The 72,089-nt window shown below is 37.3% G+C and overlaps 1 protein-coding gene across 1 annotated transcript; it reads left to right on the top strand.

The window, feature by feature from the left end:
• Positions 1–2,210: 2,210 nt before the first annotated feature.
• On the top strand, positions 2,211–37,866 carry LOC126354116 (paired amphipathic helix protein Sin3a-like). Its single transcript, XM_050003511.1, has 4 exons — positions 2,211–2,804; positions 3,573–3,644; positions 12,756–12,860; positions 30,474–37,866. The coding sequence occupies exon 4, from the start codon at positions 30,487–30,489 to the stop codon at positions 34,285–34,287; it is 3,801 nt and encodes a 1,266-aa protein (XP_049859468.1). The 5' UTR covers positions 2,211–2,804; positions 3,573–3,644; positions 12,756–12,860; positions 30,474–30,486; the 3' UTR covers positions 34,288–37,866.
• The last annotated feature ends 34,223 nt before the right edge of the window (positions 37,867–72,089 follow it).

Consider the following 72,089-nt stretch of genomic DNA (forward strand, 5'->3'; position numbering starts at 1 on the left):
CATACAGTGACAGTCTTCTGATTTCTACCCCCAAGTAAGGGTTCGAAAAACGGGATAGTGTGTCAAGAAAACGCAAACAAATTAAAATATATGCTTTATTCCTACATTTTTTTATATTTATATACAATTACATAACTTTTTGTTTTTCGCCGTTTGCTCCTAGTTAACGGTAGTTCAGCAATATTTTTCAATGGAGCTTATCTTCCTTAATAATCGTACGTCATTCATTAGACACACGCGTAATTTTTTGCAACCAACATTTCTTATAACTATATTGTACTTTGCAATAGACCTCGAAGAGAGTTCACAGACATATTATTCCTTTAAAGTATTTCTCACTTTGCATTTTGGGTTAGAATGAAAAAAAAAAAAAACTGAACAATATTTAGCAGTTCCAAATGACGGGAAGAATGTCTAAATTTCTCAAAATATGATCCACTTTTTGTGGGGCTGAAGATTAATGAAAATTCATGTTCCTCATTCACAGACTTCTTGGGGCAGATGAATTCATGGAAACATTTCACATCCCTTACAGATGCGGTTATACACAAGACATTTAATGACTGATTCCACATTCTTCCGCTCAGGCGTCTTGATGAGGCATCCATACAAACCAAGTTAAATTTTCCATGGGGCCAACCACTTTTGCAGATATTCTGTACATCTTTCATAGAATCGAATTACTGCTGTAGTGAATTTGTCACATTCAGCACTCAGTCCATTTTTACCTTTCTCCAATGGAGCTTTCACTTTACGCATATGAATTTATTAGCCTCACGATCAGTGAGCGTGTTAATAAGGGTCAGTTGGAGTCTAAGGACTTCAATCAACTAATTAGTTTCTTTCTCAGGCTCTGTTGTGCGTGAATGAAATATGCCTATGTTTGTAGGTGATATAACTTGTATCTAGGAACAGCAAATCTGGGTGCCGATCGATTGCGCTCGGATGACCTTGGGTCTGCTGCTCGTAGCGCTTCCTGGTGGCAGCCGGTGAAAGCTTATATTCGCCTTTATAGGGACGACTTGATTCATTCCGCGCGAAATTCAAAATTGTATGATATGTACTGTAGCTTTTAATCTCATGTACGTTGTCTCAGTATTGATACCGCAATGTACAGGACTGCCCAGGCCGCTTTTGCAATTTATAGGACCTACAGTTAACGGTAATGAACGACATTACAAAAAATTTCTCGAAAATAAGTAGCTGAACTTACGTAGTTCTGTCGAGAATTTCGTATCCAAGTACAGCAGTTTACGAGTAGCTTTCTGCTTTTATGTAACATTTCTCTTCGGTGGATTGAAACTGCTAATAACACAAAGATTTGTAATTATATTTCACAACCTTGGAGGTGCAAAAGTATTTATTAATATATTACACAGGAATGGAGAATAAGCTGACAGGCTTTGTGATGTAAGATATTTAGTTTAATGAGTAAATTATTAGAAGACGATCTGAGCAATATCAAATTTTATTTGCTTTTTGTCAGTGTATGAAATATTTTGAAAATAGGGCGAACTGTTATGCATGGCCTTATTAATAGTGACTTAGGAAATTTTCTTACTAAAGATGTATCAGATGAAAGAATTGTCAATAACATGAAAACTATGTTGCAGGAATTCATAATTACAGATTATGAAGACTACGTTAATACTGAACAACAGTGTTAGTTATGATAAAAACTGGCTTTACTGTCTGATTTTCATTTGTGTTACCTGATAGAGAAAAGCAAAGAGAACTATCACTCGTAATGACGAGTTAAAAAAAGTAAAGCAAACTGTCAAAGGACATTTTTACTGTGAGAACTATGAGAAAGTAGGGTACAGTACGTTTCTTTGATACAATTTGTAAAATTATAAATATCTCAGAAATGTGGTTTTAAACTAAACATACAACAAATGAGATATTATTTACCAGACTGTTCAAATAAATGTATTTTTATGTTATCAGTTTCGATTTTGATGAGATTTGGTAAAAATTGCGTTTATGAAGAGCCCAATATTTGGTGTGAGAGTAGAAGGGAGTTGTGGCAACATCATTCTTCCATAATTTTCTGGGTTGAGACATTTAAGATCAAAAGTCAGGGAGAATGTTCTTGAAATGTAAGCTTCACGTGACACTGACTTTTCCTTGGGAAAAACATCACTTTTCAACATCTTGAAAGTCGCGTAGGTAGCGTTTCCAACTTTTGGGTTTGGAACGCTAACTTACGTGTAAGGTTAGCGACGGGGGAATGCGTATTAATGCCTACTGAAAACATGGATAGAAACCGAGTTGCTGAAGTTCCATTTACCAGAGAGATAGTTGCTACTCTTTAATCTTTGGTGAGGTTTGGCAACACAGCCGATATAGATTTGGCATCCTCGGCTCGTCTCGTCTGGCTGTTTGGGTTTGCATCTACAAGTCGATTATTGTTGTGAATGGTGGCTTGTGTAGTTTTGTGAGGTGTGTTAGCTCATATGGGCTAATTTGTGTGCTTTCATATGTCTTTAGTTCTACTCTTCAGTGTACGCTAATAGCCGATGACTAGAATGTGAGCGAAACGAAAAGTACGGCAATTTTCGTATAAATAAAGGCAAGAAGTTAAAAGCGTATATGATCTCGATGCAGTGAAATTATACGTATTCTGAACTGTCGCAGGCCCGTAAAAGACATTTTAGACGTCAGTCTACTTGAGTATGATGCATTAGCGAAGTAATTGTGCTTCCTACCAAGAAGTGTACAGTGCACTTTAAATTCCAGATTGTAAGCTTGCTGGACAATTTGTGTTTATTATTTTTTTCCTGTTTGCTAGTCAGCTATTCATGGTAAGTACGAAGATCATTCCACTAGCCTCATGATACTGACATATTCATACAGGGGTCATTGTTTTGTGTGTATTTGGAATAGTTAGTTGGCTGTATTTTGTGAACTGCTCACGAAATTTTATAATTTGGAATTTTGGTATGAAATTATGTAGTGTTTGCACCATAGCTTTTTTTTTCGACACCTGACGAAGGAAATGAAGTCCACTGCCGCCCCGGTGTTTAAATCATCCACAGTGATTTTCTTTTCTTTATTTTTTAGTTTTTTTGCCATACTTTTGCATGATTGCATCGTAACTGAGAACAACGTAGTAGCCTTCATGAAACTTGGCAGTAGGCCTAATCGTAATTGACTAAACTTGTAAATGTTTGATTTGTGATGTACCTTAGTGTCTGGTACATGTTAAGATATCGTCCTTTGAAATGTCAGTTTGAAAAAGGTGTATGTATTATGGCGACTCGTAGACATTCTACGAGATTCAAGTCTCGTATTTTTTTCCTAGTGTCCCTACCTTTCCATTTTTTTACGAATTTTTAAAACATGAACGATACCATCTTGTTTTACACTAACGTAAAATACAGAAATCTCCTGAAATTAGTGCGCGCATATCATAAATGCCATAGGGTAACTCAATTGATGCAGCTGTATGGATGATAGAATATTTCGTCTTGTTAACTGATAAACCCCTTGGTAAGGTTTCATTATTGATTATAATTGCAAATTTGTTTTAGTTGAATGGAAAATCATAATTCTGTTCCTTTTTTTTCCAGAGTGATTTGCCGCAGTGAACTGTTCAGTTTGAAGTAAATTTTCATTTTGTGACATTGGATGTAATATGCCAAGTAAGTTTGACAGTTGCACTTACTATATTGCATGAATTAAATGAATTAGTGTTTTTGTTGCCTTCTCCTTAAATTATCTTTAAACTGATCGGTAGGGCTATAGAGAGTGTGTTATAAGTGTTCAGCTTGGCTATTGGGTTATTATTTGTCGTTTCTGAGTTTCAGGTCAGATTTATGATTTCTGAAATCTAGCATGAATTGTTACTGGAAATGTGTTTTGTGTGGTAGTGCTTGGTAATACCAGAGCCAGTTTGTTTCTTGAGTCAGTCATTGTCATTGGCACTTGTTTGCTGCCCATTTCACCTTTTCTCAACCTTTTAAGAGAATGTTTCATGGGAAATGGAGGAAGAAAGTTTTCCCAAGCCATGGTCTGCCTATCTGTGATCAGGCTGTGCATGAAATTTTCTTCGTAGTGGTGTGGACAGCCCTCTTTAGAGAGAGAGAGAGAGAGCAGGAAGTCAGAATGAAGAAAAACTGTCGTGTCTACAAATCCTGAGTTAGAAATGTTTGAGTGCAAAATTCTGTATCTTGGATGGAACTTAATTTTTCAGTTTCCACTACCAAATAATTCTGTTGAAATTATGTTTTTTTGGCCTCAAGGGACCATTACCTTAACCTTCCAGTCAAAGGGCCACCTAGGACCAAATGGCATCATATGAATATTCTTTTTTGGCACATTGAGTATTTGAATTTTATGCTGTTTCCATTGAATTTGTTATGTTCATTGCCGCTGCTCGCATTTGTGTTCCATGTTGTTGTCACGTTGTAAATGTACCACATTTCAAAACGATTTCTTGTCCTTTTTTGTTATTTTAAATTAATATATTAATTGGTTGATCATAAGCATGAACAGCAGAAGCAATTCAGATCAAAGTGAGAATAAAATGAGAAAAAATAATTAAAAAAGCTTTTGAAGTTCATGAATATTTTATAAGTTAAGAAAGTGCTCTAGTTAATTAATTGAAAAATAAACAATGATGGGACGGCTATGTAGGAACAACCAGTCACAGCACGTATTTGGCTATACCTCCTGTTCCGTGCACAGTGTCACGTCGCTCCGCTACTGGTTATCTGTCAGCTACAGGTGACAAAATTCCAGTCGTTGACATAATTGTTGTGATTCGTTTTGATGTACTTTGTTTTCATTGTGATACATTTTTTTTATGGAATTTGTGAAGGTAACTGTGAAATTGCTTTGAAATTTGGTACGACTGTTCGGATCATACAAAGTGAAGTCAGTATTGCATGTAAACCAGATCATTCGAAACAAACCCATTACTGCATGTTAAATGGGGAATATAGGAATGTACTTTGCAGGGAGTGGTACAGCTGCTGCCACTTGAACCGGATTGTGCTTGTGTGTAATGGTGAACTGACGCCATAACTGCCTGTCACTTCGATCCAAGTATATGTTGGACAGATCACCCATAATGGAATTTCTGCTAGTTTACGTCTGAGTCAGTGGAAGGAAAATGTTCAAGAAGTGGAAAGTTTATTGGTATTGTTGCTTAAGCTTGCCATTCGAATTGATAAACCCAAAAAGTTGACTATAAATAAGTGGGGAGAGGGAGGGAAGTGACGTGAAGGGACACATTAAAAATCATCTCAAGGCACTTGCATTGTAGTGATGATGGATAATGAAAATGCTAGCTGTAACAAGAGATTTGATAGGCTGACTCCATTAATGGAACTTCTAGCTGTGTATAAAATTGCTGTTGTCTCAAGTGAGATAATTTGTGTGAAACACCATACTGGAAAAATGACTGTTCGAAATATTCTTTTGAAAAAACTTCATCTAATTAGATTCTTTTTATTCTTAAGTAGACTCTGAGTTTAAAAAAAGCACCAAAACATAAAATTCTCTGTTAAACAGTAAATAAAGTAGCCTTAATTGAAATTTATTGTGAGCTCAATGAATTGCAAAGCCCTACAGGCCATTTGGTACCACATTGCACCTCAGTTAGACTGCCTAAACAGTGTTCCATGGTGTGCATGCAGTGATGGCATTTGTTTATCAATTTCTAATGCATTTAAGTTAAAAATGTTGTTTTTCTAAGATTTCGAGGTAACTTTAAATACTTAATAAAATTTATTGTAGACAGAGTAATACAAAATAATGATGGTAACTCAAGTGTGGCAAATTGAATACAAAAATTATTATATTTGTAAATTTGCACTTGTGTAATAATCAGTAGATCAGAAAACACTGTCCAGAAAGTTTGCAGACACAAGAACATATTCTTTCTTTAGAGGGAATGATCAGTTGAACAGCCTTAAGGTTTTATGCAGAAAGAGTCTGAATTGTTGTGAATTTCAAAGATTGAGCAATATTTTTACTAGTGAATCTTAATTATAAGGATCTTCTGATAAAATACAGCACTAACTGTAATTTTTATTTACATGTAGGCCTAATCAGTTTGTTTAAAATTGTTACCATACTTAACCCAAGTGCTGCATTGATTATGGTAACAATCAGTAAAGTGTAAGTTCAAACAAGATACGGTGTACATAAGAACTAACAGTTTGGACCTTTGTAATAACACACTAAATTACTGATAATTACTGTATGTCCCACAATGCCGTCTTGTCTTGACTACTGAATAGGATTGATTTTTTGAAAGTGGGGTAGATAATTTCATGAACTGCTTGAAAACTCCTAAAATAGGTAGTATATTGCAGATATTGAATAAGACTGTTCTGAAAATTTACAATGAGAAGTACAATTGTAAAATCTGAAACATTGTGTTAGAATGGAATGCTTGGAATAAATAATTAACATTGAATTATAAATTAATTGAACTACATATGGAAGAGTTCCAGCAGCTTTGTTGGTGAATGAAGTTAACTGTAGGTTGAGTTTATGAAGCTAGAGATCTTTAGAAAGATGCATTGTGAAAGATGAAAAGGGAGCTTAGAAATGGATATTAAATAATCATCTTGGTATTGAAGCTCTTTTTTTCCGTGTTTGCTTTAACAATATATATGTTTTTGGATAGGGTCCGCCTTTAGCAAAACACAGTTTTGGATATTAAATAATAAGATATGTGCAAGCAGTTCACAAAGAACTTGCTTTAAAAAAAAAAAAAAAAAAGAGCGATGCATAGGTCTTGCAGTGCATTGTTAATTTGTGATCAGTGTATGTTCAATCCAAACCACTAACCCTTAGAATAGGTAAACTACAATGTTGGTGCATTTGTGATAGTATTTTGAAGGTTGTCAGATAAGCATAACAAGATTCGTTACATACCATCATGGGGCATGCCTTATCTTTCTCTTTTTATTAACAGCAAAGTGCTGTACTTACATGGGAAACCACATGATGATGTAGCAATGGTACACAGTTCGTTTTAGTATCACCTTGCTCTCTGATCCTATGTGGCTTTACAGTGTAGGTGATGCTGGAGTTGTTTTATTTTCATGTGTAGTTCAAACTGTAGTTTCCTTGTGTATAATAGGGGAAAGGGGCCTCCTTTCAGCTAGGTTCACCTTTCAGCAGTTTCCACTTCTCATCACTGGAAGCACTTGAATTACCAGCAGGTAAACAGTAAACTTTCCACAACAGGGTCTTTCCAATACTATCCATAAGAGGATTGCCATTTAGTAAATACGTTCTTTGTGGTGTACAAAGGAAAAGCCAAGTTCTGTTTTCAATAGTACATTTTTGTTACTTAATGTTAATTAATGTAAATGATATTTACTAATCCATTTAATTAAAAGATCGCATATTTAAATATACTTTTTCTAAATGAACTAGTCTTAATGTATGCATTCAGGGTGGACCTCAGCCTCTATGTTTGATTTAGTTTGGCAGTAATGCATTACTGTATGAACTACTAGTTGCAGATTAGTTTAAACTGCTTTCTTGTAGACTGGAGTAATACGGTGCAAAATTGCAAAAATAAAAAGTGTTATACGAGAAGTGAGTAAGGCAAAAAATTGCAAAGGCCATGAAAGCACTGGTGAATGGTAGGTCTCATAGAACTGTGGCAGATTTCTATGCTGTGTGCTTTGGTTGACATATTAATAAAAGACGTCACGAAATTGAACAATAGTCTATCAGTGTTTCTGTACTGGTTACAGGTCGGACATAAGTCAGTTTCGCTTAGACAGTGGTAGGCTATTTTCGTGTAACCAATAATAGGCTAGAAAAGGGGCAATGAATTTCTAGTGCTGAAATACAAAAAAATTCTATTCTTTGCTATTATAACAAATGTTTGACTGTTTTTACCAAAAATTGTGATTATGAAGTTCTGGTTAGGTTAGCTTCAATTGCAGCAGCTGAATATTTGTGACATAAAGATCATAAATTTCACTGATGTGTGTCATGATTTCTATGGGTGTGGTAGGCTGGAACCCAAGAACATAGTTTAAAACCTGGTTGTCACAAATATTTGACTTTTCTTTTCCAGGCATGTCACGAATTATGAGGTTGTGGTTTGGTTTGTGACAATTTGGTTGTGAGTTGACAAAGCTAATGAATGTGAAAGCTAAAAAAAAACTGCTGACAAACTGAGCTGTAGCTTAGCCCAAGGTTTAGATTAGGTCGGAATACAACAGTTTTATTCGCAAAAACTAAATTATTAACTGTTGTTGTCTCATTATTGCTTCTTTTTCAAATAATTAACTAGAGCGCTTTCTTAACTTATAAAATATTCAAGAATTTCAAAAGCTTTTTAAATTTTTTTACCCATTTATCTTAATTTTGATCTGAATTGCTTCTGCTGTTCATGCTAATGGCCCAACTTAACCACAGCCTTGTAATTCATGGCAAGTTTAGAAGAGACAACAAGGTTGTGGTTAGGTTGGGACTTAATAGCACAATTAAATTGATAATGTTGATTACCAAAATATTTGCCTGTTTCTGTTAATCAAAGCACAATTAAATTGATAATGTTGATTACCAAAATATTTGCCTGTTTCTGTTAATCAAATGAATTTATCCATTGATTACAGTAGGCATCCACAGTGATCGAATATATTTAAAGCATTTTCAAATTTTAAAAATGTGTGACTTCATGGATATGAAATATAGCTTGTTTAATGAGTTACTAAAAGCTAAATTTCTTTCATTGTGCAACCTGGTACTAAGTTATGGTACATGTATTAAATTAAACGAAACATGTTTTATAAAGAAAACAGCTTTATTACAAGGTGAATACTTGAGCTATTAATAATTTTTATACAGCTTTAGACACAGCCATACAAAACAGTCATAAGTAGGAGTAATTAATACTTACTTATTTCACAGTTAGAAATCCACACCGCTGTCTTCGCTGTCGGACGTAGATGACTTATTTTCAGCAAAGGTTCCATATCCTGTTGCTGCCAGTTTGTCTGTCATATTCTTCATCCTGCTGTTTTTCTGAGTGTCTTATGCAAAATGCCCATGCAGATGTTAAGATGCATTATATTGCCATGTGTTTAAGTGTCTCAGCACCTGCAATTTTAAATGTATTTGTTCTTTTCTGTGATATGTGCCTTCACCCGAGTCCTTACCAGCTTGTTTTGCTTGTAATGATAATGCTATGAATGTAATGTAACAATACAGTGTCCGTGCTGCTTTGTAATTTCGTGTATCTCATAAATCCTGTACACAGGCTTGTGGGCATCAACAAGAATCAGCAGTTCTACTCTGGTACGTAGTGAATACGTAAAGATACCCAGTTTGATTACAACCAAGCAATGGTGCCTGACTTCTTGGAATTAATTTCTGGAACCCGCACTGGGGATTCTGACAATATGCTTAACCAATAACAATACACATGGGGATATAGGTGATAATTGTTCTTTAAACCATCATTTGAAGACACTGTACATCATTTCTGAGTGGTAATGTTCAGAATTCTTGGCCCTTGACACCTTAAAAATCAGCTTCTGCTGATCCTACATGAAGCACTATAAATCTGTTACCCTTAACCATTGCTCATTGTTCAGGACAAATCTCTTGTGTGGTTATGATTGATGAAAGTTTCTTCTACTTACTAAATTTGAGACATGCCAACTTGTCTGATTCCCTGGATTGTTCTCAAAACACTGTTCTTGGAGCTAATCACTTCATTCCATTAATAATTTCCTTCCATCATTGGCTTCTGATATGTTAATCCCCGTGCCTTTCAGTATCCTGAACATTGTCTATTTGGAATTTGCATGTAGCAAACATGCTGAACACAGTAAAAGACTAGGATAGGGCCAGTGGTAGACCTCCATATTTGTACAGGAATATTATAAGCACTTGATGTGAAGTGTGATGGTAATAAAATAAGTTGTGTTGGCTGTTACTTGTATGCAGACAATGCAACAGCAGCAGGCAGATGTGTATTGAAGTAATACATACAGATGAAAGGGTGAAACATTCCTGTAAACAAGGATTGTAAATTTAATTGCTACTTGTCAAGTCACAGCTATTTACACTGTGCCAATACCTGTAAACCAAGGGCAGTGTCACAATCCATGATTTATTTATAAAAACAGTGAAATATTTCTCTGCTCTTTTTGCTATGCATTCGGTCTGTGCTAGCACACCGACTGAGGGAATCAATGTTTTTTAATTAAGTCATGGGAGATGGTAGTTGGATCATTTTTAATTAATATATTGAATGTGCAACTCTATTGTTAATAAACATTGATCCACCTGCTTTCTCCCATGATTTAATAATAATAATAATAATAATAATAATAATAATAATAATAATAATAATAATAATAATAAACAAAAACATTCACCCTCTCAGTCAGTTAACTTGTGCAGATCCATTGCATAGTTATTTCACCACACCATTAGATACGTTTTCACCTCTTTGCGATTAACCTATGGAACGATGGAAACTTCTGGTAGGAATACCTCCAATGTAAGAAAAGACAGGTTGCTACTTACCGTAAAGAAGAAACGTGCAGTTGCAGACAGGCACAATTAAGATACTTACGAAAACTATATGTAAGTGTCCTTTAATTTTCCTGTCTGCAACTTGATGTGTCTTCTTTATGGTAAGTAGCAATCTGTCCTTTCCTACATTGTAATTTAACCTATGAGACATGGGCTCAAAAAACAGCAAACAGGACAGTGGTTTCAATTTAGGTACTAAAAATACATTGCCCCTAATCTTGCTTCCTATTAGTATGTCTAAAATCATCATGTTGGCTTCATGAACTGACACATAGTGAACCTATGAGCAGTAGATAAGCATAGCCGCAACTGCCACTGGCTCTGATCTGTATTGTAGCCACTGAATACTATGTGCCACAAAACATTTTTTGCAAAATCGCTTAGCTCACCCACTTTTTTTTGTTGCTTGCCTTTTGACTTGGAAACATCTGTGCTGCAGGCTTGCATAAACGCCTTAGCTTTACTGGATATTCTCTGAACAGTTTCCAAACCAATACCACAAGCTTCAGTTGTCTGTTCACGGCATTTGGCAGTGGTGTTATATCTGGCTTGTTCTGTAGTGGATTCAGTGGAAGACTGTCTTTTTTCAAGTGTTGATACACGTGGAACGCTATTTCTCTTATTTGTTTGTGCAACACATGGCATGATTGCTTGCCGCCAATCATTCGGCACAGAATACTATGATGGAAATAAAAAATAAGCTTCACAAACATAACACAACCCCCAGAGAAGAAGACTGATTTGCCGATTGGCTGCGAGTCACGTAGTACAGCTCCACCTGGTTCTGTGCATCAGACCTTAACCCGCCTTCACAGCTGCTCTCAACTCAAGGATGTAAATAAAATAGCTAGAATTCACTGGATTAAGGGTTTCTTGATAGTTTCAACTACTCACTGCCTGAAAGCACTAGTTTATAATGAGCAAAAGAAACAAATGTTGCACAATTATTTGAGTATTATGAAGAAGCTATTCATTCTGACGATTTCATAGAAGACTGGATATATAACCTGATGTTCATTATTTGTATGCTGAAGTGAAAAGTACAGGTGAAAGTGAATCTTGCACAAGAAGAATAAATGTATCTCTTTTTAGTTGCAGACCTCGAAGCCTGCAACAGAATTACTGTAAGCAAGCACAAGGGGAAGACAGCTGAGTAAGGAGGTATTTGGCCTCATTCGAAGGGAGGGGTAGGGGGAGAAATTAATACTAGCTATAAAAAACTGAAATAAATTGCAGACATTAGTAAAAAAAGTGAAAAGGGAGTTTAAAGAAAATTAAATATGAGAAATAAAAAAAATTAAATAAATGCAAGGCTGCAACAAAACTAGTCATTGAATCTTCTGATTATCTGGTTGTGAAAGTATGGACTTACAGTGATATATGGACTATAAATAAAGTATTTTGTAACAGTAGAGTTTACAGGTATGAACAACAAAGTTCTATTAGTAGAGCAGGAGGAAGAAAGACAAATATTTTAAAGTAAGATTCATACAGTTAGTTCAATTACTTCATTGTGTGATTTTCTTGCATTTATTTCTGTAGAAATATGTTATGGTTCCAATACTTTAAATAAACTTTAATTTAAAACTAAAAAGAGCTTCATTATTTGAGTGTCCAGAGGTTCCTCATACCCTGTTAAAATATGCATGGTAGGAGTACAATTCAACAGAAATAGGCTTCAACAGACACGTGACATTTAACCTTTCATTCATTTCTAGGAAAAAATTTGCAAGACATCTCATGTACTATAGTAACTAAGAATGCTAATTCCAAAACAATTACATTTGAAAAAAAAATGTAGTGTAACATATGTTGAAATGTTACCCCTTCTTCCCTGAACATTGCCTTTAAAATCACATTTTAATTTGAAGTGTCGCATTTTTGCAAAAGTGTACAGAAGTGTGGTACACGTAAAATGCGAATGATAATAGGTATACAGATATTGCGATTGTTGTACATATTACCTGTGTATATTCTGTCCTGGGTTCTCCATTATTGCAACAAAATGTATTTATTGTTTCTCCTGTGTGTAAATGATACATTTACATTAAAAGAATTATTATTTGTTTTCCCACGATGTATGTTTCTAGTTCATAAACAGTGGCCTTTTGTATGTAAATGTAAGGTTTGCTTGTGTGTAAAAGTAATTATGTAGTGTGTACAAACAATTCACAAAAAGTGATTTGCTGGACCAAATGAAAATGAATAAATTAAATACGATGTTTCAGGTTACAGTAATGCTGTTGTGAAAGATAACTGTGCAGCATCTATTATGTTTAACACTGCCACAAATTTTTATTGAGAAACCGAAGGCAGATCAACAAATCCATCAAGTAAGTCACATAATGTTGCATAATGAACATTCTTTAAATTAATAATTTCTTTCTAAAACAAGTTCCCATATATGAACCCTGAAAAATTCAGTGTAAATGTTGTAGGTCTGATACTGAATTTCAGTATGTGTATGGTTCAAACCACAAAAAAATGTGTTGTAGGGTGCATGAAGTAAACCTCTTGTTGTCTTTCTAATTACCAGATGACAGTGTATGTGTAAGTTGTTATGAACTTTACATTTATCTTCATACTAGCAGAGTTGTGTGTAAACAAGTACAGAACACTCCTGGGTTCCACTTTGCAAAACTGGCCTACATAATCATGTATATTGGTTTTTATGATACATCAAGTATCTGCCTTTGAGTATCTGCCAGTGGAGATTTTTAACTGTCTCTGTGTCACATTTTCACGCGTTTGTTGTTGTTGAGAGAGATACACACGCGAAGACAGATCTGTCTCGCGTGTGTATCTCTCTCTTCCACCTCCTCCGGTGGTGTTGGAAGAGAGAGATACACACGCGAGACAAGCAGGTATACCATTGAATCAGTCTGCCAGTTGCTTTGCTTACTGTTCCACTTATGAAATCCTTATCTCAGTGGAATATTATTTATAGGTATTTGTATGAAATGACTTAACTGCAAGACTTGGTAGTCTTGATACTTGTTTTCTTAGATACGGCTCAGTATTATGTGCAACATTTCTTTTTAGATGACTACATCTTCTACTAAATGTCCGATATTGCAACTGCCTATATGTTAGTGTGGGTAATACAAAGACTAGTGCTCTCATTCTGTAAGTCACTCATGGTTTATCAGTGACTCTCCAGCCAAAATAACATGTTGTCTTCTGCCTGCCAGGAAGTCCTCAACTCCGTTGTAAATCTTTCTAGAGAACATAATATAAAGCAGACCTCATCGAGCACTTAATCAAAAACTACTGGAACAAGAGGATCTTTATTATACAATTAAGAAGAGGAAGGTGCTCTGGCTCCTAAAGTTATGGTGTATGTCCCCTTATGTACTTAACCAACTACTGCTACTCACTTTTTTCCATGTACAAGCAATTTCAGTTAAATTGTGGGTGTCATTCCCCATCTAGTCTCCACACATAACTTTGTAACTGCTAATACTGGTGCTGCACAAGCTAATGTAGCTTGTGGAACTGTCAGTCATAAAACAATGAGTTGGTTTTCCTTCTTTTTATCCTAATGTCCCCATTATAATTTAAATTATGCACAGTTTTTGCTTCTTGCAAACTGTTAATAAAGCTAATTTGCTAACCATTCATTTCTGTTTTTGTTTGCCTCTACATTTGTTCGTATTTTAATTGTAACTTTGTTTGGGGTCCTATTTGCTTTTCACTGATAGTTTTTTTGTGGGAATAGCTTGGGATAGGTAAGATTATGAGTGTATTTCTTATCTCAAGGCACTTAACTACAACAAAGCTGGTGTGCCCTGGCTTTCTCCACAGGTGTACATCAGGGCAGTTTCCCTCCATCTTAAAATGAGGTCATATGTTTTAAAGTTGGTTTTGCCAGGAATGCTTAAATTATGATCCACTGTACTCTTTCTTAAAGTACAAGCAACATGTTGGAGAGTTGGGCAGCCAACTCGTGAAATGAAAATTGCGTGCTTCTTACACTGGATTTGCATGAAACGCTTGGGTGACAGTGCTGCATGGAGTAGCAAATGTCTAGTGTCGATGGTGGTGGTGGTGGTGGTGGTGGTGGTGGTGGTGGTGGTGTTGGTGGTGGTGATGATAGCTGAAGGTGACAAAGCAGATTACTTATGCTATAAACACCACAGATATCTAAATATTTGCCATCATTTGTCTCAATTGCCAAAATGGCAATTACAAAAGTTAATGTCATTTTTTAAGACAGACAAAGCCAGCATGTGTGTGTACAATTGGACAAAGACCTACAAATGTCAAATGAACCATGAAAGATTTGGAGAACACCACTCATTAAGTCACCACAGAAGACAGCAGATGCTATTTAAAAACTCCGACTTCTCTGCCTACGGAGAAATATTGAGTGAAAGACCATATAAGATAGCTCCAAAGCTATGCAGTTGAAAGCATTTGTCAGTAAAATACACACACACTGGAATTGGCAGTCATGTGTGTGTGTGTGTGGGGGGGGGGGGGGGTGTTTGCACGTGGGCTTCTGGTTCTCTTATGGATGAAGGCTATGGCCAAAAGCTATATGTTAGTGTCTTTTAATTGTGCCTGTCTGCAACTTGATGTGTCATCTTTATGGTAAGCAGCAATCTGTAGTTTCCTACATTGTTGATATTCGTACTGGGAGTTCCCATTGTTTGATAATTGGAAGTGTGTCAGAGAGAACATAAAGACCTTTTGCCCCACCCACCCCCATCCATCACAAAATACTAAAATAAAGGGACAAAAAGTTGGTAGAGGGGGGGGGGGGGAGAAATTTCATTGTTCAAATGACTTTTGTACGAGGTGTGTCCCTGTGTATACGTGTGGAAGAGGCCCATTTTAAAGACTCATAACAGCCCTGTGCTGATGATTCAGATAACCGTAGGAAAGGTGACTTCTGTGTGGAGAAAGCCAAGGGGAGAGAGGGTATGTTTATCAGTGACAGGAATAGTTTGTCGTCTCTCCCATAACACCACCTTAGTGGCAGTTTCAGCAGTAGTGAAGTGGTGCCAAATAAGAAAATACTATATTCCTAGCCCACTATTAACACAATGAGGCACTTGACTGTCTGTCAGCTCTCCTGACTATTTCTTCTTTGTTGATACTTCAACTCACACAGTATACCATGGTGCTTAATTGCCATCTGTTTTAGGCCTTCATTGAGTGCATCGTAGTTAGAATTGAGTTATATCTGTTAGCAGAGCACTCACTGAAGCACTGCTAGGCAATCAGCATATCCCATTGTTCTTGTGATATGCGCACCTGCCCTCCCAGATACAGCTCACTATGAAGTGGTTAATGATCTGCACTCAAGTGATCACATCCTGATACATAACTGTGACCTTAGCCTGCTGTCTCGATACTTCTTGATATGTCTCAGCTTCATTAGGTTCACCTCAGCTTTGCTTGAAACAACTCAGTACAGCATTACATTTCATTCAGCAGTGCAATGTGTTTCTTCCAGCATGTGGTGTGATAGTTTTCTTGTGGTGTAAAGGAAGTTCAAAGATCCTCTGGCTATTACAATGTACACTGAAAAGGAGACAGTCAGGTGATCTGTTGCCACAGACCTTTAAAACTGAATGTAATTGATTCTTTCTCCAGGAGAAAGTTGAAAATTCTCAGTGTTTGTTATGAAACGGTGTTAGTATGCTATTCACAGAGAATGTAAAGTTTCAGTTGGTGGTGAAAGAGCAAACAGTGACAATGATTAATAGAATGATTTGTAAGGGATTAATTGAATTGTATATCATATTTGCAGACATGATGAATGTGATGTAATTTGTGGTACATATAGCAAATTTTCTGAAGCCACATTGATTTCCTTCAGTGTGTTATGGGATTGAATAAAAAAAAGGAGAAATAATGTATTACTGTAAACACATTAGTAAATTCAGGAGGCAATGCATCCCTGGAATGATTTTTGATTCAAGACTCACTGTGATGGCTTTCTAACGAAAAATGGAAATTTGGAATCAATATTAGAAGATCCTGAATGGATTGTGCAGACCTTGCATTTTTAATGGACTTGACTGCATACTTGAGCACCAGTGGTAAGACTTTGAAAAGTGAAAAGCAACTTATTTCTGATTTGATGGCAACAGTGGTTGCATTTAAAAAGAAAATCACACCGTGGTAGGGACTACTACCAATAAGAGCACCATCCATTTCCCTAAACACTCTGATGTTAAAGAAAAGGTGAATTTTGAAAAAGAAATGTTGCAATTTAGTAAGAATTACAGAACAGTTTCCTAAATGTTTTGAGGACATTGCCAAACTCGCAACTCTATTTGAGCCGTGTTCAAAACCATTTTCTGTTTTGGTTGCAAGTCCCTTGTGTATGTGCAGATAGAACCAATTAGTCTGCAGTGTGAGTCCCATTTAAAATATAAATTCCATTGCATTAAAACATTTCAGTAGTGCTATAAATTCTTCTGTCACTGTAATGAGCTGCAAAAGCGGTATCAATGTTTCAATGAACAAATGTGTGTGAAAGAGTTTTTTTTTTTATTTTATATGTAATGAAACTAAATAAATCATGATTTGTGGCAACTTGAGTGGTGAGACTGTCTAATTCTGTCCATGTGCTAACAGTTTGTGCCAGATATAGATTTTACTATGTCTTCAGTGGATCAAAAATAAATAATTAATTGTGAATGGTTGTCTTGTTTGTAACTTTTTTGTTAAAAATGGAGCCATTGCAGTGTCAGTACAGTAGTTCTAGATAACTGTATTTGATTCCAGCTACATGTGACGCAAACATTTATTCCTCCTAACCATGTACTATAGATACTGTTCGTTTTTGCCTTCCTTTTCTGTATCTAAGTTTAAATGTTGTAAGAATTTTACAGGGAAGAGTATTGTTGATGTAATGGAACTACAAATCGTGCTTTATTATTTTTATTTTTGTTGGTTTATTTTCTTGTACCAGAAGTTAATGACAATATAATATTGGAAATATTTCATGGAGGTGAGCTGTGCAGCTTCAATAAATGTGAAGTACTGCATTAAGCAATACACTGCTGTAATGGTATATTTTTTTGCAGACAATTCCATCTAGGATCAGATCATCATTGGGCCCAAAAAACCATTTCAGCTATGCATTAATGTAATTGGAATAACACTTATTACAGTTACATAAATGCATAGCTAAGATGCTATTCTGACTCAGTGATGGTCTGATCTTGGTCCGAAATCAGTTGTCTGTAATCAAATATACTATTACACTGTGTACTGCAAAATGCAGTTTGTAAGAGTATAATATTGCTCTTCATGTTGAGTTTTACAGAGCTTGTGTGTTTGGATTTTACTAATAAAGCATAATATGAAAGCAAGCCACATGAAAGCCATTGAATGTTCCTTGCGCGGCTGCTTGTGGTATAATACTCTGGGTTTGCAGTTTTCCAGTCTGTGGTAGTGGGGGCAGTGTGCAGTTAGATACAACAGCCACATGAATGTGGAGAGCTCCACACATACAGAGTTCTTCCTGTCTGTGCATTAAGACTTTGATATGAAGCAGATTCCAAAGTCTTCAGAGCACCTACAAAGACCTGTTGTCATCTGTTGGAGTAAGGAGCACTGGCCTGTAATCAGAGCCAATTGTTCTATTTTGGTGTGGCTGGATGTCTGTTGACTGCAAAGAACCTCGCAGCCCTTTGAATATAAACATGAAAGCTATATATATGAAAAGAGAGCAAACAAAGATAATTGTGAGCATTTCCATGTTCAGTCATGTACCAGTTCCACCAAAGTTCGGGAAATCATTAAGTGGATTTCCCATACCTGGGGAAGGACACTAATACCTTCTGTGAAGTCTCCAGATAGTCCTTTGAAAGAATCTGTAAACATTGAAAATTCAGTGACATAATGTTATTTTAGCAATCTACTGTTACACTCCTTAAACAAGGAATAAAGCCATGTTTCCAATTAGGCATCACAGCAGTGTTCACATGAGCTGCCTAGGAAAAAATTAGCCAGGTGTGAGGACTCACACACTGGGGGGTTCGTACAAATCTCATTATTTATATAAACAGATTCCAAGAACCAGGAATCTTGATGTTTCTTGCGCGTTATCAACATTGACGTTGGCAAGATATCAGTCCCAGGGATCGCAAGACTCCCAGTAATTTCCCAGTAATGTTTTAGTTTCAAGAGTCAGATAGTAAATGCCAAAAAAAAAGATATTTTTTCTTGTCATATAATTACAAATTCACAGTTTTCAGACTCTCTTCCTTCGTATGTAGTGTGAAACCTTGCTTGCCAGATTTAACAATTTTAGGTCAAACCATGACAGATCAACACAGAAAAAAACAATTTTCAACTTAATCTTGTTCGATTTTAATAAAATTTGGTGTGTTCATTGCACATGACGAGCATGAAAAATACTAAATAACAGAATTTTAGCACAAGTAAGACAGAAATAGCAGCCACTTGAAGTTCTCAAAATGTGTAAAAAATTTCACAGGCGTTGCTGGAACAGTGAGCCAGTTAACTTTGGAAAGGTCTTGAAACAAGCTTTTTCAATTATACGCAAATTTTTCATATTCAAATAATGTACGCAATTGAAGTCAGTGATCTTGTACTTTGACCTTGAATATCTCAAAACACGTCACCTATGTAATTGACAAAAATAATGTATTTTCTTCTTCATGTTATGTAACAAGGTAGAATATCAAGTTGAAATGACAATGGTATTTAGGAGGTATAAATTATTATGTACAACAATGTGTTCCATTAATGCAAAATAAATTGTATTGAGGATCTAGAAATATAAGACAAAGCACTGAGAAATGTGTTTATTGTCGAAAAGGTGGTGTTACAGTACTGTACAGTAAAGTAACAGGGTAGGCGGGTCACTATCAAGCTATCCAATATTGGATGGCAGTGTGGCTACTAAATGTACACCGATAGTTACAGCAAAAGGTGTTGTACATTGAAATTGCTGTAATCAATTTGGGGAAGATGGCACAGCAGAAACAAGAGAAATCTACTTAAAGTGTGGATGTGGATGGTTGATATGATGGGTGGCAGGATGACACATTACAAAATATGTGAAAAATGTAGAAAAATATTAACTCTGGGACAAGGGCTTATATCTGACCCAACTACATTGACACAAGTGGAAACCGTAAACCTGCATACCTCCGAGATTAGCCATCACATCTGTAGCCCCAAAAATGGCTTTAGACCCATTAAATTATAGTTTGGTGTCTCATGGTGAGTATCCAGTGGAAAAGAAGAGGCTGAGAGAGGAAACATATACACAGAAAAGGTTTGAGTAAGTTTCTGAAGTGTTCCAAAGTAATTACGTTCCTAGTGTGAAAAAAAAAATGTAGATTACGAAACAAATGTTGAACCGAAAGGTAATGCAATAAAAAGAGAAATTCAGTACCAGCACCGCAAGCAGTGAGAAGATCCAAATTCTGATACTACTGCTGAAAAGTTGGAACATTCAGAGGATTAAAAATGAATTTAGAGCCTCTAACTAGTTAGTGAGAAAAGCAAAACGTTTAGCCACAGAATGTGGTATCTTACCAGCTTCCAGTCCAAGACCTAAACATGTCTTAAGTGAACAAATTGTGAATGTTGTCATAGAATTCTGTTTTTCTGTGTAGGAGGATTTTGTTTCTGTCAATGAAAATGGTTACCAGGATTCAGAAACAAAAACGATTAGTGTTGGGAAACTTGCATGAACTGTATCAGGAATTCAAAAATGAACACCAAGGACTGAAAATAGGGTTATCGAAATTCTGCCAGTTTTACCCAAGAACTGAGTTTTGGCTGGTGCAGCTTGGTACCCACAGTGTGCGTGTTTGCAGTGTACACCAAAACATGAAGGTCATGTTCAAAGGTTCCAGATAAAAAGAATTGAGGCGTGATGCAGACTGTCAACTTAGTGCCTACAAACCCTGTCTTGAACTTGGATCATTTGTAATCCTGCACAGCCATAATGCTAAATGACCACGTGTGAAAAATGCCTAGCTACACATTCTATCATAACTCACCTGCAAGAGTTGTTTGTTGAAAGTGGATTTGATGAGATAACATACAAACTGTTGACATGTAAGATAGAACAACCCTCCAGACATGTGTATCATCTGTGGAAGACTTCTTGGGAAACCTTGCAGACAAATTAAAAAAGCTTCTGTTGCATTCCTTCATAATCACCCAACAATCTGAATTTCTACATCTGAAAGAGACACTTCTTAATAATAAATGCATTGTAATATGGGTAATTATCTGCAAACTCACATTAGTCCTGCAGGATTATGTGCAGGGATTTCATTGGAACAATGCACAAGCCATCATTCATCCATTTGTTGTTTGTTGTAAACACCCAGTAAACCGTGCAGTTCATAACATTTCTTCTGTTATAATATCAGAATACATTAAACATGGCACAGTGAGTGTTCATCTTTTTCAATGTCACTTGGTTAGCTTCACGAGATCCCACTCTCATTGAACACCCTAGTACAGGTACTACTTGTCAGATGGTACTGCAGCCTAGTATAAGAATCACAAAAATTTTGCCAATATAACGTTTCAGCCAACTGATTTCAATATCTGCAGAATGGCATTTCTTTGTCACGTCACATGGCAAAGGGCCATGTGATGGTATTGCTGTTACCGAGAGACTTGCTGACTGTGCCAGTCTGCAGTGCATCTGCTACTCTTACATAATGACAGGCAGAGTGTTGTTTGAATGGTGCTCCAAGAACACTGTAATGTCACTCTCATTATACAACCAACAGCGAGTACGATGAAGAATTTTTCCTTCAAGAGCAGTTATAGGTACCCACAAGTTACATTGTGTTACTCCTGCTGGCCATTACAATATCCAAATGAAAATTTTTCTCGAATTTACCAGTCATCAGAAATGAATCTGTTCTAACTAGGACCCAATGAGACTTGCATCTCGATGGTATCACATGATTTTTGCGTGCATGTACCAAGGTTGCTGGAGGCTGGGATGTGTTTTGAATGTTAATGAAGATGTCAGTTTGGTTTCAGATAGCTTCCTACATCCTCATGGGCCTTCACCTTCTTATGTATACCGTGAGAAACCTGAAATATTAACTGTGTGCAAGAAGAGCATTCTTACAAAGGTTGAGGTGAGAACAGCAACAGGACAGACACATTTCCTTTCACCATAAGGTGCACAAACTGTTGTTATTGCTTCCCAGTATTGAGACATAGTAAATCTAGAGGATACATTTGTTTCTGTAAATCTGAACCTGTTTAATGTGCCTTCCAAACATTTGTTTGGCTGGGATGGCTCTATCATGTTCGGCATCATTGAAGGTCAGATGCTGTAGTGTGTGACCTTGCACATTGTAAACGCTTGTTATTGGTCTGTTGACGGTACTAACGTTTTTGAGCTGTGTTGTAACACCACCTTTTTAACAGTAAACATGGTTTTCAGTGCTCTGTGTTGTATTGTTGGACTCTGAATACAATTTATTTTGCATTAATGGAACACATTGCTGTATTTATATTAAATTTCAGCCTCGGGTTGCATAAGCAAAGAAACTTTACCTAAGTTTTGGCTATAATAATGTAGCCTTCTTCAGAAATGCCACAATCAAAAATGAAATGAAAACATGCCAGATATTGGCCTAATCAAACTTATTTATTTATTTATTTATTTATTCCATGTGATCTGATGGTCCACAGTGTGTTGCAGATGTCAGAAAATATCAGTTAACATTGTTAACATATATTGATGTATTATATTACAAAGATTGGTTAAGTTTACTTCACTCCAATTGCTCAATGTTTTTAGTTTAACACAAATAGCAAGATTACTGTTCTAAGTATTCATTTATAGAGTAAAAACAGTTACACAATAAATATGACTTACGGCTTTGCTAAATTTTATGTTGTCTTCGGTGGACTTAATACTAGTGGGAAGATTGTTGAGGGCCATGTGGAAAGCTCCCTGTTTACACAGATGAGTATTTGTACGTAAAACATGCAAAATTTTGAGTTTTTCCTGGTGTTGTGTTTATGTATTTCATTATTTTTTAAGATTCTGGAGTCAGTTGGCACTATGTGGTTTCCGAAAAATTTTAGTCTCGAGAATGTATAGGCAAGGCAGCGTAAGGATTCCCAACTTTCTGAAGATGGGTTTGCAGGAGTCTCTGGTTTTGCTCCCACTAATAATCCTCATTGCTCTCTTCTGGATTTTGAATGTGTTCAGGGCAGTTGGAGAATTTCCCCAGAATATCACACCATGTTGTAGGTGGGCTTTTCTGTAAGTGTGGTACACCTTGCTTTACATTTTTACTACTTGATAGGATATCAGTTATTGAGTTGGTTTGTCTATTAGTGTATTTCATGCTGACACTCTGCATCTGATTGGTTAGTAATGAAGCAATGTTTTCAGGCTAGCACATGATTTCGGTACATTCAGTGCATAACAGCCAGTACTAATTCTGACATTTACTTTTCCTGTATGTGTATTCCATTTCAGGTTATCTTGAACCCACAGACCAAGGAATTTGAAAACAGTGCCAGTATCTATTGGCTGGTTATTTACAGTGACAAGTGACTGAGAGGAATTTGCATTTTGTGTTGTGTGAAAGTTCATGGAAGCTGTCTTTTTGGTGTTGATAGTTAATCTGTTGATTTTAGCCCAGTTGCTAAGTTGTTCATTGGCCAAGTTGACAGCTTTTTGCACAGCCTCTGTATTTCACCCTTTGAGGAGTACAGTTGTGTCATCAGCAAATATTATTGTTTTGTGTGCATTTACATTCAGGCTCAAGTCATTAAGACACAGGAGGAAATGTAAAGGTCCCCAATACTGAGCTCTGTGGTACACCTTGCTTTACAGTTTTACTACTTGATAGGATATCAGTTATTGAGTTGGTTTGTCTATTAGTGTATTTCATGCTGACACTCTGCATCTGATTGGTTAGTAATGAAGCAATCCAATTGTTTGCAATTCCTCTGATACCATAGTATTCTATTTTTTCCAGCAATATTTTGTGGTCAACAGTGTCAAAAGCCTTTGACAGATCCAGAAATATGCCTGTTATGGGTTGTTTTTTTATCTAACAGTTCAAATAATGTATTTATGCAATCTTACACTGCAGTTTCAGTAGATTTGTTGCTTCTGAACCCATGTTAGTACTACAGTACATATTAATAAGACTGTGTTACTTCTACTAATGTTTCGCCATTAGGTCACGCCAGCAGGGCCAGACAGTAGAGCCGCAGGTGCTGAGTTGTAACTCATTGATACGTAATTGTCATATTCAACAAATGTACGCAATTAACATCAGTGACTTCGACCTTTAATATCTCCAAACATGATGTTAATTGTGTATATTCTTTGAATATGACATAATTATATATCAATGAGTTAAGACCTAGCGCCTGTGGCCTATCTGTCTGGCCTGTTGGTGTGACCTAAAGGCAAAACATTAGCAGAAGTGATGCAGTCTCATGGCTATGTACTGTAGTACTAAAATTTTAAGTTTGATTAAGCCAGTATCTGGCATGTTTTAATTTCATTTTATATTGTGACGTTTCTGAAGAAGGTTACATTATTATAGCCAAAACCTAAAAGCTTATGCAACTGGAGGCTGAAATTCAATATAATTACATTTTATAGTCACTGATTTTGCTAAAAATATTCAAACATTGTTGCATATATTAATTTATATCTCATAATCCCATTGTTGTCCCAAACTTGAGTTTTTACTTCATTGTATAGGGTAACATGAAGCAAATAAATTTTTTCGTCAATTTTGAAGGTGACATGTTTGGAGATATTAAAGGTCAAAGTCACTGATGTTAATTGTGTACATTCCATTCTTTGAATATGACATAACAACATATCAATGAAAAGCATTTTTCAAGACCTTTCCAAAATTTCCTGGTTTAGTGACTTGTCTTTATTAGAACAGAAGTTTTCTCAGCTACATTTTAAAAATTTTCTGCACATTTTTTAGAACTTTGAGTAGCCATTTCTCTTGCCTTACTTGCACTAAAATTCTATAATTTGATATTTTTCATTCTCTTGTTATGGGCAATGATTACACCAAATTTTGTGAAAATCAAAGGGGGTTAGCTTGCCACCTGTGTTGATTTGACATGGAATGACATAGGTTTTGATAAGTGAGTTTCTGAGTATCAAAAATACGTGAAAGGCATGGCTGTATCCTTTGACAGCATTGACTTAGAAGCTTCATGTTTTTACATCGCCAAGGGTCCATGGTCCTTAATATGTGACATAAATTTCAACTTCGTACATGTATTTGTTCCTGAGAAAAAGGATTTTGAACAGTCAGACAGAAAGATGAATAACAAAGGAAGCCTATAAGGGTACTGTTTTTACAGGTAGAGGTACAGAACCTTAAGCAAGGAGTGCATGATGAATGACTAGCTGGTTCATGAAATCAGGGTCATATTCAAAGTTGCTATTAATATTGTCTCATATATCATGTACAGTAAGAGATGTCTTCAAGATTTCCTTCTTGCGGACAATTTTTCTGTCTTCTATTTCACTTCCAGCCTAACAATGATGTTACCATAAATCTATTTCAAGTGGTGATTGAGAGGCTTAAGAAATGAGCTCAACACTTTGGTGTCAGATAGTCTTAAGAGAATACAGTTTTTTTTTTTTTAATTGTGTGCTATTGGTAGGAAGAGTGGCTATTAAAAGAGCCTGTTTAGCTATAGTGTGGCTCCTTCTGGCCAATGAGATCAGTTGAAGTGGTCATAATGCATGTCTGAAGTGGATACTCTTGTCGACAACTGGATTGTTTCTGCATTGGGAAGATACACTAGTGAGTACTGCTTGTGGTGTACAGTTGTCAGTATTTCACATATTGATACAATGCACTCTAGCTGTCTGTGAGAGGGTGGTTCATGTGTTGGATGACTTGCTCTGTGTCTGAAATCTGTAAGTTTTTGTTTAATATCTCATTGTAGGACTTGAAAACTTAAATCTTCTTGTGGTGCACATGTATTCTCTCTCTCTCTCTCTCACCCCTCCCCCCCCCCCCCTCTCTCCCCCCCTCTCTCTCTCTCTCTCTCTCTCTCTCTCTCTCTCTCTCTCTCTCTCTCTCTCTCTCTCTCTGTGTGTGTGTGTGTGTGTGTGTGTGTGTGTGTGTGTGTGTGTGTGTGTGTGTGTGTGTGTGTGTGTGTGTGTGTGACTCCTCCCCCCTAGTTGTCTGTCTGTGATGGGTTGCTTAGGCCTCATTGACCTCCTGAAAAATTGGAAAATTGGAGACACATCCCTCACCTGCTCTGGCCCTGGGGTCCCATGCCATTGTGGCCCTTGCTTGGCAGTTGGCAGTCTGGCCTGTCACCTATCCTTCGCCCCTTTTTGTTCACCCATTTCTTTTATATTTGCCATTTTTAATGTTATCTTTCATAAACTTTTACCATCTTGTCTGTGTTGCTCATTTCACTGGGGTAACAGATGGTGAGATGGTCCTGATGGGATGCAAAGGATGCATCTGCCACCCACATACTGTCCCCCAGGGACGTGCAACTGCATTCTGAACAGAGCTGTTCGCCCAGCTTACCCCTCTCACCGCCCTCCCACTTTTTCTTGATTTTCTTTCTGTCTTATATCTTGCTTACAGTTGGACTTCCCAGGATTTGCCGTTTGTATCCTCCTGTAGGTTATTTGTGATTCGATAGAAGGTGAAGTGACTGATGAATTTGCAGTTCTGTCCCTTTAACTCCAATTACCAACCAGCCAATCTCTCTCTTCATAACATTTTTTGTGGTGCAGCCACCATTTTTACGATTAATAATAATTAAATCCTTATGTAATTTATCTAGAGTGATACAAAATTTTAAGTAAATACTGGGTCAAGCACAAAAAATTTGATTCAGAGATAATCATACGAAAGCAGTATAAAAGTTGGCGATGACAACACAGACAAAAAAAAAAAATGTACAGGTTTCTGATCACATCTGTGTGTATATTCTATGTTAGTAGATTTAAGAACAAATTGATAGAAAATTTGAAGAAAATGAAATGTTGTGTATGCAATGGCTTTAACAAAAATAACGATACAAGTGCTCATTTTCACTTATTTTGAAAGGGTATCATAAAACCACAGATTGTCCTCTTTTTACAAATGGAGTCAGTCTAGCTAAATCCTTTCTCTTTTCTTCGGAAAGTCTAGGTTCTCAGGGTAATGTTTCCAGCTGCACCAGTTCAAGGTCAGAAAGCTTCATGTTCCTCTTAAAGATGTTATGTTCTTTGAACTCTTCAATTGCATTGGGAGTTGGGTGAACTTGGTATACTCCTAGCCCATTCAGCAGTCTGTGTGATCCACTGTGCTTCTGAAATAAACATACAGATGAAACTTATATGTTTTCTAGCAGTAAAATCTGCTTCTTGCGTAACAGCCATTGTGAACTACATTGTGTGCGTAGCTTCAGTGATGAGGCGAAATGATGATGATGATGATGATGATGATGATGATGATGTCCCATACTCCGAGGAGCATAGGGGGACGATGTGGGAGACCCACACCACCAACTAGGCAAGGTCCGAGCAGAGATGGTTTGCCATTGGCTTCCTCCAACCATAAGAGGGAATGATGATGATGGGGAATTGAACACAGGACCCCGTGCGCGGGAAGCGAGAATGCTACCACAAGACCACAAACTGCTCTCTTTTTAACAGAGAGACTTGAAGTAGACGAGAGCTTCATTTTGACAAAAAAGCTTCAGAAGCAAGTAATGTCGTAAGTAGACCATGCTGAAAGACCGGACTTGAAACAAGGCCCCCGGAGTAGACAACATTCCATTAGAACTATTGACGGCCTTGGGAGAGCCAGTCCTGACAAAACTCTACCATCTGGTGAGCAAGATGTATGATACAGGCGAAATGCTCTGACTTCAAGAAGAATATAATAATCCCAATCCCAAAGAAAGCAGGTGTTGACAGATGTGAAAATTATCGAACTATCAGTTTAATAAGTCACAGCTGCAAAGTACTTACACAAATTCTTTACAGAAAAATGGAAAAACTGATAGAAGCCGACCTCCGGGAAGATCAGTTTGGATTCCGTCGAAATGTTGGAACACGTGAGGCAATACTGACCCTATGACTTATCTTAGAAGAAAGATTAAGGAAAGGCAAATCTACGTTTCTAGCATTTCTAGACTTTCAGAAAGCTTTCGACAATGTTGGTTGGAATACTCTATTTCAAATTCTGAAGGTGGCAGGGGTCAAATACAGAGAGTGAAAGGCTATTTACAATTTCTACAGAAAGCAGATGGCAGTTACAGGAGCTGAGGGGTATGAAAGGGAAGCAGTGGTTGGGAAGGGAGTGAGACAGGGTTGTAGCCTATCCCCGATGTTATTCAATCTGTATATTGAGCAAACAATAAAGGAAACCAAAGAAAAATTCTGAGTAGGTGTTAAAATCCATGGAGAAGAAATAAAAACTTTGAGGTTCGCCGATGACATTGTAATTCTGTCAGAGACAGCAAAGGACTTGCAAGAGCAGTTGAGCGGAATGGACAGTGTCTTGAAAGGAGGGTATAAGGTGAACATCAACAAAAGCAAAATGAGGACAATGGAATGTAGTCGAAGGGTGATGCTGAGGGAATCAGATTATGAAATGAGACACTTAAAGTAGTAAAGGAGTTTTGCTATTTGGGGAGCAACATAACTGATGATGGTCGAAGTAGAGAGGATATAAAATGTAGACTGGCAATGGCAAGGAAAGTGTTTCTGAACAAGAGAAATTTGTTAACATAGAGTTGTTGTTGTTGTTGTTGTTGTTGTTGTTGTTGTTGTTGTTGTCTTAAGTCCTGAGACTGGTTTGATGCCTCAAAACATGTCCTACCAACCGATCCCTTCTTCTAGTCAAGTTGTGCCACAAACTTCTCTTCTCCCCAATCCTATTCAATACCTCCTCATTGGTTACGTGATCTATCCACCTTATCTTCAGCATTCTTCTGTAGCACCACATTTCGAAAGCTTCTATTCTCTTCTTGTCCAAACTAGTTATCGTCCATGTTTCACTTCCATACATGGCTACACTCCAAACAAATACTTTCAGAAATGACTTCCTGATACATAAATCTATATTCGATGTTAACAAATTTCTTTTCTTCAGTAACGCTTTCCTTGCCATTGCCAGTCTACATTTTAAATCCCCTCTACTTCGACCACCATTCGTTATTTTACTTCCTAAATAGCAGAACTCCTTTACTACTTTAAGTGTCTCATTTCATAATCTGATTCCCTCAGCATCACCCTTCGACTACATTCCATTGTCCTCATTTTGCTTTTGTTGATGTTCACCTTATACCCTCCTTTCAAGACACTGTCCATTCCGTTCAACTGCTCTTCCAAGTCCTTTGCCGTCTCTGACAGAATTACAATGTCATCGGCGAACCTCAAAGTTTTTATTTCTTCTCCATGGATTTTAACACCTACTCAGAATTTTTCTTTGGTTTCCTTTATTGTTTGCTCAATATACAGATTGAATAACATCGGGGATAGGCTACAACCCTGTCTCACTCCCTTCCCAACCACTGCTTCCCTTTCATACCCCTCAGCTCTTGTAACTGCCATCTGCTTTCTGTAGAAATTGTAAATAGCCTTTCACTCTCTGTATTTGACCCCTGCCACCTTTAGAATTTGAAATAGAGTATTCCAACCAACATTGTCAAAAGCTTTCTGAAAGTCTACAAATGCTAGAAACGTAGATTTGCCTTCCCTTAATCTTTCTTCTAAGATAAGTCGTAGGGTCAGTATTGCCTCAGGTGTTCCAACATTTCTACGGAATCCAAACTGATCCTCCCCGAGGTCCGCATCTACCATTTTTTTCCATTCGTCTGTAAAGAATTCGCGTTAGTATTTTGCAGCTGTGACTTATTAAACTGATAGTTCGGTAATTTTCACATCTGTCAGCACCTGCTTTCTTTGGGTTTGGGATTACTATATTCTTCTTGAAGTCTGAGGGTATTTCGCCTGTCTCATACATCTTGCTCACCATCTGGTAGAGTTTTGTCATGACTGGCTCTCCCAAGGCCGTCAGTAGTTCTAGTGGAACTACTAATCGAGTATAGATTTAAATGCCAGGAAGTCGTTTCTGAAAGTATTTGTATGGAGTGTAGCCATGTATGGAAGTGAAACATGGACAATAAATAGCTTAGACAACAAGAGAATAGAAGCTTTTGAAATGTGGTGCTACAGAAGAATGCTGAAGATTAATAGATGGGTAGATCACATAACTAATGAGGAGGTATTGAATAGAATTGGGGAGAAGAGGAGATTGTGCACAACTTGACTAAAAGAAGGGATCGGTTGGTAGGACTTGTTCTGAGACATCGAGGGATCACCAGTTTAGTTATGGAGGGCAGCGTGGAGTTTAAAAATCGTAGAGGGAGACAAAGAGATGAATACGCTAAGCAGATTCAGAAGGCTGTAGGCTGCAGTAGTTACTGGGAGATGAAGAAGCTTGCACAGGATAGAGTAGCATGGAGAGCTGCATCAAACCAGCCTCAGGACTGACCACCACCACCACCGCCACCACCACCACAACAACAACAGACCATGCTGGTTTTCTGGTATGTGCTTTGACAACTTTGGGTACAAGGAAAGAAATTAACTACAAACATGCACACGGAATAAATTTTATATGAAAAACACAGTTGTAAGATCCTTAGGAAAGATCGGAAGTCAGGTAAACGTAATATTAAGATATTAACACACAATGTATTGAGCGTGCAGAATTGTTACTGCCAATTCTTTTCTGTATAGATGACATCATAATATTCATAACTCTTTGCTGATAGTAGAGGCATACTAAACATTATCAGTTACAGTGGTAAAAAATTATTTAAAAAATTATGGTATTAACCTTGTATGATTTAAGTTCTCCTTATTGGAAGAAAAAGACATTCCAGCATACATAATTGAAACTTGTAAGAATGTAATGTAATTACCCTTTCAATTTCAGACTGGCGAACACAATGCCTACCAGCGTGCAGCTGACTGTTCCATCATACAGTAACAGTGTAATAGCAAATGGAGGAGGTTCCCCACCTCCTCCACCACAGCAGCCTTCAAGACCAAAGTCATCTCAGCCACAGGCGCAGGCGCAGCAGCCACAGTATCAGCGCCTAAAAGTTGAGGATGCTTTGTCTTATCTTGATCAGGTTAAATATAAGTTTGGAAGTCAGCCTCAGGTTTATAATGAATTCCTTGACATAATGAAGGAATTTAAATCACAGAGCATTGATACTCCGGGAGTTATACAAAGAGTCTCTAATCTCTTCAAAGGGCATCCTGAACTGATTGTTGGATTTAATACATTTTTGCCACCTGGATACAAAATTGAAGTTCAACCAAACAACCAGGGCTATACGTTCCAGGTGTCTGTATCAATGCCAAGTTCAGTAATTGGTGTTCCAGCTACTGCTGTGGTTCCATCTGGTAGGCCTTCTTCCCCAACCAATACTCCAGTGCCACCCCCAAGTTTCTCTACTGTTCCTGCACCTGCAGTGGCAGCCACCAGTTCTGTTGCTCCCAAGACACCACCACAGCAGCAATTACAGCAGTCACCTGCGCACAGTATTTCTCCATTGCCAGATGCACAGTCTGCTCAGAGTCAGCCAGTAGAATTTGGACATGCTATCAACTATGTCAACAAAATAAAAAAGAGATTCATCAGTCAGCCAGAGAAGTATAAAAGATTCTTGGAGATTTTACACACTTACCAGAAAGAACAGAAGAATGTAAAAGATGGACAGGGTCATCCTACAAGACATCTTACAGAAGCAGAAGTGTATGCACAGGTTGCTAGGCTTTTTCAGAATCAAGAAGATCTTTTAGCTGAATTTGGCCAGTTCTTACCTGATGCGACAAGCCATCACTCGACTGTATGTGATAGACTTGCCTCTGCCCAAACCAGTAATGCTGGTAGCAACAACAAAGTGAACACAGGTGAAACTGTCACACCACTGAAGAAGAACAGTGGTTCTGGGAAACCTGCCCATGACAGTTCAGTCACACGAGATTCACACGAGACGCCTGTCGTTACAGAGCACAGGAGTAGTACCGCAAGCATTAGTCATGTCAAGTCAACACCCATGTTGTCACCGCGTGCAGGGAGTCCACCTCCCAAGAGACACAAGACAGCATGTTTGAGAGATGTGTCAATTGCAGAAGCTGCAAAATATGGAAACCTTACAGATTATGCCTTTTTTGATAAAGTGAGGAAAGCTTTAAAAAATCAAGAAGTATATGAAAATTTTTTAAGGTGTCTCATATTGTTTAATGAAGAGATCGTTTCTCGTTCAGAATTGGTGCAGCTGGTAACGCCTTTCTTGGGGAAATTTCCAGAACTGTTCCGTTGGTTCAAAGATTTTGTAGGAGTCACAAAAAATTCAGCAGCAGGTAATGGCTCTGGCAGCAGTTCAGCTACTGTTGAATCTATTCCGAGTAATGTTGTCCGACAAGACAGACCTGCAGGTGACCTGGCAATGGAAATAGACTACACAGCATGCAAAAGATTGGGTGCGAGCTACTGTGCTCTTCCAAAAAATTATATACAACCAAAATGCTCAGGTCGAACTGCATTGTGCAAGGAAGTTTTAAATGATACTTGGGTGTCTTTTCCAAACTGGTCAGAAGATTCAACATTTGTTACCTCCAGAAAAACACAGTTTGAGAAATATATATATCGATGTGAAGATGAAAGGTTTGAACTTGATGTGGTTATAGAAACAAATGCTGCCACTATACGGGTGCTACAAGGAGTGAACAAGAAACTGTCACGAATGTCACCTGAGGAAGCAGCTAAGTTCCATTTGGATGACTGCCTTGGTGGATTTTCACCCACAATTCATCAGAGGGCCATCAGACGAATTTATGGAGACAAAGCAGATGATGTGATAGATGGTCTGAAGAAAAATCCTACAGTGGCAGTGCCAGTTGTTCTTCGTAGGCTTAAAGCAAAGGAAGAAGAATGGAGAGAAGCACAGAAAGGCTTTAACAAAATATGGAGAGAACAGAATGAAAAGTACTACCTAAAATCTCTTGATCATCAAGGGATTAATTTCAAACAAAATGATTTGAAAGTGCTGCGTTCCAAAAGCTTATTTAATGAAATAGAAACCATCTATGAAGAAAGACACGACCAAGCTGATGAAGGTACTGGGGAAGTAGCAACAGGCCCTCATCTTATATTGCAGTATAAAGACAAAAGTATGCTTGATGATGCTGCTAATCTGTTGATTCATCATGTCAAAAGGCAAACTGGCATCCAGTCAGAAGACAAACAGCGTGTGAAGCAACTTCTGCGTCAGCTTCTACCTGATATGTTCTTCCATCCTCGCCAAGAGCCCAGTGATGATGAGCAGGAAGATGATGAAGAAGATGACCGATGTAAGCCAAATGGTGACAAACCATCAAGCAGTAAGAAAAATAAAATGAAAGGTTTCCTTCATGCACCAACAGGACCATCTGATGAAGCATACACACTCTTTTTTGCCAATGGCAACTGGTATCTGTTTTTGAGACTTCATCACATACTGTGTGAACGTCTCACTAAAATATATGATCAGGCAGTCATTTTGGCAGCAGAGGAAGCCAAGGAGCGACAGGATCGGAAAGAGTCAACAGCTGTAACATTGCGTCTCAAACCTAAAAGTGAAATTGATGTTGAGGATTATTATCCGACTTTTCTGGATATGGTAAAGAATGTGTTGGATGGCAACATGGACAGTAATGCGTATGAGGACACTTTGAGAGAGATGTTTGGCATCCATGCGTACATAGCTTTTACGTTAGATAAAGTTGTAACTTATGCAGTTAGACAGCTGCAGCATATTGTATCTGATTCCACTTGCCAGAAATGTATTGAACTTCTTCGAAATGAAGCCAAACGTGATGGGGCTGGTGGACCCTGCCATACAGCTGCTCAGAGGGCAGCAGCAGAACAAATGTATCAAAGACGTGCAGAAAGATTGATGGGTGATGAGGTGTGCTACAAAGTGCTTATTTATAGACGTGACTGCCGAATGACAATTGAGCTCCTTGACAATGATACAGAAGAACCGGATCCACCTGCAGAAGTAGAAAAATGGTCAACATATATTGAGCGATTTACCAATCCTGGTGGCACTGCAGACCAGATACTGGATGCCACATCGAGAGTGAGATCAAGAAAACCTGTGTTCCTGGCTAGGAATGTACGCTTGTGGAGACAGCATTCAGGTAGCTTGGCTGAGAAAAATAGGGATAAGGTTCATGAAAAATCAAGTCTGGATGGAGAAGTAGAAACCACTAAAAGTGATAGGGGAAATGCCAAAGATGGAAAGGGTAAAATAAAACCAAATAGTTCAGATGATGAAAAGAGCCCATCTGCTGGAGGCTCAAGAGAGAAAGTCCATTATGCAGATAACAGTGGGGAAATTGTTGGTGGTGATGGAATGCAATGTCGGTTTAATATTAATCAGTACAGGATGGTGTTTGTTGTAAATAAAGAAAATTATTTATACAAACGACAGGCTTTGCGCAAGGCTCGTACTTCCCATCAAGCTGTTTCACTCCATTTGAGTGAGAAGTTTCAGAAATGGCTTAACAATTGGGTTGAAAAAAATGTGACAGATCAGCAACATGCAGCTTGTAAGGACTGGTTACTGGGTCGTGGTGAAGATGTAGTGTCTAATCAAACTCGCGTTCTGTCTAATAATAATTTGAACATGACACCTTATCACCCTTATAATCGGTATCGTGTGGAATATTTGGAAACATCGGATAAGAAATGAATACACAAATATTTTGTTGTTCACATGTAAGAAAGAGGGCACAAGATACACTCAGTCCATTTATTTAATGGAAGTATCTAATTTCATATTATTGTACAAAGTTCCCTTGAGTGCAGCAAATGCAGCTGTACAACTTTGAAACCTTATACAGGTGACAGAAAGTTTTTTGAGAACAGTTCTTCCTAAACTCTTGTCAGTTTTCATAACATTTACAGTAACATACTTTATGGTCCGATTTAATATGTGGCACTGTATAATTTCAAACAATGCCATTAGGTTTTTCCTTTAAAGGACACTCTGTGTTCTTCATTCTACAAACATTCAGTTTTTAATCAGAAAACCCCTGATTTTATAGTTGTAAATAATGAGCAAGTACTGCTGTTGGTGCCAGTGACTTATTGTACATGTCAGAGACACTGTTTGGGTCGTAATAACTGAATGTGTATTGCTTTACACATGTTGTTTATTTGGAAGTGAATGGACAGTGAAGCTAGCAATAAATATTCTCGAAAACCCACATGTAGTAGCATTTGTCCATGTTCATGTAAAATACTGTTTTCTATGGGTACTTTGAATATGTATGTGTGAATATATATGTGTTTTTTACTTCAGTTGTTATGTTATGGACTTTGCTTTCAAATTAGTCAGTAAATATGCTAAGCAGTGTCCTCAAACAAAGTGTAAGAATAGTTTGCTTTCGCATTGAATCATGGTCATGCATGTTTCTTGAAAGTAGTTAAAACATTATTGAGGACAGTGTTAATACCTGCCTGTTGTATTCCCATTTTAGTCTATCTCTCATTGATCATTTCTCAGACTGTGTACTTGTAACTTTTCATTTTATCCTTCAGAGCCTAATACTGGAATTATTTTTATAGACTATACTGGAATCATTTGTCACATAAATTCATGCATTATCATATTGCTGCAGTTTTGTTCGACATTCTTAAAGCCCCTTAGGGAGGTCGATGTTGCAGATTGAAACATATTTTCCATCATACAATCAGCATGTTTTAACTGTAGTGGACCATATATGGAAGGGAACAATTAAATACACTCACAGAGGAACACTTGGGTAAATAGTGCACCTCACTAGAAAATAATGATGCGATTGGATAATGGTGATACTTGTATATCCACACAATTCTTCATTAAATAGTTTTATCAAATTCTTGAAGGCTTTTGAGTTAATACCTTGTAAATAAAATTGTATAAAAAGGTTGTAGAAAACTAACATTGTATTATTTCAAATAAAATGTTTACTCGTAATGAAATGGAGTTTGTATCACAATTGCAGTTTGGTTCTTGCAAGTTGAAAAGGGGAACGTTGTTAGTTTACTGTTAAGACTTTGAAAATTAGTATTTACTAAGACATAGTGTTTTATATTGCTTTACCCTATTTATTTTACCTGTCCGGTGTTAGCATACATGACATTTGCAGTTTTTGGGGTAGGAAGAAACCCTTCTTAGACATACAGAAATTCTTCATTGAATGACATAACTGAAATCTTGATTTGTAGATGATTAAGTTGTTCTGTCCACATTTTAAATGTTGTGTATATGTAACTACAGATGAACACGTATCATTGTACATATCATATCGCACGTGTGTGTGTGTGTGTGTGTGTGTGTGTGTGTGTGTGTGTGTGTGTGTTTACATGTCAGAAGTAGAATATACAACAGCAATCACTTAGTATAACACTATAATGGATATGTGTTATTTTCTTAATAATGTTTGCACTTATTTTACTTCTTTTGTGTTCTTGTGCAAGTAAATAACAGTAGGCCGTATTACTGAATTTTGTGGATGTATTTAATGTCATTGTTTCTTCTTACTCCTGCTGGTTAAATGTTTTAGGGCATTTTGTTTACTGCTTCCATTATTTGAGTACCTGAAAAATGAATCTAAAAAGAAGTATCAATGTAATGTGGTTGAAATGGCGTGTGTCTTTTATCTGTTTTGTAACTGTACAGTTTCTTTCAGATTTTATGATCACAGATATAATGTGTATCTAAGAAAGCACTACAGTAGTTTACTGACAGAAACAAGACTGTTAATGGGTTTTGACAACTACTTTGTAGCAGGTCTTATTTTTTGTGATGTCATGTAGTTCGTTGTGATTTTGAAGACATTGTGGTGAATGCAATTAAGTGTGACGCATAGTTACATGAAGCCAAATCTTTATGTCAGTATTTTTCCATTGTAATTTGTGTAAGTATGACAGTTTGTGGCCATAAGTTAAATTAGTTGCTTCCTTTTGTAATCTGGTCATAAATATTTTGAATTTTGTCCATTTTTGCATTACTGTCACCTTTTAAAGGTACAAGTAGCATATGTGTAGGAAAAGCTGTGGCTTATTTTATTTCAAGTTGAACATAGAGATCTTTTGTTTACACATAGTCTTCACATATTAGATGTAGTTTATTAGAACCAAACAAATTATAGATTCAGTTCTTGTTACATTGTTCAAGGCTTTGATCAGTTGTAGCGTGTTTGCTTAAATCTTGCCATTGCAATGTATACTTTCAGATATATTAGAAATTCTGTGGTACTGTCTCCTCTGTTTTTTCTTTGAAATGTTGTTGGCTCTCTGTCTGATGTACAAATTAAATTTAGTGCAGAGTAATATATTCCCCTTGAACAAAAGTTGCAGTAGTAAGATGATGTTTACAAAATGAGAATTTAGGGAACTCTCTAAACAAAACTTGTTGCTGCTGATGATTTTTAAGTGCATACTGTTTAGCCTTGTCTGGAAATGTGATTTAGATGTTTTATTAAAAATGTGGTGTAGTATTTTAAGGTACTGAGAGGTTTGCAAATTTATAATTACTGTGCTGTTCACTCAAAATGTTTTGATTCTGCATAGTTTCCAGGCATGTAAGTTTTCATAAATGCTATGTTGTTAGAATGTAACTGGACAGAGAAAAAATCCACTCATCAAGCTGTGGCAGGAGAATACACGGATAAATGTATTTAAGTTAAACTTTCATATGTAAGTTCCCTTGCTGGCACTTGCTGAGTTGGTTTTTATCTATCCAATTACATTATATTTGTTATTTTTTCTAATGTGTTGTTAATTAAATGAAAAATATTGTTAACATAATACACAGTTACTTCAAAAGATTTTTTAAATTTTTTTATTACTTTTGATTGAATAAAGATTGTGTAAATTATGATGATGCATACTTTGAGAGAAAAAACATACAGAACTCTCTTAACATTATTTTGGTTTCTGTTTAACAGTTTTTTGCTCTGTTTCTAAGTCTTACATTCAAGCTTATTTTTAACATGTTACTAGTTTCTGCAGTAGGTTTAAAACTTAAAATTGTAAATGTGTGTTATAAAGGATCTGCTCATAGATGCAAAAAAAATCTCTTTTCTTATTCTTTAAAATGCCTGTATATAGGTGAAACTATTTGTATAAATTCTTATCCTTACTCTTACAATTTATGCTCTTCGTGCGAATTTTTACTGTCTACATACTTGTATTTTTTTATTGTAACAGTTAGTTAGTGTAGGTTGAATAATACCCAAATTATATTGCAAATTATGTACCAAATATATATCTGTGAAATTAACATTTATTGGTTTTACAAATCTTTATTTTATCGTTGACCTTTACACTACCATTTGATTTCCTTCCTCCCCATGTTCTCCAGAGGCATATGTTATAGTATTCTGTCTAATTTAAGACATGGGGTGGTTTTGGCAATCATGATTTGTGTTTACCATTTTCTCCCCAAATCACATAAAGTTTCCTTCCCATCAGTACGTTCTCCAAAGGCATATGTTGTACTATTGTTCTCTCTCTCTCTCTCTGTGTCTGTGTGTGTGTGTGTGTGTGTGTGTGTGTGTGTGTGTGTGTGTGTGCGCGCACGCATAGGATGAGAAGGAAAGACTGATTGTTGGGGATGGCATTGGTACATTTGAAAACGTGAGAGCTTAAAATGTACAAAATTAAGGTGATAAGCAAGACACATATTGTGTGTCAGTTAATAAGAGTGAAAAGCTAAGTTGGTTATATGTGGTAGAGATGGGCTGGGGAAAAGTATACAGCACAGAAAAGAAAAGATATAGAAAACTAAAAGAGAACAAAGAAAGAAATAGTTACCAAGAAGCAGTGCTTGAAGCCAAGGATATAAATGTAAAGTAAGGCTAGGTCGGTACCTGTTCCTGCCTGCAGAGTTCTGAGACTAGTTTCAAGGGGAAGACCCAGATGGCATGTGTGGTGAAACAAGCACCGAGGTAACAACTGTCATGTTGTACAACATGCTTTGCAACACTATATTGTGTTACTATTTTGCGCCCTCTCTACGCCCATTCATTCTAATTGATAACTTTTTGTGGTAGCCATGTCAATGGAGGAGGCAGAGCGGTGTTTACATAACAACTAGTACACAATGTATTGTTTTGCAGATGGCTCTCCCTTTAATAGTATAGGTTTTGCCAGTTAGAGGGTGGTATTGGTGGTGGTAGTAGAGGTCAAAGGACAAGTCTCAGTGGGGATGGTTGCAGGGGTATGAGCTATACAGTACAAAATGGTGCAGGAGCAGCTATAGAGTCTGACCAAGATATTATGGAGGCTATTATAACAACAAAGATTATGGAGATGGCGAAGAAGGGAGAGGAGGAGGTAGTGGTAACGTAAAGCTGTTCTAAGTTTGGTTGGTAAAATGTTGAGAGAATTTTCTCATACTGTTGTTTGGTGACTTCTCCATCGAATTACATTTTCAAAAATGGATTATTTTTTGTTAATACACCATTATCTCTCTAGGAATGTAACTGCAGCTAAGAACTTGTCGTAATTTTACCAAATTAAACGAGTCAACTGTTTTCTTATGAGTGACCATAAATTTATTTTTTAACAGTATTGTTTCAAGGAATGTTATTCAAATCAAGCTTGTATTATATTCCAAAACCCTGGAGCAAACAGAAGTTACTAATGGTCTAAAATTGATTGAATGCTCTGTTTGCTTCCCAACAAAAACTTTGCCTCCTCCCTCTAACGTCGCTTCATCCACTTGCCCTAATACCATCTTGGGTATCACCAGAGTGATCTTGTGCCCTGAAGTGAAGAAGGCTTTGCTGAATTAATTGTACTCCGGTTTTTTATGTTGTCAAAGTTCTAATGATGTCTCCCAGGCTGCTGCTGCTGCTTCTTGTGCAAGCTTAAGTTGACGTTTGACTTCCAATAAACAGTCTTTTCCACCAAATGGTTTAATTGTAGATTCTGATACACTTTCACAACTGATAACAATGTTCACATATATTATTGACGACATCGGTTTATGGAGCAATCCTGTAAAACACATCCTCATGGGTGCATCCCTGACAACCAAGTGCATCAGACATTTTAAAACTTCCAGGTTCAGGTTGGAGTTGCTGTTCTGGTTTTTGTTTACATGTGTTTCACACAGGTTAGCTTATTGTAACTATTGGTAATTATTTATGGGAATATGATTTTTATGTTGTGCTGACAATGGTATACTTAATTTGATTTGGATGTGTTTTCCAGTCTGTCAAAGAGGTGTTTGCAGTTTTTTGTTTTTACTATGAATGGGTTACATCTTTTTTTATGTTCCGTACCACGATTTACATATAACAAAAGTAGTTAAGATGTGAGCAGTTTTGAGAATAAACAGTGGTTTTGAATTCAAAATTATGAAGCTATTTTCATGTTTCAAATTTGGCTGTTTTCTATTCAGGATAGAACCAACAAAACTAGGAACATTTCAGTGTGCTCCTAAGTTTTCAGATGAAACACACAGTTCCAAAAGATAATTTAATTAAACTGTAACATTATAGCACAATTTGTAATTTTCGTCCTTTGGTTTTTTATTGAAATTAACATGGTAATTTGTATGATGTCAGTGGTTTGTTTGCATGTAATATTTTGTCTGTTTCAAAAATTTGTTTTCTTGATAATTGAGTGATTGCAAGTTTGGTTGTAAGCCAAAAATGAAAATAATTCTCAACAGACTATAAAATCTGTATTATTTTTCTTGTCTACAGCATGTATTGGGTGTCTACAGATGTTATCTGTCGAAATATCATGTGAACAGTTTGAACAAATTGGAAAGATAAACTAGGAAGTTTTACTGAATCTACTGATAGCGTATACATAATGTTATAATCCCCCTCTCCCCAGTCATTCTAGTGTTTGCAAAATAATTCTATAATGTATGTAGAGTGAAATGCTTCCCATTAGGGAAAGAAATTTCACTTGTTTCCTCACATGGTGGTTACTTAATTTACTCTTATCTTGTAATGATAGGCTATAAAAATGAAGCACCTTAAATTTTTTTCCCTGGGTTTTCCATTGCAGTAATAGTTATGAGAAATATTTTAAAAGTAATGGTTGTTTTGTCATAAAAAATGCTGTGTGTCAGATTTAGTTCTCTACAAAATGCCTGCACTGTTTCAAGTGATCGCCATTTGCTTCTAAGCAGCTTTTTGTTAAGTTTCTTCAACGTCCACCCCTGCATAGAAGTTCTTCCAGTGGGAATGGAGCCAATTGACAATGACGATCTTGATTTCGTCGTCTCCGAGCTCTGAACCATTGTTTCAAGTCCAAGAAGCTACACTCTGGACTGTGAAATATATGGGTGAAGATTGTCCCCCATAGAAATGTTTTACATGTCATTGCAGTAAACATCCCTGATCTGAACATACCAGCAAAGAAACATGGATTAGCCATAACTAAGTATTGTTGGAGACAACTTCAAAGGGCAATAAGTTCCTCAAGTTTCTGAAAATTCTTAAGTCTGTTGTCATAGTGACTAACACTAAAAGAAAAGTTTAAATCAGTTAGTGTAAAATGATGATTTGTTATTAAATAGAAGACATGTTTAGCTACAGGCACTTCAGCTGGCATGATTCAAGGAAGTTGTCAGAGAATTCAATACGAGCAATTACAGTGATCGATAAAAATTATTGGTTATTAATTGGATATGTATTGAGTGGTATTTCACCAAAATAAATTTGAAAGCTTATTCAGTATGAACCTCCTGTATCAGCCCAGAGTGAATGGGACTGCAGTTGAGTACAGGTGGTTGAATAGCAGTGTGTGGAGTCGGTGGTGCTGGCCGGGATGGCTAGAAAAGGTCTGCTGAAAGATGTAACATATTTTATTTAGTCTTTAACTACAATGCTGAAGTACTGCAATGCCCCTGATATTGGGAGGTCGTAGCAGCAGGATGGCCATTTGATGTATCTGTCCTACTTTAATGACATTGTTTACTTCAGGCACGTGCCTGAGTTAGTACTATGCAGCCCTGAATGAGCAGTGCCAATGACATATATGTCCACTGAATTCTTGTAGGCAGCTGCTACTACTGGGTTAGAAACTCACCCTGGTGATAAAGGATGATGACGGTACTGCCCCGGTTGCGAACCGGTGCCCTCCAAGGCAGAAGTTTGTTGCTGCCATGGAGTGTGGAAAATTTATTGTCCATTGTGTCCAAGGGTGCCGACTTGAACCTGTGGGCTGGTCTGGTGGAGCTGGCTGCCCATACTGGTGTCAGCTGCTGGCTAGCCATAGCACTGTAGACACTGGCATGGGTGCTGCCAGACTGAATAATTGTGCTAGAAACACATAGTGCTCGGAGTTGGATGCCTTTTCTGCAGTGTCGCCACAGTTGTGCGGCTTGGCCCATCCACCTTACAGTGTACAAACGGCTCACTTGTGAAATTACATGCCAGCATCTCTGTTTGCCTGCTTGCCTCACATACAACTGCAATGGAGCTGCCTTTAATTCATAACATTCAAAATTTAGTGACGGCCTGATACTCCCTAGACTTCTTCGGAATTGTACCTGTCCTAACACATGCCATATCAAAGACTACACTTGACCACTTTTCATTTTTGTTTTTTACTGATTTCTTAGAAATGTGTTCCATTACTTTGCTGGAGTGAAGTAAATATTAGGATTTTATTAAAGATTGTTAGCTAATTGCTTGTATCACATTACCATTATTCTTCATTCACACTTGTTATCTGGTTCTTATTATTCAATAATGTCTCATTTGGACTTTACACATCCTTATGAGGATAAGTTCTGGTCTCTAGTGCACCATTGTTTCTTTAAAGAATAGAACTCCAATGTAAAAACAGCTTCCTATATCTGATTATTTTTCAAGTGATTTAATTTGTTAAATATGTGAAGTTAAACATGCAAATGTGAAAAAGCTATGAATAGATAATCAACAAATTCCAAATTATCACTACTAACAACTTTTAGGGACAGGTTCCTTATACAGAAATAAGTAAAACATTTCTATTAAAATGGGATCAAAAATGCATACCTTAAGATGTACAAGCACTTGTTCATGTTTGATACTATGAAATAGATCACTTATACTTCAAGGTCTTTGCTGTCGAAATTTTGGAAGGACGAAGTACTGACCAAAACAAGAATAAAATTACTGTTAAACATGGGGTCTAAAATGTGTACTTTATGAGCTATGAGCATGTGTTCATTTTCATTAGTGCGCAACACATCTCTTTTACTGAACAAGTCTTCATAGCTCTTAGGGTATGCATTTTAAAGCCAGTGTTTCATTTTAGAGCCAGTGTTTACTAGAATTTTTTTCTTGTTTTGGTGTAAGGAAGCTGTCCCTGAAGTTTGTTGGTGTTTCTTTGGGTCACCCTATATGTGGAAAGAACTACTACCAATGTGGTGATAAAATTTAAGTGTTGAGAACAGGAGGAATTCCTGTTAAAAATTAGTTGAAAGTTGCTAAGTGCTCTCATTATCAAATACTGGGTAAGTATATTCATGGTAATTTCCACTCCGTTTTAAGCAACAGCTAGTTTTCCATGCATCTCAATGCTTATAAATAATGTCAGATATCAAGAAATGTGTGTCGTGTTGATATAATTTCATTTACTTTCAGTGGTATATATGGATGCTGTCCACAAAATATATTGCACATAGTAGTAAATCAGAACATGCTTGATGCTGAAGTTTTACTGCATGTTAGTTGGTTTCATGTTCCATAGATCATTTGTACAATTAACTGTAATAATTTGGAACAAAACTTTTATTTCACATTTATTTGTAAATATGATTAGAAGCTGACCATTTACAAGTTTAGCAGTCTGCCTTTATGGTAAATACAAATTAAATATGGAGTAATGACTATCATTGTTTCTTCTAGTATTGTACTCGTAATTAGGTGCAGTCTTAGGCATAAAACCTGACCATCAGAGGCGTTCACTTGATGTGATGACTGCTCCTCAAAATTGAAACTCCAGCCATGTGCACTATCTTTCAACACTGTAGGATGTGCAAATTTCTGGAGGAAATATTGTCTTCTGAGGTGTTTGTATCATTGTGGTTTACTTTAAGTAATTGATATACTGCAAGATGCCAAGTCTTTTTACTCATTCCTATGTTATAACAAGTTACTTTGTTTTCCAAATTTCCCGGTTGCTGTCTTGTTTTCTCATGATGATGTGGGCCAGCTATGCAATGCCCTGTAATTAACTGCTGACTTTGTGTGAGATTGGGCAAGGCCTATAAGAGAGCTAGCTTCTACGTGTAACTAAGTCACTACAAAATTGCAAAACACTGTTTGCATAATTCTTCTATGTTCAAATAAGTTATCAACTCACAAAAACTGATAATTAACAAAGCTTATCAGACAAAACTTTTGATACATGATGCTTCAATTTTTCACCAAACCCATATCTTCGTGCTTGAGATGGCATGGCATAGACTGTATATAACATCATACATTTTTCTTTAGTGCTTGAATGTTGTTGTCAGGTCCCTTTCTTCTTTAGAGTCCACAGCATCCAAAAGCATGACTGCAAAGTGCAAGTGACTCCTCCACGGCCATTCCAAATTACACACCTATTACCACTGTCTGCACTGTGTCTATATTTTTCTCTCTCATACCTGCACATAAAAATTCCAACAAACCAGGGTACAGTAGGTGCTCTTTACTCTAGTATTAATTAAAGTTATGTTTTTCACATGCACATCTTTAATTGGTAGTAAAAAAGACAGTGAGATGTGTTGCCGTGCTTTATAACAACACATACCACTACAGATTCTTGCACTAAGATGAAAGATGTTGTGTGGAATAACTTACACAATTAGAGTCAGCAATCCAAAATTAATTTCACTTTTATGTTTAGGTCTCATGTAACCTAAACTCAACGCCTTCCATTCAATGTCAAATTGATACCTACAATTTTCATCAATTTTCTTACATTTGATTTCTAACTCGAGCGATGTCATTATCCGGAAGGAAGTCATTCACAAGATGTGCACGATGGGGGCGCGACATGTCGTCAATGAAGACTAATGCCTCGTCAATATTCTGCCGACTATCAGTCAGAGAATGGCATTCACGTATAGCCATTATCGTGCTTTCCATGACCACCAGCGGCGTATGTCAGCCCACATAATGCCACCCCAAAACGACCGGGAACCTCCACCTTGCTGCACTCGTTGGGCACTATACACTCCGAAAACTGGGTAATGCGTTCAGTATGGGGTGTGACCACCTCTGGCATCAGTACAGGCCTGAAGTGATGGGGCCTGCTGTGATGCCAACAATCTCATTTTGAGGCAATAATGCCATTCTTCCTGCATAGCTGCTTGTAAGTTTTTGAGAGTGATTGGTGGATGCTAACATCATGCAGCCGGTGCCCCTAGTGCACCCCTCATGAGATTCAAATTGGGAGAGCGAGCAGGCGATGTCGTGCATGCAAGTTCTTCCATTGCCAAGAAAATACCAACCACCTGTGCTCTATGAGATTGAGCATTATTGTCCATAATTACCATTTGTGTGACATTTGCATTCAGCAATACTAGTTTTCTCGTGCAATATTCCTATGTAATGTTGATACAAGTGATGAACTATGATGCTTTTATGTTAACTTCTTTAAGAAGACAAGTAACGGCTGAGCCCTCACAAAAGACATCTCCTTGAGCAAAGGGCAGTGTGAACAGATAATATTTTGCATCAGGTGACACAAAAAGAGTGTTGTACAGTACAAGCTCCTGCCCACAGAAGTGTCCATCCAGCTGTCATTTATTGCCAACAAATGAGACAGCTTTTGGTTAATGTAAAGTCATCGTAACTCGTCACCAGTAATAATGTTGCATAGGAATACTTAATGAGTGAACTGACGGCATTCAAATAAAAAATAAATTAATAAATAAACGTTTAACGATGCATCCCATTGATTTTTGATGCTTTGAATTAGAGAATGCAGTACTCTTGCATATGTCAATTAATAAAGAGTTCCTGAATGTAGAGAATCAGTCAAGTGAGAAAACTTTTTCTTGAAATGAGAGAATTCCTTTCTGATATGATCTTTACAGACGAATGGAAAAACTGGTAGATGCAGACCTCGGGGAGGATCAGTTTGGATTCCGTCGAAATGTTGGAACACGTGAGGCAATACTGACCTTACGACTTATCTTAGAAGAAAGATTAAGAAAAGGCAAACCTACGTTTCTAGCATTTGTAGACTTAGAGAAAGCTTTTGACAATGTTGACTGGAATACTCTTTTTCAAATTCTAAAGGTGGCAGGGGTAAAATACAGGGAGCGAAAGGCTATTTATAATTTGTACAGAAACCAGATGGCAGTAATAAGAGTCGAGGTGCAAGAAAGGGAAGCAGTGGTTGGGAAAGGAGTGAGACAGGGTTGTAGCCTCTCCCCGATGTTATTCAATCTGTATATTGAGCAAGCAGTAAAGGAAACAACAGAAAAATTTGGAGTAGGTATTAAAATTCATGGAGACGAAGTAAAAACTTTGAGGTTCGCCGATGACATTGTAATTCTGTCAGAGACGGCAAAGGACTTGGAAGAGCAGTTGAACGGAATGAACAGTGTCTTGAAAGGAGGATATAAGATGAACATTAACAAAAGCAAAACGAGGATAATGGAATGTAGTCAAATTAAATCGGGTGATGCTGAGGGAATTAGATTAGGAAATGAGACACTTAAAGTAGTAAAGGAGTTTTGCTATTTAGGAAGTAAAATAACTGATGATGGTCGAAGTAGAGAGGATATAAAATGTAGACTGGCAATGGCAAGGAAAGCGTTTCTCAAGAAGAGAAATTTGTTAACATCGAATATAGATTTATGTATCAGGAAGTCGTTTCTGAAAGTATTTGTTTGGAGTGTAGCCATGTATGGAAGTGAAACATGGACGATGACTAGTTTGGACAAGAAGAGAATAGAAGCTTTTGAAATGTGGTGCTACAGAAGAATACTGAAGATAAGGTGGATAGATCATGTAACTAATGAGGAGGTATTGAATAGGATTGGGGAGAAGAGAAGTTTGTGGCACAACTTGACTAGAAGAAGGGATCGGTTGGTAGGACATGTTTTGAGGCATCAAGGGATCACAAATTTAGCATTGGAGGGCAGCGTGGAGGGTAAAAATCGTAGAGGGAGACCGAGAGATGAGTACACTAAGCAGATTCAGAAGGATGTAGGTTGCAGTAGGTACTGGGAGATGAAGCAGCTTGCACAGGATAGAGTAGCATGGAGAGCTGCATCAAACCAGTCTCAGGACTGAAGACAACAACAACAACATGATTTATCTGACAGCACTTACCTCTCACATGATGTTTTTTGTTGTGGTCTTCAGTCCAGAGACTGGTTTGATGCAGCCCTCTGTGCTATTCCTATCCCGTGCAAGCTTCTTCATCTCCAAGTAATTATTGCAACCTACATCCATCTGAATCTGTGTAGTGTATTAATCTCTTGGTCTCCCTCTGTGATTTTTACCCTCCATGTTGACCTCCAACACTAAATTGGTGATTCCTTGATGCCTCAGAATATATTCTACCAACCGATCCCTTCTTCTAGTCAAGTTGTGCCACAAATTCCTCTTCTCCCCAATTCTATTCAGTACCTCCTCATTAGTTACTTGATCTATCCATCTAATTTTCAGCATTCTTCTGTAGCACCACATTTTGAAAGCTTCTATTCTCTTCTTGTTTAAACTAGTTATCATCCATGTTTCACTTCCATACATGGCTGCACTCCATACAAATACTTTCAGAAAAGACTTTCTGACACTTAAATCGATACTCGATTTTAACAAATTTCTCTTCTTCAGAAACACTTTCCTTGCGATTGCCAGTCTGCATTTTATATCCTCTCTGCTTCGACCATCGTCAGTTATTTTGCTCCCCATATAGCAAAACTCATCTACTACTTCAAGTGTCCATTTCCTAATCTAAATCCCTCAGCATCACCTGCTTTAATTTGACTCACACAAAACAAATGTTTAAAGCTGTCTCCACTGCTTGAACCTCTGTTAAATCCAAACTGAACAACATGCCACAATTTTTAAACCTTTTCCTAGTTACTGCTCTATTTTATAATGCTTGAACAACTTTCATAACATTCTAGTATGCAAAATTCAATATGCACTCCAAGACATATATTAGAACTTAAATTTCAAATATGACACATGATAAATACTCTCATTGAGGGCACTGCATGGTGTTAACTCAATTGATCAAAGTGATATTTCACACAGAAAATCAAACTATAAAAAAGAAACAATTTTATGCTTACCAGTGGAAGAGCAGAAATGTGTCCAAGGTGCAGTCTGGTGAACCACAATCACCTGACTCGATGGCAGCTGGTGTCAGGTAGCAAATGGTTGGTGCCCTCTGAAAGGCGAGTCAACCTCCGTTCGTAAACTGATCTGATCTTGACACGACTACAAGCTGTTTTGTGGAAATCTCTCTGGAAGGCTTTGGTGTTAATGGTGGGTGAGAAAATGAAAGAAATTGTATTCTAAGTTTTATAAGACTGACATTTTTAGTAGACAGTTTAACTGCAGTTTCAAAAAAAGTGGACTTGAACTCTCATCCTTGTGTCTACATTGTGCAATATTTACTACTCGACTGTGAGCAGATATAGCTCAGTAATGTCTTGTGTGGAAGACAACACTTATTCCAGACACTTTCACATCACACAGTGTTGCAAGATCGTGCAGATGGCTGCCCTGAGTTCTGAAGCGTGGCTGGTTTTATTGGCACCTTTATTGAACAACTCGGACTCCGCAGAGGCTGACTCTTGGCCAGTTTACATGTCTAAAACTGTACATCACTGTTCCTTTTGATCTGCAGTGGATTACTTACAACAGACTTTCCGAGTGAGTAGATATGCTGTGAAGTGGGGTGTAACACATCGTTTGTAGACTGAGATGTTCCATGTCCATGATCTCCATTGGCCAATGGAAGATGTTCATAGGCTGAGGTAGTTAGTAACTAGGTGGTTTTTGCTGGTTTGTGCAGGTTGGAGTTGTAATGATCCTGTGCAGTCGGTGACGAGAGCAATACACTGCTATCTCTACCTGCAGGGTAGAGTTTTTTGCTCTGTGGGCCTGCAAGTGAAGGGCATGGTGTACTTGTGACCTCCATGACATTAAAGAAATCATCACCAAATAGGTGATGGATGTTTCAATTTTATTGTAAAATTTGTTCAGTGTGTCTTATGACACACACTTGTGCAAATGTCTAGCTGGAATTTTACACCTGTGTAGTTGATCGATTAGAGGAAGTGAGGATTGCGTGTTACAGGAAATACATTAACTTCTCTGGGTGTGTTATTGCACTAGACGGAAGAAAAAGTCTCTTTCAGCATCATCAATGCTGGGATTTGTGAAGGGCATGGGAGAGAAGCCGATTCACAGCTCAAGGGCACTGTGTAGCAGGACCCTTGCAGCATTGATATTGTACAGTGATCGATAGAAAACATAACAGAATTGCAGAATCCAGTAAAATACGAGAGCTACAGATTGACTACTGAACTGTTTAAAAGGCCCATTCCTCTCACCCCCAGTAGTAAAACAAACCACAAAACATTCCATAACCAGTTGTCAAAATGCCCTACCTCCTTAAACTAGTATATGAGATGGTTGTGGGTGAGCAACAAATGTTGTTTGTACAGCATGTTTTTGGAAATGAAGTCTTCTTCCATAATGATAAACTGTCCCAGAACTTATTACATAAGACAAGATTGAACGAAAATATGTCAACTTACTGATTTGTCTCTCTCGAAGATTTGCAATGATTTTTAGTGTGAATATAGCTGAACTAAACTGTATTAAGAGTTCCAAAATGTCTAAACTTTCACTAATAAGGACACCTAAATTTTTGAAGTTTCAGTCCCCAACATATGTTATATATTTCATTGGTATAGTATGACTATTTGTACAGAACTGAATATCTTGCATTTTTTTTTTTTTTTTTTTTTTTTGAAATTGAAAGACTATTCACAGAAAACCACTCTATAATACTTTTTTGGACATTATTTACCATTAGTGCCTGGACTGAGTACAATACTAGTGTCATCTGAAAAATGATCCAATTCTGCTTCCTGTATACGGGAGGTCTTTTGCAAAGATGAGAATGAATATTAGACCTAAGATTGAGCTCTATGGAGCCCCATCAGTGAATTCTGCCCATGCAGAAAAATCACCCCTTCTTACGTTGGCTGATTTATTAAGTAAACTTTCTGCATTCTTCTGGCTAGGTATGGCATTATCCAGTAATTTGCTATATCACCATTTCCATAAAACCTCATTTTATCTAGGAAAATGTTGTGATTCACAGTCGTACACCTTGGACAGGCCACAGAATATACCAAATGATGCTATTTTATTACTTAACACATTGACTGCTGTTTTGTCACCACCATCCACAGCATAGTGTCACACCTAACACCATGTACCTGATAGTGAAACATCACTATTGGTGCAGCAAACAGTCAGTGCGTGTAAAATTAGTTGAGTGTGTGTGTAAATGGCATTTCAGTTGAGCAACTCTTCTGAAGTCCAATGTGTAATTGACTGAAGATATTATTTTGCTCAGACTGACCGAGGCTATTATTCTAGAGGATACTGTTCTAGGATATGAGATCTGTTCAAAAAATTTGTTCATCCTGAATTCGTGTCACAGGGATGAACTGTTAGTGGATATTACTATCGATACTTTTTGTGATGCCTGCAATAAAAAGTGAGAAGGAAATTTTTGGCTCTTGCATCACAATAATACATGCACATGTTTATCCCTGTTGCTGTGTGACTATTGTACAAAAAATGAAATGACTGTGTTGTCTCATCCTCCGTACTCTCCTGACCTGACTCCTGTTGGTTACTTTTTTTTTCTTCTCCCCTCAGCTGAAAACATCTTTGAAAGGATGAATATTTGCAATGACAGATGAGATAAATGAAAATTCACAGATGACACTTGGTGTGATGCAACAAGAAGCAAATCAAGACAGCTTACGGAAGTGGAAATGGCATTGGCAGCGGTGTATCGGCTGTGGAGGAGAGTACTTTGAAGGATACCATGCACAATAAGTAAAAGCTAAGCAAAGAAAAATTTTGTGGACAAAGTCCTGGAATTTTTTGAACAGACCACATATGTCACCTTCCTTTTGTGTTCACAGTAATTTTCCCAGAAGAGAATGTAAAATTTCTATTTTTGTTTTAAATCAGTTGCTCAGAATTAGTTGTTATCTGCCAAATATATGAATAATAATGCTGTACTCTAGATTCCCAAGAGTGCCAAGTACCTCCACTCTTTTTCCTCTTCCCTCTCCATTGTAGATGCATGCAGCACCTCAAAAATTTTGAAAAATGTTTTCAGTATTGAAATGAGTTGGCAGTTATTGTAGCTCTCCTATCACCATTCGTATATATGGGCATATAGTGATTTAACCATGACAAATTTCAGTCTCTCTGGAAAAATGCTCTGACTTAAGGAAACATCAAATATTTCACAAAAGACAGAGAACAAGTTCTAAGTACTTTATTCAAAACACCATCATACCCTGGGGGCTTTTGTTTGTTGGAGAATATGTAATTTCCTTAGTTTCAGAAGGAGAAGTTGGTGACATTCATGCAACTGATCTTCGTGTGAGTTGCTTTTTCGACATAGTGCTCTGAGTTTGCTCTTGAACTGTTTGTCCCAGTATTTTCTACTACCTTTAAGAAATTATTATTAAACATATATGCTGCATGTGACTGATCATTTATAGCCCCTCCATTTACATCAATACTGAAGTTGTCCTGTTCTGAAGCCTGTTATGCTGCAACTCATTTCACCTGATTCCATATAGATTTAAGTCTGTTGTCAGAATTACTGGCTTCTGACAATGTGCATGTTCATTGTTTTTTTTTTTAAAAAAAACTTTTCTTAGCAATTTTGTAATGTGCAACCACTGCAGGATCTTTATTGTTTTTGCCAACAAATACATTTCCCTATCACAAGATGCTTGAATCCCTTTAGTGACCCACAGTTTCTTACATATCTGTGCAACAGCTTTTTGATAGCTATTTAAGAAAACTATTTTCAAATAATGATATGAATTTGTCATAGAATAAATTAAATTTTATGTCCACATTTGGTTCAATATAAATTTCATCCCAGCCCATTTCTTGTGAACTGCTCTTAAAAAAAAAACACTGAGGAGAATCTATGCTGTAAGGTAGTATCTTATTTATTCTATCTGTACAGCATGATCAGAGAAAACATTTGTGATTGGGTTTACAGTTATTTTCTTACTTTGAGTCTCTTCAAAGAAAACATTATCAGCTAGACTCCTACTGCCTTTATCCACGTCTGTTGGAAACTTAGTTACTGAGATTAAATTGTAGGAGCCAAATAAAGTTTCCAGATCATTCTTCCTATCAGAATGCTTTAGAAAAACTACATTGAAACCACTACCGACTATTAACTGCTTGCAGCTGTCTGACAAGTAGCATAATAAGCACTACAATATCTACTGTTTCAATGATTTTGAATTTATGTTCTGGCTTAATATATATGTAACAACTCATCCTTTTGCTGTATTCTTTCTACATGAGTAAGACACTAATGTGTCATCTTCTGTATTTAACTTCTGTAATTATTTGGCTATGTGTTGCTGAGACAGGTGTAGAATGGCTATCTTTTCAGAGTGCACTAAATTTTCCTGTCAAGAAGCTCTTCTACCTATTAATCAATCTTCTAATATTCTGAAGAAATAATCTAACCTTATTTTTCTGTGCAGCATTAAGCATTTTGTGTTCCATTCTATTATTTTAACATCTCTCACAACTTCTTTCTAACCAAAAAAGGTACCCTCATGTGAAATGATATGTCTCTCAACAGACTCATGCAACATTAACATGGTTGTATTAGCCATGTCCATCATTGCACCATCTTGTTGCATGTAGCAGAATTGTTCATCAGCCTCTAATAGTGCTATGAATTGCATGATGCAGTTCTTTTAACATTCAGCTGTTACTGTTTCTGAGAAAAAAAAAGAAAACACTGGACTTACACTAACCCCTTCTTTTGTGCAAAATTGCACACCAAACTTCAACCTTCTGCAAATTCAGTGGGGTCTCATGTCAAATGTGAGGGTTTTCTAAACTACAGTATCTGTCTTTCTGGCTGTTTACCTAGCCACTTATGTGAAGCCATGATTCATCAGAGTAGAAAACATAATTCAGCACTCAAACACAGATACAAATAATATGCAAAAATCATTGACAGTAATGTAGCCTGCTTCCTCTATCTGATTCTTGAAGCTCATGCACAATGTGACTGCAATATGGGTGGAGTTTAAGCTTCTGTTTGGCTATGTGAACACTCTCTTAGGACATTTCAGTTTGCTGACAGTTTTTGTATCAACTTTCTTGGTGAACTTAGCAAGGATGCATGGATATTTTCCAATGAGGCATCACTTAACACCAAAGGTCAACCAGAACTTCCACATTCATTCACACTACCAGTTTTTGAAACAGGTGACTCTGAATGATATTGTTGATTTGTTAACTATCTTTGTATCAGGAAGAGCTACCCTGACGTCTTGCTGGCATTATTCACACACAACTAACTCAACACTTGACAGCAAACGGGCAGGTAACTGCTTAGATATCATGTGCTGTGCATCTCCCACAAAGACATCTGTTGCTTACATAAAGATTCCCGCTGTTAAGAAACTCAATTTCCTATCACATAATTTTTTTAAATTTAGAGTTACATAACTTCTGATGCACCCTGTAATTTCCTTGTACTCTTGGCATACCTGTGTAGGGCTTAAAATGTGGTTTCATATTCTGGTGCAAAAATTTATGATGGTAGACACAGCAGAATTTTAAAATTCCAGTTTATCAAAAATAAAGTAAAGCAACCTCTTATTAGTCACTCCTACAATTTATCAAATATTTATACCTACATATGTAAATTGCAGTTATGTCAAATGTTTGTAATAAACTGATTTTGACTTTGCCAATATATAGAGAGAACTGATAGTGTTTTGTATTAAATTAAGGATGTGCTTTATTTGGAATCCATACAGTTTATGTATGTATGTTCCAGATCTCCTCCTAAATCATTGGATTGATTTCAACCAAGCTTGGTACACATGTCACTTACTGTCTGGGAAGATCCACAGTGGGAGGATAAGAACCACCTACCTCTCAAAGGGGTCGTGGTGAGAAAGAAGCATAGCTCATGATATGCAAATAGCCAGACTATGTTCATCCAGTATTTGAGAATCAGAACACTTAGTGACCTGCAACAAACCGTACACATAATTTCAAACCTTAAAGAGTCTTTTTCTCACTGCTCCCCCCCCCCCCCCCCCTTTTCCCCTACCCTCACCAAAATGATGAAGGGGAAGAAAGTTTATTGTGTACTACATTTTTGCTGTTCATGCTGTGATACTGCCACATCAGGCATGAACTTTTAATTTATTAATTGTTTACTAATATATTTATTTGCAACAAATTTTGTTGACAGTATTCCCATATATCACTGAATACACCTGAAAAAATACAATAATGTCCCAACTTACGCTATCTCATTTTATGTAAATATGGTGTGATATTCAGGTAAGAGGGGAAAATTGTCCTTTTGATCAGAACACAGTGTGCTCTCAAGCTAAGCTTATTTGAGGGACTGAAAGAAGAAACTGGGGTTGCAGACAAAGATGAAATGCTTAAAGCTAGTAAAGGGTTGGTTTAGCCAATTCAAGAAGCATAATTGGCAAAGCATTGCAGAAATTGGAGAAGCAGCAAGCACTGATAAAGAGAATGCCTCTTTCTATCCAGAGAAACTTGAAGCAATCTACATCTACATCTACTTACAGACTCTGCAAGCCACCATATGGTGGATGGCGGAGGGTACCCTGTACCACTACTAGTCATTTCCTTTCCTGTTCCACTAGCAAATAGTGAGGGAAGAATGACTGTCTATAAGCCTCCATACGACCACCAATTTAGTGTATTTCATCTTTCTGGTCCTTGCGTGAAATGTATGTTGGCAGCAGTTGAATCGTTCTGCAGTCAGCTTCAAATGTACATTCTCTAAATCGTTTCAGTTGTATTCCTTGAAAAGAATGTCACCTTCCATCTGGGGATTTCCATTTGAGTTCCCAAAGCATCTCCATAACAGTTGCTTGTTGTTCGAACCTACCAGTAACAAATCTAACAGACTCCTCTGAATTGTATTGATGTCTTCTTTTAATCTGACCTTGTATGGATCCCAAACACTTGAGAAGCATTGAGGAATAGGTTGCACCAGCATCCTATATGCAGTCTCCTTTGCAGATGAACCACACTTTCCTAAAATTCTCCCAGTAGATTAAGTCGACCATTCACCTTGCCTACCACAATCTTTGCATGCTTATTCCTTTTCATATCACTTTGCAATGTTACTCCCGGCATCATCAGAAAACAACTGCAGATTACTGTCCACCCTGTTGGCCAGATAATGTTTATGAAAATAATAGCGGTCCTATCACACTTCCCTAGGGCACTCCTTGGTGATACCCTTGTCTCTGAGAACTCCTACTGCTGAGGACAACATACTGGATTCTGTTATTTAAGAAGTCTTCAAGCCACCCACATATCTCGGAACGTATTCCATAAGCTTTCACCTTCATAAAAAAGCTGTAGTGGGGCACTGTGTCAAATGCTTCCCAGAAATCTAGAAGAATGAAATCTCCCAGTTGCCCTTTATCCATAGTTCACAGTGTATCATGTGAGAACAAGTGATTTCTTATGAAAACAGTGCCGATTTGTGGGCATAAGCTTCTCAACTTCAAGAAAATTTATTGAATTCAAACTGAGAATATGTTTGAGGATTCTACAGCGAACCAATCTTAGGGACATTGATCTGTAACTCTGTGGACCTGTTGTTTTACCATTCTTATATACAGGAGTCACGTGCACTTTTTTCAGTCACTTGGGGCTTTGCACTGGACTAGAGATTCATGATAAATGCAAGCTAAGTATGGGCCAAGTCCACTGGGTAATCTTTGTAAAACAGAACTGGGACTTCATTCAGAAGATGGAATGATAAAATGTTGCAGTTGAATGAGTCAGTCTGTACTGAACGTAGATGAAACTGGTCTGTTGTGGAAGCAGATGCCTAGAAGAAAGCCACCAAAGATCAATTGACAGTGATGGTTGCCATGAATGCAGCTGATGATTGTAAATTTCAACCTCCCTTAGTTTATACTGAGCGAGGTGGCGCAGTGCTTAGCACACTGGACTCGCATTCGGGAGGACGACGGTTCAATCCCGTCTCCGGCCATCCTGATTTAGGTTTTCCATGATTTCCCTAAATCGCTTCAGACAAATGCCGGGATGGTTCCTTTCAAAGGGCATGGCCGATTTCCTTCCCAATCCTTCCCTCACCCGAGCTTGCTCTCCGTCTCTAATGACCTAGTTGCCGACGGGACGTTAAACACTAATCTCCTCCTCCTCCTCAGTTTATCATTCAGAAAATCTAAGAGCTTTAGAAAATTTATCTAAGGTTGGGTTACTCATGGTTTGGAAGCTGAAAGCTAAAAATTGGGTGATAACTTCTCTTTTTGAGGCTTAGTTTGGTCATCACAGATACCTGAAGTCAAATGTTGTTAGTAGTTACAAGAAATCCCATTTGAAGTGATGCTGTTGATTTACAACAGATCAGCTCACCCTCCTGCTACTCTAATTAATTTCGAACCATATGTGAAAATTGTATTTTTTGAATAAAACCAGCCTGCTTCAACCAATGGAGCAGGGAGTCATTAAAACATTTAAAGTTTACTACATGAGACAATTATTTGTGCATTTATACAAAGCTATGAGACACCACAATATCTATATGTTAAAGACTTTTGGAAGCAATTCAATGTTTCCAGGACTGTGAGAAATATCGGACAGCCTTGGAATGAAATTTCATAAAAAACTTTAAATGGTGCTTGCAAAAAATGGTGTCCATTTTTTGCACCACTGAAACCCAAGGGGAGCTGACACCAGGTAACAGTCAAATTGATAATGTGACTGAAAAAGTGTGGTCTATCTCACAAGACAATTAAATTTAGAGGTGGATGGTGGTGACATTCAGGAAATGCTAGATTCACACAATCAGGAGCTGACAGTTGATGAGGTTACAGAAGCACATGAGTAAGAATAAAATATGGAACAACTCCCCAATCAGAAGATGAAATGACAGTTGCAAATGTGACAAAGGGCCTCAGTTCAGTGGAAAAATGGTTACAAATTTTCGAAAAAATAGATTCCAGTGTAATGCACATTTCTGCTACAAAATGGGGATTAAAAAAATTTATTAGCATGCTGCAAGGAAATTTTGTGTGAGAAGGAAAAAATAAATCGACTCATCAGATGACATTGTTAGAGTTTGTGAAGCCTTCTGCAACACAATAACTTTGTTACAAGGCATGATACGGTACTGTGATATAATTTGTGGTATTGTTGAACATTTTATTAAACCTTTTCTATTAAATTAAATAGTTTTCTTGGGTCTCTGGTCTCAAATGAACATAATTTGTATGTATTTATATACAAAATTGGACCCAGAGTTGCAAATTCGGCTTGGAAAGTTATCGCTTGGTTCCACCTATTCCTTACGTCTGGGGTATTACTGTATACACACAGTTTAGAAGATATGACATCATGAACTTTGAGCTGCATGTAAACAAAACTTCAGGGTGATATTCGCTACAGATGCAGTTTAAATGGGTGTACAAATATGTGTGAAATATGTTAAAAGAAGGGTACACCTTGAAGGAATTATCCTAATGTGACTGAAATCAGTAGATGTGATGTTTAGGTACAGACAAACAAAGATTACAGTTTCAAAAAAATTGGGTGATTTATTAAAGAGAAAGAGTTTTACAAACTGAGTAACTCAGTAATGCATTGGTCCAGCTCTGGCACTCATTCAAGCAGTTATTGGGCTTGTCATTGATTGATAAAGTTGTTGGATGTCCTCCTGAGGACTACTGTGCTGAATTCTTCCCAACTGAATTTAATTATCAAAATCCTGCACTGGTTGGAGGACTCTGCTTGTAATGTTCCAAAGGTTCTCATTTGGAGAGAGATGCAGCAACCTTGCTGTCCAAGCTAGGGTTTGGCATACATGAAGACAAGCAGTAGAAACTCTTGTCATGTTTGGGTGGGCATTAATTTGCTGAAATGTAAGCCCATGAAGCACAAAAGAACATGGTGTAGAGTACTGTCAACATACCACTGTGCTGTAAGGATATTGCAGATGTCAACCACAGGGGTCCTGCTATGAAATGAAATGGCACCCCAGACCATCATTCATGGTTGTTGGGCTGTATGGTGAGCAACAGTTAGGTTCGTATCCCACCGCTGTGTGGAGCCCCTCCAGCCTGGTCATCAGAGCTCAGTTCGAAGCAGGACTCATCACTGAAGACAATTTTACTCCAGTCATTGACATTCCAGGATGAAGACATGTCTGGAGATGTCCCAGACAGTGCTGGTATATGACCCTGACTGTTGCCCCCATATGGCCTGACAAACAGAAATGATGATCTGGGATGACATTTCATTTCATAGCAGGACCCCTTTCATTGTCGTCTGTAGCACTCTTACTTCACAGCAGTTTGCTGACGATATTCTATACCCCGTTATGTTGCCCTTCATGGTAAGCCATCCTAGGCTTACATTTCAATAAGATAATACCTGCTTACATAAAGCGACAGTTTTTACTGATTGTCTTCATGGCTGCCAAATCCTATTTTGACCAACAAGGTTGCTGGATCTCTCCTCAATTGAGAACATTTGGAGCATTATGGGCAGGGTCCTCCAACTAGCCTGGGATTTGGATGATCTAATCCATAACTGGACGGAATTTGGCACAACATTCCTCAGGAGGACATCCAACAACTCTGTCAGTCAGTGTTAAGCTGAGTAACTGCTTATATGAGGACCAGAGTTGCACCAATGCTTTATTGACTGGCTCAGTTTATGATGCTCTTTTTGTTGAATAAATATCCAGTTTTTCTGAAATTGTAATCATTTGTTTGTCTGTAAATGAACACCACATCTACTGATTTCCATCCCATTCGGATTATTTGTTTGTTGTGTTTTCTTTTCCTTAGAATGTATGTGTGAAATATGTGTGATGTGTGTGTCATGCAAAGCCATAGTAATAAACTTCTGCTAAATACCTGAATTGATTTCAACCAAAGTTGGTAGACATGTTACTTAATATCTACAAAGAAATACTGTGGGGGTAAGACTCAGCAACCTCCTATTAAATAAATACGGCACCTCTCTTTCACAAAGCTTTCTCATACTTAATTCTCAGCTATATATGTTTTTGAGAATCAACTATGAGAAAGCTTTGTGATGTATACTCATATGTTTAATCTATACACAAATGACCAAACTATAGCCCCAAACACCAGGAGCTTCTTATATGCCACCCAGAGCACAGATTTTGAATTAGTGGAGAACAGCCTCACAAATGCCCTTGAAGGTCTATCCAGATACTATAACACAAACCAGCTTAAACCAAACCCTTCAAAGATCCAAGTGTGTGCTTTTCATTTGAGAAACAAGGAAGCCACTCACAAGTTGGAAATAGTATGGTCGGGGTTGAACTAGAACACTACGAGACTCCAAATATTTTCATCGGTATTTGCAGTTTTGGTATATTTCTAATGTGTATCATCATCTTCAACAGAAGCACAGTCATGGTTGCATTGTCAACCATTTCTCAGTTATTGAAAATGGAGGATAAATTATCCACTGCAATCTCTATCTTTATGAAACTTGGATGTACAGTAATATGATTGCTGGTAAATGTTTACAGAAGGATAATGTTGTGAGCATTGTGGAATGGAGAACCTGACCTAAAAGACTTATTATTGGAAGTGTTGGCTCAATGAAGGGTTTTGTCAGGGAAACCCAACTAAAATTCTGGGCTAAATCCATAAAATGTGATTACCATAGTCAAATGACTTGTGGAGTATTGCCAGTATTGTTTTCCCAAATCTTCCTCTGAAGTCAGTCACTGTGACAGACAGTGCTCTGTATCATAACAGAGAAGTGGACAAAATGCTCACAAGGTTTGGTAGCAAAGTGAAGATGTTAGAATGCGTGCAAAAGAGGCCTGTTGCCTATGAGGAAGCAGGCTCTGTTTACTTTCATTCAAGAAGATAAACCTGCTAAAAGAATTTACGTGTTCAGTGAAACACCAAAAGAGAAAGGGCACATGGCTGTCCACTTGTTGTTGTTGTTGTTGTTGTTGTTGTTGTCTTCAGTCCTGAGACTGGTTTGCTGCAGCTCTCCATGCTACTCTATCCTGTGCAAGCTGCTTCATCTCCCAGTACCTACTGCAACTTACAACATTCTGAATCTGCTTAGTGTACTCATCTCTCGGTCTCCCTCTATGATTTTTACCCTCCACGCTGCCCTCCAATGCTAAATTTGTGATCCCTTGATGCCTCAAAACATGTCCTACCAACCGATCCCTTCTTCTAGTCAAGTTGTGCCACAAACTTCTCTTCTCCTCAATCCTATTCAATAACTCCTCATTAGTTATGTGATCTATTCTTCTGTATTCTTCTGTAGCACCACATTCCGAAAGCTTCTATTCTCTTCTTGTCCAAACTAGTTATCGTCCATGTTTCACTTCCATACATGGCTACACTCCAAACAAATACTTTCAGAAACGACTTTCTGATACATAAATCTATATTCGATGTTAACAAATTTCTCTTCTTCAGAAACGCTTTCCTTGCCATTGCCAGTCTACATTTTATATCCTCTCTACTTCGACCATCATCAGTTATTTTACTTCCTAAATAGCAAAACTCCTTTACTACTTGAAGTGTCTCATTTCCTAATCTAATTCCCTTAGCATCACCCGATTTAATTTGACTACATTCCATTATCCTCATTTTGCTTTTGTTGATGTTCATCTTATATCCTCCTTTCAAGACACTGTCCATTCCGTTCAACTGCTCTTCCAAGTCCTTTGCCGTCTCTGACAGAATTACAATGTCATCGGCGAACCTCAAAGTTTTTACTTCGTCTCCATGAATTTTAAAACCTACCCCAAATTTTTCTGTTGTTTCCTTTACTGCTTGCTCAATATACAGATTGAATAACATCGGGGAGAGGCTACAACCCTGTCTCACTCCTTTCCCAACCACTGCTTCCCTTTCATGCCCCTCGACTTTTATGACTGCCGTCTGGTTTCTGTACAAATTGTAAATAGCCTTTCGCTCCCTGTATTTTACCCCTGCCACCTTTAGAATTTGAAAAAGAGTATTCCAGTCAACATTGTCAAAAGCTTTCTCTAAGTCTACAAATGCTAGAAACGTAGGTTTGCCTTTTCTTAATCTTTCTTCTAAGATAAGTCGTAAGGTCAGTATTGCCTCACGTGTTCCAACATTTCGACGGAATCCAAACTGATCCTCCCCGAGGTCCGCATCTACCAGTTTTTCCATTCGTCTGTAAAGAATTCGCGTTAGTATTTTGCAGCTGTGACTCATTAAACTGATAGTTTGGTAATTTTCACATTTGTCGACACCTGCTTTCTTTGGGATTGGAATTATTATATTCTTCTTGAAGTCTGAGGGTATTTCGCCTGTCTCATACATCTTGCTCACCAGCTGGTAGAGTTTTGTCATGACTGGCTCTCCCAAGGCCGTCAGTAGTTCTAATGTTATGTTGTCTACTCCGGGGGCCTTGTTTCGACTCAGGTCTTTCAGTGCTCTGTCAAACTCTTCACGCGGTATCGTATCTCCCATTTCGTCTTCATCTACATCCTCTTCCATTTCCTTAATATTGTCCTCAAGTACATCACCCTTGTATAAACCTTCTATATACTCCTTCCACCTTTCTGCCTTCCCTTCTTTGCTTAGAACTGGGTTGCCATCTGAGCTCTTGATATTCATACACGTGGTTCTCTTCTCTCCAAAGGTCTCTTTAATTTTCCTGTAGGCAGTATCTATCTTACCCCTAGTGAGATAAGCTTCTACATCCTTACATTTGTCCTCTAGCCATCCCTATTTAGCCATTTTGCACTTCCTGTCAATCTCATTTTTGTGACATCTGTATTCCTTTTTGCCTGCTTCATTTACTGCATTTTTATATTTTCTCCTTTCATCAATTAAATTCAATATTTCTTCTGTTACCCAAGGATTTCTAGCAGCCCTCGTCTTTGTACCTACTTTATCCTCTGCTGCCTTCACTACTTCATCCCTCAGAGCTACCCATTCTTCTTCTACTGTATTTATTTCCCCTATTCCTGTCAATTGTCCCCTTATGCTCTCCCTGAGACTCTGTACAACCTCTGGTTCTTTCAGTTTATCCACGTCCCATCTCCTTAATTTCCCACATTTTTGCAGTTTCTTCAGTTTTAATCTACAGGTCATAACCAATAGATTGTGGTTCGAGTCCACATCTGCCCCTGGAAACGTCTTACAACTTAAAACCTGTTTCCTAAATCTCTGTCTTACCATTATATAATCTATTTGATACCTTTTAGTATCTCTAAGGTTCTTCCACGTATACAACCTTCTTTCATGATTCTTAAACCAAGTGTTAGCTATGATTAAGTTGTGCTCTGTGCAAAATTCTACTAGGCGGCTTCCTCTTTCATTTCTTAGCCCCAATCCATATTCACCTACTATGTTTCCTTCTCTCCCTTTTCCTACACTCGAATTCCAGTCACCCATTACTATTAAATTTTCGTCGCCCTTCACTATCTGAACAATTTCTTTTATTTCATCGTACATTTCTTCAATTTCTTCATCATCTGCAGAGCTAGTTGGCATATAAACTTGTACTACTGTAGTAGGTGTGGGCTTCGTATCTATCTTGGCCACAATAATGTGTTCACTATGCTGTTTGTAGTAGCTTACCCGCATTCCTATTTTCCTATTCATTATTAAACCTACTCCTGCATTACCCCTATTTGATTTTGTGTTTATAACCCTGTAGTCACCTGACCAGAAGTCTTGTTCCTCCTGCCACCGAATTTCACTAATTCCCACTATATCTAACTTTAACCTATCCATTTCCCTTTTTAAATTTTCTAACCTACCTGCCCGATTAAGGGATCTGACATTCCACGCTCCGATCCGTAGAATGCCAGTTTTCTTTCTCCTGATAACGACATCCTCCTGAGTAGTCCCTGCCCGGAGATCCGAATGGGGGACTATTTTACCTCCGGAATATTTTACCCAAGAGGATGCCATCATCATTTAATCATACAGTAAAACTGCATGTCCTCGGGAAAAATTACGGCTGTAGTTTCCCCTTGCTTTCAGCCATTCGCAGTACCAGCACAGCAAGGCCGTTTTGGTTAATGTTGCAAGGCCAGATCAGTCAATCATCCAGACTGTTGCCCCTGCAACTACTGAAAAGGCTGCTGCCCCTCTTCAGGAACCACACGTTTGTCTGGCCTCTCAACAGATACCCCTCCGTTGTGGTTGCACCTACGGTACGGCCATCTGTATCACTGAAGCACGCAAGCCTCCCCACCAACGGCAAGGTCCATGGTTCATAGGGGGAGCTGTTCACTTACCATCCTATAATTGTGACTGAGTGCAGTAGAATTCACATGGGCAAAATTAAAGTGGTTGTTTGGAGTGCACTACAAGTCCAAAGACAATTGCAAATGAATCCCTTCTGTTGGGGACTGCTGACTGGGAAGGGTAATGCAGGCAAGTCCAGCAATTGGAAGGAGGTTGCTGGAGGTATGATGGCATTGTCGAACTCACAATAGGTGAAATCATTGTTAGTACTGCTGAATCAGACAACAGTTGTGATAATGAATCATGCACAGATAAGGAATATAATGAGACTGATTTTGAGTGATTGGTGTGGAGATACAATTCACAATTACATATGTGAATGAATGTTCAAAACTTTAATCATTCACTTTTTATTGCCACAATATAAGTTCTATTACTGGTTCTTCTTAATTTCAAATTGTCTGTGAGAAATGAAGCAAAATTAGTAGTGACAGGCACTACCATTCAACTCCATAAGTCGACATTTTGATTTCACTAATCCTGTAAGCTTTTATGATAACTCTGTCTCAATTTTTACTTTCTTAGATGCACAGTATGCAGCAGTTGACAGCTGTTAATGGGAGTTGCTAATGGTTGACTCTGTCAGCATCACCTGGAACACAAATTGGATGTGAATGCAAGTGTGTTGCCAGCACTGTGTGACCTTATTGTGGCTTGCTCCTACTGCACTTCCCCTTACCTTTTGCAGCCTATCTTCTGGGAGTCGATGGGTGGAGCTCTGAATTCATTCTTAAAATTGTGAACATATTGTAGGCTCCTCCCTGTAGGTGGAAGCTGGCCAACTTGAGATACCTCTAACTGAAAATGGGGAATATTTATATACCTTTTTTTGTTGCAACATTGCTTTCTTCCACTGTAGTTATAACAAGCCACAGTCTGGGCATGAGATAATAAGAAGATCACTCCATCTTTCTACTTTTTTTAGTACTTTGGCACCTCTGGTCGCCAAGCTTGCCTCCAACACAAAGTAACTGCCTCAGAGCCTGGGCAGAAGATCTGACCACATTGTCATGCAGCACTATGTGACTTGATTGGTTGGCTTGACCGTTTCTCTGACTTCTTATAGCACCAGAGATTAATCTCTTGATTTTACTCAAGTATTCCAAGTACATTATTTTGTAATGCAACAATATGTTTATTTATTTATTTTTCTTTAATTAATGTTATTTATTTTATTTGCAGTTTGTAAATTCCATGCATGTGTAAATGCATATATATGTTATGTAATGTAAGTACTATTGCCAGAGAAATTAATATCAACATGTAATCAGGTGCATTAGGAAAACAGAGACAGTTGAGGGTGAGCAGAATCGAGAGAGGAATAATGGTGTTAGGAAGGCTGGTTGGTTATGAAGTGCATGAAAGACACACAAAATTACTATGGGAGACTTTAAGAATTAATCATCTATGTGGAAATCAAAGAATGGAAAATCCAGGATGGATTGCAGCAGTATTATGAGAAGGAAAGCTGCTACTCTCCATATAGCGGAGATACTGAGTTGCAGATAGGCTCAACAAAAAGATTTTTTCCACACTTAAAGATTTCGGCCAATAGTCTTTATCAACAACACACACACACACACACACACACACACACACACACACACACACACACACTCACACTCATGTAAATAACTCCAACATACGATTGCAGTCTCAGGCAACTGAAACCACACTGCGAGCAGCAGCTCCAGTGCACAATGGGAGTGGTGACTGAGTGGGGGGAAAGGATGAGGCTGTGTCGGGGAGGGGGATGGATAGTACGGTGGGGATGGCGGACAGTGAAGTGCTGCAGGTTGGGTGGCAGGCAGGGGAGGGGTGGGGAGGAGGGTGTGGGGGGGGGGGAGTAGCAGAAAAGGAGAGAAATAGAGAGTTAAATGCAATGGAAAAAATGAACTAATAAGGTGATACACACAGGTATACTAAAATGCTATTCCTAAATTTTGCAGTACAAATTATGAACATGGTCCCATTTCAAAATTGTAAAAGAATCTACTCATTTAGTCTCATGGCATAAATGTATCAAATTCTAAAGCACAAATCTATTACAGAACATAATTATATAGTATATTGTAAATTTTAACACAGTCATTAGATAAGACAAAACTCTAGAAATCACATCTTACATACTACATTCCTGATAAACAAAACACAATTATATAGTCTTATAAATCTACAAATAGATTTAAACTTAGTCGATGGATAAGATAGAACTTTAGAAACTACATGATCTTACATACTAGATTCATTGCAAACAAAATACAGTTACATAGTCTTATAAATCTACAGACTAGTGTACATTTTATTCTAAACTAGGTAACATCATGCAATCATCTTCAAACATTTTGTCCTCTATACTAAATGTTGACTGTACTTGACATTTTACATACTTGCTTTGTCTATATGTAGCTCCTCTTAACTTCACATTTGAAATGGACACTTCCACAAAATTCTTACCATACTTAAAAAATATGTTCTCTAAATTGTTCAGATATACCACAAATTTGGCTACCTGTATCAAACAAGCAGTTCCCTTCCCAATGATCAATCTTAATCTTAACGTAAAAACCAAAATCTGAATCATCATCTCTGTTATTAGACACTTCATGTAAAAGATCACTTTCAATTCATCAAATGCTACATCTACGCTGCTTTTGCAGGGTTTTATCAACTTTACTGGTATCATGGCATTGCTTTGGTTACACATGATGTCAGGTATAGACTGAACACAATATTTAATGGATTTCATAGCACAACGAACATCACTTATTACAGAAGGAACACAGAATATATTACTGTTAAATTACATTTCTTTCACTTCGTTCCACCAATTTGGATATAAATTTTGACTAACCATAGCTAACTTATTCCAGAATACACATTTATCTATGTTATCATCAATCTGGTACCAAAGAAACTTCAAAAAGTTTCCACCTTTATTCCCTAGGCTAACAGACAACTCATCTCTACTGTTTTAGATCACCAGTCTGCATGACATTAATGAGAAACTGCTCTGATTGGACAGGTGTCCCATGACTCTCACTTACATCTTCACATTCATGATTTACCTTATCTGTATTCACAAATAACTCTGTGTCATCATTATTATTAAACTCCACAAACATCTGACACTCATCATCATCATCATCATCATCATCATCATATTTTTCCAGAATTACTTCATCAGCTACATCATTAACAACTCACATCTCATCTCCATCAACATCTCCATTCATTTGCAATGAGCTACCAGTCTCAGACTTGCCAACCACAGCTATTTCACAGCTCTCATTCACATCTATATAAAAAACACTACCTAATTCAGATCCAATACAGTCGTTGTCTGTTTTACATACATCAATAACACTGTTTTCTGACCAAGAGAAGAAATCATTAGTACACACTACATTAAAATCCTCACTACTCTCACATTCTGGTTTATGATTAGTACCTGTACACTACAATTAAACATAGTATCCCAAAACTTTTGATCAAAACATAAATGAGAAATCTGATATTCCATCTGTTCAACTTCAGATACCTGTGCCACATTATTAACAGTGTTATTATTGTCTAATTCCAAGTGTAAGCAGCCTGTGATTCTTGTGTTTCCTCACCCCAAAACTGTGGACCTTCATTGAGGTGGACTACCATTTCCCAAATAGTTACCTCTATTATTGTTTCTCCTATTAAATTGCTCATGATTATCCTCATTATTCCTATTCTGCTGATGTTCAAAATTTCTGTCTCTATTAACATTTTGACCCTGATAGAAGTTACCATTATCTCTGTTCCTGTGATCTCTATCATTTTGATTATTATAGTATGTCCTCCTGTCTACTGTCCTACCCAGCCTGTCAACATATTGTAAAAATTGTTCAAGGCATCTGTCAGATCTGTGCTAAATCCCACTGCAGTCTTATTGGTAATCTCTTTTTGAGTGAATCAATTAATGTCATTTTGTCAAATGGTTTGTCAAGGTGTGTTAATCTCTTAAGTTGATTCTTACAAAACTCTTTCAGAGTATCATCGCTATTTCTATAATTAGGACCATTTAAAAATTCACTTTTAATTCTCCCCTATCCAGCGTCCGACCAATATTTATTTAAAAAAAATTTTTTTGAAACTTTGATATGTTTCCCACTGACTTAAATCTAGATTTACCCAAGACATAGCTTTGCCTTCAATACATCGTTTAACAAATTTAATTTTTTCAGTGTATCTCATGCCTGACACAAAACTATCTTTATAGCGCTGCAGAAAATCCACTAAATGTAAATTGTCTGATGGAAAACTTTTGATTGAAGTGTTGAGCCACACAGTACCATTATTTGAATACAGATTTTTGTGAATACAATTTTGCTGAACTGCTGAAATTTTTTTTGATCTAAAACATTTACATTAGTTAGCATACTGTTTCCAACATTTAAAATTTTTTGATCTAAACTACTAAAGTTCTGTTCCATTTTTTCTGCTAAAGCCTTGTGTTCGACTCTGACATCATTAACATTCTTCGCCTGTTGTGCAACTCATTTTCCAAAACAATAATTTATTTTCTAAGACATCGACTTTTTCATTCACACTTTTTAATCCCTCTGACAACCTTTTTTTTTTTTTTTTTTTTTTTTTTTTTTTTTTTTTTTTTTTTTTTTTTTACCTCTGTAACCTGATTACTAAGTTGGTCTATTTGGTATTGTACACTGTCAATTTTACTATTGTCTTCAGTTCATAATTCTTTTAACTGGCCATTGACTGCACTAAATTTGCTTCTGTTATCTGCCTTCATTTTCTTTAATTTTGCCAAAATCGACTGCAAAAAAACAGTTTTTACTGTTTCTTTTCTGACTACACTTTCACTTGGTTCACACATGTTCTGGCTCGGTCCCATAGCTTTCACTTATACATCACTACTACTCTCATCTCTGTTCATTTCCCTAGCAATCACATGAGTTAAAAATTCACAAATCATTTGTATTTATCTTTTCTTTTGATATCCCTCGTAGTAGTTGTAAAGTCCTCTTCCAATTGATCTGGTCCATCATTGTTCATAGTATCTCATCACTATTGATACGATTTTGTTGGGCAGCTCCAGGTCTTCTTTCTTCAAGTGATTGGAATTTCATATAAACTGCAGTTGACACAAATCACTGTCTCTTCTTCTACTGCATCAGTTAAAATTTTGTTATCAGTCAGCTGATCCTGGATGACACCCACAATTGTAATCTTACCCTCCCACAAATCACCGGTAAATTTTTAGTCTCTTCATAAAAATTGATTTGTTTCAAAAGCATCAAGAGGCATTAGATGTACAAATAACTTTTTTACTTATCTTCATTTTCTCATTGTTGGCTGCAGTTTGTCACGTCTAGGGGTAGATACTTGAGGGTAAAATTTCTTAACTTTGTGGTTTCCAGATGACTAGATAAATTTTAAATAAGTGTGTTGCATGGTTTCTGTTTGCAGTTGTTTTTTATTATTTCACATTCTTTTATATCACACTGCCTTTACAACGGAAATTTACATGGTTATTGGCAAACATAAAAACATGTCTGATTCCATCAAAGGCATGCCCACTACAACTACATTCTGCGGTACTAACAATATTCCAAAGAGTTTACAAACTGAAAGATTTTACAAACTTTCTTGATAAAAGAAGGATCGTTACCAAGTTATATCATTATTTTGTAAATGAATCCAGAAATAAATTTAATAATTATCATCAGACTGCATAAATAATGATAGGAATTTTAAGTATGCCTGATATTCCATAATTTAAATTACTTCTAAAAGAATAATAATAATTTTAGCTGTATTTACAGAGTTAGTACGTATCGATTGTAACAAATTAATTTCTTTTTATACATTTTAGTCTGAAGTATAATCCACTGTATACAAAGACATATGAAATTCATTTAGTGAAACAGCTGAGATAATTTTAACCCATACAAGATTCGAAAATATTTTGATATTGATTATTTCCGTTAAAGAAAGGCAATGTCAGAGGAGGATGTCCCATTACAAACTCCTGTATGTTTTGGGGACATGGGAGAGAGTCAGCAGCTGAAATGTTGAGGTCAGTGGGCTGAATCCTGTCTTTATTGAGCAAATGTCCAAAGTATTCCACTTGCACCTGAAAAACTGGCATTTGTGTAGGCAGCACTTGAGCCCTGCATCACACAATGTAGTAAGGAGGAGGAGAGGTTGTGCATGTGGTCTTGGCATGTAGCACCCACAAATAGTAAGTCATCTAGGTAATTGCTAAGCATCAGCTAGGTCCCTCTTAGGAAAATATTCACTGCCAACAAGTTTTGTGAGGAGGGCCTCTGGGCACAATACGGGATAGGTATTGACATGTGCCTGGGCATTGAGTTTTGAACCAAAATTTCCACAGAGCTGGAGGGAGCCATTTGGTTTCTTAACTACGGCCAGGGTTGTGGCCCAAGTACTAGTCTTAACAGGTTCAATACTCCAGCTTCATGAAGACGATTGAGTTTGAGCTTAATCGCTGTTTGTATGGAGACCAGAAGTGGATGTGTGTGACAGAAACGTGGCACTGCATCTGGATATAGAGAAACATGCACCTGGAAATTGGTGGCACATCCCAGGTGCGGTTTGAACAGAGATGCGAAAGAGGCACAGAGGTCATTAAGTTCCTGGCAGGAAACTCTGTCTGAGATGACCTGAAATTCATCCATGGTGGAAAACCCAAACAGCAAGAAGGTATCCAGGTTGAAAAAGTTGCAAGCCAAGTGACTATTGACAACAAACAGCATTATTGGCCATGTAACCTTTTCGTATGCTGCTGTAGTTGTCAACTGTGCTGTCACCATATGCAACCAACTTGCAGGAGGGTGGGGCCAATGCTGGGCAACCAAGACGAGTACATGTTGGGAGGCCCACCAGGGAAACTGTCGCTCTCCTGTCTTCTTGGAATTGGACATCCTTATGTGCAATTGTGAGATCAATAAACAACTTGATAGCATGAGGAGTGCTCTGGGGAACAATGGCCTGAAGTTCATGCACTGTGCCTTGATGAAAATGTGGAGTGATGTTCGACTGTCCTAATGTTTAACCACAGAGAATTCGATGATGCCCATCCTTTCCACCCAGTGCACCAAGCAATCTGGACAATCTGCACACTGATGTGTCATGAAATAGTCAGGTCACTGCTTATGCCAGCATGGTGTGACTGGCTGCTCAGAAGCCACTGACACATCTGAAAGTGATGTATTGCTGGTTGTTGAACTGCCAATATCAGGGGTAATCCACAAGGCATCCATATAATGTTTGTGCTACCTCGAAAGAGTGTGAAATTTTCCAAATATTGTCCAAAGAAGGATTGTCCAGCTTGAGGTCTGCCATGTGTACCTCCAAAAAGGGGACCAATTTAATCACCATGTCTCGAATTAAGGAACCTGCATGAGATTTTGTAAGGAGGTTACAATGAGATTTTAGATTTTGACTTGGGAAAATGAAGTGATAAAGCTAGTATTCAAATTTGTTATCTAGTAACTGCCAACTTATATACTCATTTTAATTATTTATTTCTCATTTAAAAACAACATTTAAATTGTGTCAAATTTGTAAATTGTAATGTGGAATAACTATAATTTATTAACTGATTGTTTTATACCTATGTTCATTGTAGAAAATGCCTAAGCTTGTATTATTTGCATATTTTGTTCCTATACACATATTAAAATTTGTATCTATTAGCATCTGTAAGTACTGTTATTATGCATAGTTATGACTCATTCTATATCCATGCAATTCTCTTGTATACTAGACCAACAGAAAAGAAATAAATAAATAAAAATAACAGTAATTATTTCTGAAACTGAGAAATATTTAAGGGAGATTTGTATTCAAGGTTAGTTAACTTTCAATGCATTATCTGTATTTAATCATGAAATATGCTGTGTAGATTAACATCCTTGGACTCGACAAATTTAAGAATTTTATAGATGCCAGAATTTACTAGGACAGAGATTATGTATTTCAGTTTCATATTTTTTGCATCATCAGGGTGCTTCATTTCCATTTTTAGTAGTTTGTTGAGAAGCTACACAAACCTCATTGTTTCTTTTGTTCAGATGTCAGGCTTCTCAGTTTTTGTGCTTTTAAGTCACCATAGCTTGAGTATATACACTTTCCATAAATTTTTGGCTTATTCTTCTCAGTTTTCCTACTTAAAAACTTATCGTTTCTTAGTCTGTATAGAAATATGATTGGAGACTTTTTATGTAATATGTTAGGCTCAGGGCAATACATCTTGAATTTTTATGCAAATAATCTTGAGAAACAGTATTCCAAATGGCGTTTTCCTTAGTCTGCAATCATTCATTGCTTCTCTTGGAGTTAACAGACATTACTGCATATAAATCACTTCACTGCATAACCTCAATACACGACATAATGAAACACCTATGGTCCCCAGACCTCCTCTCCCTCAGTTGCCTGTCATCTGCTAAACAGCACAATGATTCCCACCAAAAGTGGGTAGCAATGCACATTATGTACAGCCTCCATTTCCAGCAAATTACATATGTACAAATGCGCTTGTGTAGTTGTGCTATTGTTGTGAATTTATGCGCATGTGCAAAGTTGAACACAAAAGACATTGTGTGGGTGCACCTTAAAGCATACACACTTGTTATGTGAATAGTCATCACTTGGTACCAGCTCTCAGGACCACAACAAAGACAAAGGTAACACACTTCAGTCTGAGATAAAGTTGACATTCACACTAGTGATGACAAGATATCTATCAATGTCACCACAATACTGTTAACTTGCTTAATTTAAAATGTACATATGTATTATTTTGTGTTCTATAGTTATCTCTCTGAAACTAGAAATACTTTTTGTATCTACGTTAATGCTTAGCCTTTTAGTAGTTTTTATTTGAAACTGAACCTAACCAGGAAATTATGGAAATGTGAGCT

This window comes from Schistocerca gregaria, chromosome 3 (assembly GCF_023897955.1).
Source record: "Schistocerca gregaria isolate iqSchGreg1 chromosome 3, iqSchGreg1.2, whole genome shotgun sequence".
NCBI lineage: Eukaryota > Metazoa > Arthropoda > Insecta > Orthoptera > Acrididae > Schistocerca > Schistocerca gregaria.

Coding starts and splice junctions, on each gene's coding strand:
- LOC126354116 (XM_050003511.1), top strand. CDS start 30,487: ATGCCTACCAGCGTGCAGCTGACTGTTCCATCATACAGTAACAGTGTA.